The 72,089-nt window shown below is 33.1% G+C and overlaps 3 protein-coding genes, 1 long non-coding RNA gene and 1 other non-coding gene across 9 annotated transcripts; 3 read left to right on the forward strand and 2 right to left on the reverse strand.

The window, feature by feature from the left end:
• Positions 1-1,404: 1,404 nt before the first annotated feature.
• LOC129285600 (uncharacterized) lies at positions 1,405-3,801 on the forward strand. The gene is made up of 4 exons (XM_054921350.1): positions 1,405-1,615; positions 1,760-2,349; positions 2,547-3,284; positions 3,481-3,801. The coding sequence occupies exons 1-4, from the start codon at positions 1,405-1,407 to the stop codon at positions 3,799-3,801; spliced, it is 1,860 nt and encodes a 619-aa protein (XP_054777325.1).
• On the reverse strand, positions 1,981-2,086 carry LOC129287347 (small nucleolar RNA R71). Its single transcript, XR_008587667.1, has one exon. It is a non-coding gene; the product is annotated as a small nucleolar RNA R71 (small nucleolar RNA).
• An 11,797-nt stretch (positions 3,802-15,598) lies between the features above and the next one.
• Positions 15,599-30,219, reverse strand: LOC129285791 (uncharacterized). 2 transcript variants are annotated; one of them, XR_008587300.1, is made up of 5 exons: positions 29,728-30,219; positions 27,665-28,507; positions 25,746-25,829; positions 19,854-20,008; positions 15,599-15,975 (listed from the first exon to the last, which is right to left on the reverse strand). It is a non-coding gene; the product is annotated as an uncharacterized LOC129285791 (long non-coding RNA). The 2 variants fall into 2 exon arrangements; XR_008587301.1 differs by lacking the exon at positions 25,746-25,829.
• Positions 17,868-30,810, forward strand: LOC129285790 (uncharacterized). 2 transcript variants are annotated; one of them, XM_054921681.1, is made up of 15 exons: positions 17,868-19,973; positions 20,197-20,742; positions 21,502-22,113; positions 22,207-22,798; positions 22,883-22,977; positions 23,213-23,296; positions 23,465-23,545; positions 24,912-24,995; positions 25,188-25,259; positions 25,397-25,486; positions 28,209-28,322; positions 28,423-28,515; positions 29,126-29,263; positions 29,577-29,672; positions 29,781-30,810. In XM_054921681.1, exons 1-15 carry the CDS (start codon positions 17,871-17,873, stop codon positions 30,600-30,602), a joined length of 5,622 nt encoding a protein of 1,873 aa, XP_054777656.1. In that variant the 5' UTR covers positions 17,868-17,870; the 3' UTR covers positions 30,603-30,810. The 2 variants fall into 2 exon arrangements, with proteins under 2 accessions (XP_054777656.1, XP_054777657.1); XM_054921682.1 differs by having other exon boundaries at positions 28,426-28,515.
• Positions 30,811-47,495: 16,685 nt separating this feature from the next.
• LOC129287294 (uncharacterized) lies at positions 47,496-65,971 on the forward strand. Of its 3 annotated transcripts, none has more exons than XM_054923506.1 (18): positions 47,496-47,785; positions 53,006-56,041; positions 56,163-57,485; positions 57,580-58,159; positions 58,272-58,297; positions 58,436-58,516; positions 58,722-58,787; positions 59,235-59,372; positions 59,849-60,022; positions 60,133-60,228; positions 61,578-61,661; positions 61,777-61,856; positions 61,977-62,063; positions 62,489-62,536; positions 62,651-62,788; positions 64,523-64,656; positions 65,587-65,703; positions 65,949-65,971. In XM_054923506.1, the coding sequence occupies exons 2-12, from the start codon at positions 53,006-53,008 to the stop codon at positions 61,849-61,851; spliced, it is 5,679 nt and encodes a 1,892-aa protein (XP_054779481.1). In that variant the 5' UTR covers positions 47,496-47,785; the 3' UTR covers positions 61,852-61,856; positions 61,977-62,063; positions 62,489-62,536; positions 62,651-62,788; positions 64,523-64,656; positions 65,587-65,703; positions 65,949-65,971. The 3 variants fall into 3 exon arrangements, with proteins under 3 accessions (XP_054779481.1, XP_054779483.1, XP_054779482.1); XM_054923508.1 differs by having other exon boundaries at positions 60,136-60,228; XM_054923507.1 differs by lacking the exons at positions 65,587-65,703; positions 65,949-65,971 and adding an exon at positions 65,210-65,223.
• Positions 65,972-72,089: the final 6,118 nt, after the last annotated feature.

Genomic DNA, 72,089 nt, shown 5'->3' on the forward strand with positions numbered 1-72,089 from the left:
TTTAATTAGATATTATTTAATTTTATTAGCCAATATTCAGTTTTGAAATTTCAACTAACTAAATCTTTAATTTTAAAATATAAATGATATCTTTAATATTTTTGCACAGGTGCTATTTAATTTTATTTTATTTGTGCAGATTTTCTAGATTCAATTTGAAAGATATTGATAGAGAATATTTTGGATAAAAAGAATATGGGCATGCTTGGAGATCAAATCAAGAATTTCTTTAAAATTTTGTTTAAATTTACTTTGGGTATTTTAGTGTAGTTTTTAATTAGGATTATTTAGGATAATTTTATCATTTTAATAAATTATTAGATTTTATTTTCTTTTGGAAGAGACGTAGCACAGGAGGCGCATGACATTATATATATTATATATATAAATGAAAGAGGAAGCACGATCTGGAAAAAAAAACGAAAGAAGGGAAACAGAGCAGCAATCGCCGTTCGTCTTTCCTTCTCCAATTTCTTGGGTGATGGCTTCTCAATTTTTCATTTTATGTTGTTTGATTTTTAATTCTATGGAGAGCTAATTTTTTTTGGTGTGATCAATCACAAACCATGATCTTAAATTTTAATCAGAGTCTTTAATTTTCAGGGAAGATTTTATTTTAGCTTTATTCCAATTTTCTCTTCTTCTCTCTACCTCTAAATTTTATGCTTTAATTACTATTACTGATTAGAGTAGCTTTATTGCATAATTTTTGAGTTATAAATTTTATCTGAGGTTTTACTTGCTATAATCGATTGATATAGCATTATAAGAGTAATTTGGCCTAGCTTGGGTGATTATCCATGCTTTGTTTCTGGTATAGCTAACATAGAACAGTTGTTAGGTTGTGGGTTAAAGGAGATCTCAATTAATCTATAACTTAATCTCTTGTTTAATTCTTGATGTTAATTTGAGAAATATATAAAAAATCAGAATAATAAAGGTAAATAAAATTGATTTGTTTGTGGACGAGGAAGATTAAGTTTAGGTGATTGGGTTGTGATTGATTGCGCTGCTTGTGCTTGATAATTTTCTCAGTTGAATTTTCATTATTTATCTAATTTTAATTTAGATTTTTTAATTAATTTCATCATTAAAAAAAACCCCCCCATCATTTACCTTTTCATAACCATAATTCAAATAGTTACTCTATTGACTCTTAGGGAGACGACCTAGGTTGCGCTTTACTGCAAAATCTAGTTTTTATTAATTTTGGTGCTATTCGACAGCAGTGTCAAAATTTTGGCGCCGTTGCCGGGGAGTCAAAGGTGTTAACTTTTGAGTTTGGTTATTAGTTTTTTTTTCTTTCTCATTTTTTATTTTCTAGTATTTTTTTTTTCAAGATTTATTATTTTCTTTTTCTTTACTTGTTTTAGGTGTTTTTTTTTTTTTTTTGTTTATTAGTGCATGACAAGGTCTTTTCAAGATAAATTAATTGATTTGAACTCTGAGATTGAGAGAACTTGTCGTACTAACCGTAAGAATCAAAAGCACCATAAAATTAGGGATAGTGTGATTTCTGAAATTTTGTCTGAATTGATTGATAGCATTATTAGTGATTCTAAATCTGACTTAGACTCTACAGTTAAGTTGGAAAATATGGCTGAAAATAATAATGGTAATAGGACAATTAAAGAATTAGCTGCGCCTAATGCACACTATCAAAATTTGTGCATTCAATATCCTAATTTAGATGCAAATGCTAGTTTTGAATTGAAATCTGGTTTAGTACATTTGCTACCTAAATTTCATGGTCTTGCAGGAGAGGACCCGAATAGGCACTTGAAGGAATTTCATATTGTGTGCTCCACCATGAAGCCTCAAGGAGTTTCAGAAGAGCAAATCAAATTGAGGGCTTTTCCTTTTTCATTGGATGGAGTGGCAAAAGATTGGTTGTATTACTTGCAACCAGGTGCCATTACATCTTGGGATCAAATGACACAGTTATTCTTGGAAAAATTCTTCCCTGCCTCTCGCACAGCAGCAATAAAAAAAGATATTTGTGGGATTCGTCAGATGACTGGGGAGACATTTCATGAATATTGGGAGAGATTTAAGAAATTATGTGCCAGTGCCCTCACCATCAAATACCATCAAATACCTGATCAACAGCTGGTTCAACATTTTTATGAAGGTCTCTTACCAACAGATAGGTGGTTTGTCGATGCCGCAGCTGGTGGTGCTTTGGTAGAACTTACTCCAACTGATGCCATGAATCTCATTTCTAAGATGGCACAAAATTCTCAACAATTTGGGACGCGAGCTAACCAAGCAGTCAAAGGGGTGAATGAGATTCAAACACCACAATATGATCCTAAATTTGAGAACAAGATGGAGGAGCTCTCTAGCATGGTTCGGCACATTGCCTTAACACAACAAAAATTAATGAATTCACCAGCAGTGCCAACTTTTCCACAGGCATATCCCTCACAGACGTGTGCACAACCTCAATTTTATAATCCTCAACAAGCTACCACATCTTCTGCTTAGTTGGGCCTCTATGTGGCATCTGTTTTTTGGCCACACACACTACTGATCATTGCCCACAGTTGGATGATAGAGTTGAGAATTGTGCTGGGATTTTTCCAACTAGACCTATGCAACAGGGCCAAAAATATGATCCTTTTTTAACACTTATAATCCTGGGTAGAGAAGATCACCCTAATTTCAGATATGGAGGAAGTCAACAACACCAATATAATGCTACAAGTCAAAATTCACAGCCTATGCAAGCAATGAGGCAATCTACTCCTATTCAAGGGTCTAAAAATGATGGACCAAGTCTGGAAGAATTAATGAAGCAAATGGCAACTAATAACATTCAATTTCAACAACGCACTGAGACAGTAATCCAAAAATTGGAGAATCAAATTGGGCAGTTGTCCACCTCCGTTAATGAATTGAAGAGTCAAGGTTCTGGAAAGTTGCCGTCTCAAACAGTTGTAAATCCTAATTGCAGTAATGTTAGTGCCATCACTCTTAGAAGTGGAAAGGAGCTTCCAGAGCCCTCCATAACATCTATCAAGAATAAGTCGGCTGCAGCAACACAAGTCACACTTGAGGAGTCTAATAAAGAAAAGGAACCAAGGAAGATCCTTCCATTTCCAAATAGGGAGACTCAAAGCAAGAAGTTAAAGGAAGTTGAATTGGAGAAAGAAGTGCTTGATGTTTTCAAGAAGGTTGAAGTCAATATTCCCCTTTTGGAGGCAGTAAAGCAAATTCCTAAATATGCAAAGTTCTTGAAAGACCTATGCACGAACAAGAGAAGATTTAAAGCTAATGAGAAGGTCAATCTAGGAAGAAGTGTATCAAGCTTTATTTCATGGAGGAATGCAGTGCCAACCCCCTATGCCCTTAAAATGCAAAGATCCAGGGAGTTTCACTATACCCTGTACTATAGGAAATTTAGAATTTTCTAACGCTTTGATTGATCTTGGTGCAGCGATAAATGTTATGCCCAAGTCTCTATTTTCTTCTTTACAGGGTTGTGAGATGAAGCCAGCCGGGATTATTGTGCAATTAGCAGACAGGAGACTTGCCTATCCTAATGGTATGCTTGAAGACATTCTAGTTAAGGTAAAAGATTTAGTCTTTCCTGCTGATTTTTATATTTTGGATATGGGTAAAGATGATAGTCATGGGCCACCACCACTGATTTTGGGTAGGCCATTTCTTAAGACAGCTAATACTATCATTAATGTTAAAGATAGTACTCTTTCCATGGAATTTGCAGGATGTGTTGTTCAATTTAATCTTTTAGAGGCTATGAAACATCCTATAAGGATCATTCTGTTATTAATGTGAGCATGCTTGATATGTTAATTGATGATACATATGATGAGCTTTACAATGAGATGGTTTCTAGTTCTCTTGAGATTGTTGATTTAGATAGCAATACACATTGTTCTGACTCTATTATTTATGAAGATTCTTCTGACTGTTCTGGTTCTGATGATATTGTTGAGTTATTCAAATCCATGCATGATATTGGCACTGGAACTTCTAGTGACTCTGATATGATTGCTTCTGACTCTGAAAGAACTATAGACTTTGCTATCAACTCTATGTCATGTAATTCTATTAATAATGATAATTCTAGTATTCTAGAACAAGATACTGCTGCTTCTTTTGATGGAATGCAGGTTTGTGGAGTTGATGAGCTAACTATTGACAAGCTAGTGTCCTCTATTCAGCAGCCACCTATACTTGAATTGAAAGATCTACCAGAACATTTGAAATATGCATTCTTAGATGAAGGTAAGAAATTACCGATTATTATAGCAAAGGATTCTGATCCTAGTCAAGAGGTAAAATTGTTAGAGGTACTGAGAAAGCACAAGAAAGCTATAGGATGGACACTAGCTGACATTCCAGGCATCAGTCCAGATATATGCATGCATAGGATCTTGATGGAAGACGGTGTAAAGCCATGTAGGCAACCTCAAAGGAGGCTTAACCCACTTATCCTTGACGTGGTCAAAAAGGAGGTAACAAAACTTCTTTCTGCAGGTATCATTTACCCTATTTCTGACAGCCAGTGGGTGAGTCCAGTACAGGTAGTGCCAAAGAAGAGCGGGATCACAGTTGTAAAGAATGAAAAGAACGAGTTGATTCCTATGAGAGTGCAAAATAGCTGGAGGATGTGCATCGACTACAGGAAGCTAAATGATGCAACCAGGAAGGATCACTTCCCTTTACCTTTTATTGATCAAATGCTAGAGAAATTAGCAGGCAAATCTCACTACTGTTTTCTAGATGGTTTTTCAAGTTATTTCCAGATTTGCATAGCTCCAGAGGACCAAGAGAAGACAACATTCACATGTCCATTTGGCACATTTGCTTATAGGAGGATGCCATTTGGATTATGCAATGCCCCAGCCACATTCCAGAGATGCATGATGAGTATTTTTGCAGATTTGCTAGACTATTGCATAGAGGTTTTTATGGATGATTTTACTGTATATGGAGATTCATTTGATGAGTGTCTAGTAAATTTAGATAAAGTACTTGAGCGATGTATTGAGAAAAATCTTGTATTAAACTTTGAAAAGTGTCATTTCATGGTTAGACAAGGTATTGTATTGGGTCATGTTGTTTTTGAGAGGGGGATAGAAGTTGATAAGGCTAAGGTAGATGTGATTACTTCTTTACCTTATCCTACTAGTGTTAGAGAGGTCCGTTCTTTCCTTGGACATGCAGGATTTTACAGGAGGTTTATACAGGATTTTAGCAAGATAGCCTTACCACTCTCAAGATTGCTGCAGAAAGATGTGGATTCCAAATTTGATAAAGCTTGTGAGCAAGCATTTGATGAGTTAAAGAAGAGATTGACCACTCCACCAATCATTCAACCGCCAAATTGGGATTTACCTTTTGAATTATTATGTGATGTTTCTAATTATGCTCTTGGCGCAGTACTTTCACAAAAAGTTGATAAGAAATCACATGTCATAGCTTATGCTTCCAGAACTTTAGATGCAGCCCAAGCCAACTATACTACCACTGAAAAGGAGCTTTTAGCTATTGTTTTTGCATTAGATAAGTTTAGATCATATCTTTTGAATGCAAAAGTTGTTGTGTTTTCTGATCATGCAGCATTAAAGTATCTCTTAAGGAAGCCAAATGCAAAGCCACGATTAGTCAGATGGATGCTCTTGCTACAGGAGTTTAACTTAGAGATAAAGGATAAGAGTGGAGCTGAGAATTCTGTCGCAGACCATTTGAGTCGCATTGAATCTCCTATGGTTCCTTCTATTCCTATTGATGATAATTTTCCTGATGAATGCTTATATGCTATGCATGATGTTACTCCTTGGTATGCTGACTTAGTTAATTACTTAGCTGCCTCTGCATTGCCTGTGCATTTAAAGAAACATCAATTAGATAAGTTCAAGAGGGAAGCTAGATATTACATATGGGATGATCCATACCTTTGGCGCATATGTAGTGACCAGATTATTAGGAGATGTATTCCTGACATTGAGTTTGAATCCATATTGCATTTTTGTCACACACTTGCTTGTGGAGGACACTTTGGTCCACAACGCACTGCTAGAAAGGTTCTTGATTCTGGATTGTACTGGCCTACTCTATTTCGTGATGCATATACATTTTGTAAGCATTGTGCTAGATGTCAGCATACAGGAAATATCTCCCGTAGAAATGAGATGCCTCAACAACCTTTACTTTTCTGTGAAATATTTGATGTATGGGGTATTGATTTCATGGGACCTTTTCCTGTTTCATTTGGATTTGCTTACATTTACTAGCTGTGGATTATGTTTCTAAGTGGGTGGAAGCTAAAGCCACCAGAACTGATGACTCTGTTGCTGTTGTAGATTTTGTTAGGTCACATATCTTTTGCAGGTTTGGTATTCCAAAGGCCATTATCAGTGACCAAGGGACCCATTTTTGTAATCGGAGCATGCAGAGTTTATTGGGTAAGTATGGGGTTGTGCATAAGATGGCTACCCCTTATCACCCCCAAACTAATGGGCAAGCTGAAGTCTTAATCGAGAGATAAAGCAGATTCTTGAAAAAACAGTGCAACCTAATAGGAAAGACTGGAGTAAGAGACTTGATGATGCATTGTGGGATACCTGCCTACAAGACTCCAATCGAAATGTCTCCTTATCGGCTTGTTTTTGGGAAAGCTTGTCACTTACCTGTGGAGATTGAGCATAAAGCTTATTGGGCAGTAAAGCAATGCAACATGGATTTAACTAAAGCAGGAGCCCAAAGAAAATATCAATTGCAAGAGCTTGAAGAATTTCGCTTGGAAGCATATGAAAATTCAAGAATCTACAAGGAAAAGACCAAGTTAATGCATGATAAGCTGATAGTTAGAAAAGAGTTCAAGGTGGGACAAAAAGTGTTGCTCTATAATGCCAGATTGAAACTTATGCCAGGAAAACTTCGTTCTAGATGGGAAGGTCCTTTTATAGTTACTAAAGTGTTTTCTTATGGTGGAGTAGAGATTATGGCAGAATCTACTGGAGCAAAGTTTAAAGTTAACGGGCATCGGTTAAAGCATTTTTATGATGGATTTGAGACACACATTGTGGAGGAGTCTTCCCTCCAAGATAAACTTAATCGATCAGGTGTATCATTTCTCTTCACTTTTAATTTACATTTCCTATACATCTTTCGAACTAGTTCTACATTGAGGACATTGTAGATTTTAAGTGTGGGGGGAGTTTTTTGCTGTTTTTAATTTTTTTTCTTTCTTGTTTTCATTTTGTTATTTTGTGTTCTTGTTTCAAAATAAAAAATAAAAAAATAATTTGTGCGAAGTTGCAAATTTAAGACAATTTTAGTTTGGATACATTTGAGCATGATAAATAATTGATCTTATATTTAAATTTAAGTTAAGTGGCAATGAATTTGGTTTCATTGAATTAATGTGATAGTCTTTAGCTTGTGAGAATTTGGCCTAATATTATCCTCTTCTTGTGTGTATTCTCCTATCACTACTCTCACTCTAGAACTTGTCTTGATTCTTAGTTGGGACTATAATTGTATATGCTTTGCATGAAGATGATTTAGGCATTCTTTTTTTAGCCTACTTAACCAAATAGCCATCCCATGCAATTTATCCCTTGTTAGCCCCTTTGAGCCCCTTTGAAACTTTTTCTTTAAAATCTTAGCCAATTGAAAACATAACCTATAAAAATATTTTCCTTTCATTCTTCTCACCCCACTTTAGGTGATGAAAAGTGTATTATAATATTTGTTGGAATGAAAGAATATGTTGAAGAGAGATTTGAGTTATTTTGAAAAAAAAAACAAGGGAGAAAAAAAGAAAGCAAAGGAAGAAAGGAAGAAAAAGAAAAGAAAGAGCATAAAAGTCAGAACGCAACAAAAATAAATAAATAAAAAGGTGCATGAAGCAAAGGAAAGGAAAACAAAACAAGAGAAAAAAATAAACCCAAATCAATTTATTTTGTTTCTTTCATTCTAGATATTTTGTTTCAAATATACTTTTCATTATCCTAAAGTTTATTAGCCGTCATTTTCCTATTTTTATACCATACCTTTATCTAAGGCTCATTACAACCTAAACTAAAGTCCTATTGATTCTTGCATTGCATATGACATAAATAGTGAAGACCTAGATGATAAACAAGCTTATGGTAGTGAGGTTTTAATAGGGGAACTTGAGTGAAACACTTACCTATATACATTTGAGAGTTGAGAGTTAAACACTTGACCTTTGAGAGGGGCTATTGCTTAATTTATTCTTATCAAATGAAATTGCCATGATACTTGTTATTTTGGATATAAGAGATATTGATTAGAGTGTTAAAATGTTGGAGAGCTATGATTGTTTCTTATACTTTGTTGCTTGCACATTTCTTTTCTTGAATTTTGAGATTTAAGTTTTGCCCAGGAGTGCAAAAGTCTAAGTGTGGGGGAATTGGGAATTGATAAATGATAATTTTATATATTTTTATCCTTTTAATTTAGACTTTTATATTTATTCGAGGCTAATTGAGTTTAATTAGATATTATTTAATTTTATTAGCCAATATTCAGTTTTGGAATTTCAACTAACTAAATCTTTGATTTTAAAATATAAATGATATCTTTAATATTTTTGCACAGGTACTATTTAATTTTATTTTATTTGTGCAGATTTTCTAGATTCAATTTGAAAGATATTGATAGAGAATATTTTGGATAAAAAGAATATGGGCATGCTTGGAGATCAAATCAAGAATTAAATCTTTAAAATTTGTTTAAATTTACTTTGGGTATTTTAGTGTAGTTTTTAATTAGGATTATTTAGGATAATTTTATCATTTTAATAAATTATTAGATTTTATTTTCTTTTGGAAGAAGACGTAGCACAGGAGGCGCATGACATTATATATATTATATATATAAATGAAAGAGGAAGCACGATCTGGAAAAAAAAAACGAAAGAAGGGAAACAGAGCAGCAATCACCGTTCGTCTTTCCTTCCTCCAATTTCTTGGGTGATGGCTTCTCAATTTTTCATTTTATGTTGTTTGATTTTTAATTCTATGGAGAGCTAATTTTTTTGGTGTGATCAATCACAAACCATGATCTTAAATTTTAATCAGAGTCTTTAATTTTCAGGGAAGATTTTATTTTAACTTTATTCCAATTTTCTCTTCTTCTCTCTACTTCTAAAATTTTATGCTTTAATTACTATTACTGATTAGAGTAGCTTTATTGCATAATTTTTGAGTTATAAATTTTATCTGAGGTTTTACTTGCTATAATCGATTGATATAGCATTATAAGAGTAATTTGGCCTAGCTTGGGTGATTATCCATGCTTTGTTTCTGGTATAGCTAACATAGAACAGTTGTTAGGTTGTGGGTTAAAGGAGATCTCAATTAATCTATAACTTAATCTCTTGTTTAATTCTTGATGTTAATTTGAGAAATATATAAAAAAAAATCAGAATAATAAAGGTAAATAAAATTGATTTGTTGGTGGACGAGGAAGATTAAGTTTAGGTGATTGGGTTGTGATTGATTGCGCTGCTTGTACTTGATAATTTTCTCAGTTGAATTTTTATTATTTATCTAATTTTAATTTAGATTTTTTTAATTAATTTCATCATAAAATAAACCCCCCATCATTTACCTTTTCATAACCATAATTCAAATAGTTGCTCTATTGACTCTTAGGGAGACGACTTAGGTTGCGCTTTACTGCAAAATCTAGTTTTTATTAATTTTGGTGCTATTCGACAGCAATGTCACTTTCCTTTTTTTGCCGTTGGTGTTCTCGTCCGGTAATGAATGTTAAATTATTTATTACATACTGTTTCAACATATTAATCTTCAAATTTTATTTACTATTTAACAATTAAACTTAAATTTTTTTAAAATTTTTAAACATTTTTAATATATTATATTTTATATAATAAAAATTACACTTCATTATAATCAATGTGTTTTTTAGTTATTATATATTTAAAAACATATTTTAAGAACACAAATTATTATTAATTTAAATAATTTTTACTTTATTAAACTAGTTTTTTAAAAATATATTAAAATATAAATTTTATTATAATAACCGATTTTTATTAAATAAATTTTTAACAAATAAATTTTGAGAAATTAAAAACAAACACGCATGAAATTGGCAGAGGTTGGATTAATAAAGATCGGCATGAAGTCACGTTATTATTAATATCTTGTCGTATGCAGAAAAGAAGAAATAGCCAAGAAATTAGAAAGGACTTGTTCTTTCTCTTCTCTTCATGGCCATCTCTGTCTTTGTCTCTGCACTGACCTAAGCTTGAGCTGTTGAGCCCACAATTCCTTTTTTTCTTTGGGACAATATTGCAATGAGGCCTTGCGAAGTTAAATTAAACCTTAAAAGCTTGCTTGTGAATATCACAATATTTACGTGATTATTTTCTGAACGACTTGTAACAAAGAGTATGAAATACTCCCTCCGTACATTAAAAAATATAAAATATTTTTAAAAAATTAAATATTTAAAATATAAAATATTTTTTATTTTTAAAGTGTAATTATTAATTTTTTAAAAAGTGTTTCTATTAATAATAACTTTATATTTATTATAAAATATTTAATATGAATAAATATAAAAAAATAGGGTTAGTTTAAAAGTATGTAACTACTTTATTAAAAGTGAAATTCAATTAAAAATATCTTATATTTTTAAACAGAGAGAGTAATTATTTTTTACTTTCATACATCACTTGAATTTTTTGAAAGCCAACAACTTTTTTCATATTATTCTTAATTAAATTCATTAAATTCCAAACATCCTATCTTTTCTATATGTAAATTTGAGACTATCGTTTTGGAAATAATAATCTTTTAAATGATAATAAAATTTTTTAGATGATTAATCTCACAATTATTAGTAATGATAATATCTTAAAAAACTAAAAAAATAAATTTCAATTTAAGGACACTTCTGAAAAAAGAATTAATATTTTAGACATTTTATGTTCTGATTCAGGAAAAATTGTCCATATAGAAATGTTTTTTCCTTGACCAACCGCGAAAGGATATTGATTGACAGTCTCTCCCCTTGCCCATATCTCCATAGCATCATTTTCTTCCGCTCGTTCTTTTCTTCGTGCGAGCCCGACCATTTTTGTAACTCACTTATTTAATTACATAAAACACAAAATAATTTCCTCTAATTAGAGAAAATAAGGTAAATCAAAATCAATGGCTAAGCATTAGACTATTTTATATTTGCTGGCCTGAAAGAAAATCTTTGTTTCAGATGAAACATTCTCCCTCTAAATTAGTAAATTTAGATTTATAGAGCTAAGAGATTAATGCTGTTAACTATTTTCTATGCATAAGTCATCTCTCTAAATTTATAATTTAACATTATAGATCTTACAAGTGTCCCTTTTCTTTGTAAAGTTGTAAATTTTAGTAGAATATTTGTAAATCTAATAGATTGACTTTCCGATATAAGAGATTAAGTTACATATATTAAGAGATTGAGTTTTAAATAATAATTAATCATGTTTAAATTAAAATACTTATAACAATTTACAATTTGAACATTATATTTACGCCAAGACAAAGGGAAGAGTTAGATTCTATTGGCAATCTTATGTATTTAATATATTTTTATTTAATTAAATTAAGATAAATAGATTTTAATATACGCATGATATTAATATCAAAAATCTATTATAAAATAAAAATATTAAAAAAGAAAGACATGCATGAGAGACCCTGAATATACAGTAGTACAGTACTCAGACACATGGACCCCTCTCCCAGACACATCATTGAATGTTGGAGCCACCTTTGAGATGATTGATTGTTGTGAGGTATTGTGAGCAAATACACCCTCTCTCTTCGCTATTCACTACAAGCTTCTGCTTCCTCTCAATAATTTCAGTGTTCAATCTCAAGTCACAATGGTTTCTGTCGATCTTCTTTAGATTCCCTGTTCACTGTTCAACTTCAGGCTCTTGCCTCGCTTCTACAACACTTTCTCAGGTCTATCTTGTCTGCGTTTGGACTTTGGATCCTTCCTTTTGTGTTTTCTTCAGTTATTAACAATCCTTGCTGCTGCTGTTTTGATTTTGCTGAGCTTCAGCCACTGTATATTTCGTTGTTGTTCTTCTTATATATTCTTGTTCTTCAACACTTTGTTAGCACTGCTTCTTAGTACTTGTATTCTTCTTGTCTCTTTGATCTCTAGAGTCTCATTAATCATTGTTGTTGTTGTTGTTGTTTTAAGACGGGGGGAAAAAAGACAATCTGTGTGCTCAGTGCGTATCTCTACTCTGATTTCTATCTAGTTCCTATAATTCTTCTTCTTCTTCATTGAAAAAGGGATGAAAAACTAAATTTTCTCTCAAGGATACCTATCCAGTGGATTAGAGTTTTGAGCTAGATCTCTCCATTAATCACTGTTGTTCCTGTTGTTGTTCTTCTTTATTCTTAAAAAAAAAAGGAAAAGAAAATACAATTGTGTGGTCTGCTTTTGAGTCCCTGTGTGTGTGTTGATATTTCTCTCCTGTTACTTTCACTTTCTGTTGTTCATCTTCTGGTTCTTGTTCCTCCTGAAGAAAAAAATCCCTGTCAAAGGCATTCATTAAAAAAAAAAAAAAACAGAGAGAACCCAGAAAAAGGACCCCAAAAAACGAGAAGGCGAAAGGAGGCATTCCCAATAAAAGCATAGTGGAAACGCATTCAAAGTTGAGGTATGTATATCTGTGTTCTGCTCTGCTATACAACTGGGTTATAAATTTAGATTATTACTCTATTTTGAAATTGAGTAATTGACACGCGCTTATGAATTTTCTTAATATGTTTGTTACTCTTATATCTGCTTTGAATGAAAGATAGCCCTTCTTCTCTTAATGATCTTATGTATTTAATATATTTTTAATTAATTAAATTAAGATAAATAGATTTTAATATACGAATGATATTAATATCAAAAATTTATTATAAAAAAATATTAAAAAAGAAAAATATGCATGTGTCTTTGTTTAAGACCGTTGGGTGAAAGATTATTAATCACGGCGGCGGGCGGGGGAAGATAAAATTCACTTAATTAGTTGTGAATATTGAATAACTTAATTGTACAACTCAGTTGATGAGCTGCAAATTATCGCAAATTAGTTTTTATATACTCCCCCAAGTCCCATTTTATAATAAACAGTTTTATAATTTTAATTTTTCTGTAATTTTTTTAAAAATATCTTTCATTCAATAAAAAAGATGTATATATATACATATTTTAGGAGTGAAATAATGAGAAATAATTTTATAATTAATTTATTAATTATTATATTTTTGAAAACACCTTATATCATGGAACATCAAATCACTCTATAAAAAATATATATTATAAAATATACTCCTTCCGACTTCATTTATAAGGCATATTTTAAAAGATTTATTTGGTCTCATTTATAATTTATGGTACGGTTTTTTAGGTAATATTTGAAATGTATTTCTAAATTATCTTTTATGAGAGAAAAAAATAATATAACATCACTTTTTAAATTTGTTATATAGGAGTATATTTAAAATTTTACATATTTTTATTCATTTTACTTTTTTTTGTATTAGTATTAATGGGATTAGTAAAAATAACTTATAAAGAGAATTGAAAGAGTATAATATAAAATGTGTATGAGTTTTATATAGCATAAGATGGGTTGTCATAAATTATCCAAAATCTAATTTTTATAAATTGAGAAAATTTTTTTACATAGACCCAATGGATCAAGTCATCCATACTTAGTTAAGACATAAGTTGAGCTATAAATTTTATAGGATCAATTGTAAATAATGACTTGTTGGCAAAAAAAAATATAGGACAATGTTTTAAAACTCTAGTTACTCCTAAATATCGGACAAAAATATGCTCTCTCTTTTTAAAATGAATACTCCCTCAATTTTTAATCATAATAGAAATGTTATATGCCCCTTTTTTTTTATATAATCAAAATTACACATTTCATTGCACCAAAAAATAAATTACACATTTCAAAAATTGTTTATTATATTTTTTCCCAAATCAATCCTGTAAAGTTGAAGTGTGTTTTAACGAGATAAATTTATTTTATTAATTACAAGAATAATTTAGTCAAAAATTTTTAATTTCTATTAGGATAAGACTTAAATAATTAATCTTATATATTTAATATATTTTTTCTCAATCAAATCAAGACATATGAATTATAATGTGTTAATAATATTAATAACAAAAAATTATATTTCTTATAGAATGAATTTATAAAAGATACATACCCCCTTCGTTAAAAAATGTAAGGCATTTTTTGAGAAGTTAAATGTTCAAAAATATAAGGCATTTTTAATCTTTTGAGGTATAATCATTGCCTTTTTTTTTCAAAAGTATCCTTATTGATGAATGATTTTATATTTATTGTAGGATGTTTAATAGGGGTAAATATGAAAAGATAGTGTTAGTTTGAAAATAGGTAGTGAGATTCTGTTAAAAATGCCTTACATTTTTTAATGGAGGGAGTATGTCTTTATTTGATTGGAAATAAACATCTTAAATAAAGCTAAGTATATAAATTTTTTTCTAATTATTATACTTAATCAATTTTCTAACACTACCAGTTTGTTATTTTTCTCTTATATTTAAAAACAAATTAGTGATAGTTACTCTCTCCGTTAATAAGTCATTTCTTTAGGGTTTGGATGTAAAAAACTATATAGCATTTTTAATTTTTTAAAGTGTAATTAATATGCTTTTATTAAAAGTACCCTAATAAATAAGTCACTTTTTATTTATTTTAAAGTGAAATATTCTATTAAATAGGGGAAAATATGGGAAGATGGTGTTAGTTGATAGTGTAATTTAATTAAAAATATCTTACATTTTTTAATGGAAGGGATACCTTTTGTTTTTCAATGTTACTTTTTTTTAATCCTACTAAGTTGTTTGCAAACTTGTAATTTCTAGACGCATTTAATTATAAAATTTAATTTCCGTGACAGGATAATAAATTTTTTAAAAAAATCAAATATTTTTTTACAAGTTTAAGGATATTAATTCGTGAACTTTTTGTCCTTTTTAACATTTGAATCATCGTTTGTTCTTTGATTGGGGGAAATCGAGAAGCAAGAAAGAGAGCCCTTAGATCAAGGACATTGAAATATTTGGACAAGAGGCAAGTAGAGAGTTTCGTGATATTAATATTATTATCTCGCCAATAAATCATTGAAATTAAATAATACATTCTCCGATTTTTTATTATAAAACCATTTCCTATAGTATTTAATACAAAATTCTCTATCTAAATTATTATTATTTTTCTTAAATGTCATATACTTTGATATTTTGTAACTAATTAAATAGCATCCTAAATAGGCGAGGATGGAAGATGTAACACCGTTGACTTCAAGTTAAAACCAAGACAATCCAACAACACACAATCTAAGAAACGGGCAAAAATCTAAAATTAAATAATGACCCAGAATCATTTACAAAGCCAGGATTGTGTTCTGAACTTTGTTTTCTATAACAATCATCACAACAAAAGGGGCTTTTAACTTTGGTGATAAGCCAAAGATGCAAAATTCAATTATAACAAAACATCAATCATATCCATGCATAAACAATATTATTAATCATCCCTAATCAAACTAGAATCATTTTATACAGCCAATAACATCCATCCAATCACCGAGCAACAAGGTTAATAGTTACTACAAAAAATTAGTCTGGCTAGCATCATGCTTAGAGATCAAGAAACCACACACAAGCAAAAGATCATCCAAAGTATTAGAGTGTTACATTTCATAGTATCTCATTGAAATACAACACAGTTACATTTCATAGTATCTCATTGAAATACAACACTACACTTGGTATAGTACTACAGATTTAATAAACCAGCATTACAAAGCTACCAAATGCTTCTTTCATTGGTTGATCCGTGAATGAAGTGCGAAAAGACCTCTACACAAGTGCTTTCCCCTTGATCGCTACAATCCTCACCTGAAATTGTTGGAATGGCGAGTGAGATTCAAAATCCTAGTAACTAAGGTAAACTTCTAGTCTAAACAAGAGTGCACAAATAACAATCTTAAATACAAGTGCAGTAAAGCTAAGTTAAAACTTAAAAGTAAAACATGATGCATAAGAGTTTGAATTTGAAAGTACTGCCACCCAATTTACACACTTTCCTCTAAGTCCCCAATCATGTTAGAGGGAGCACCCATGCATGCAACCTTCTGCAGCTTCCAAGATGGTTTAGGATCCACAAACAAATCATGAGTGACAAGGATTGCACGTCACTTCCACAATCCCAAACTATCAAGTGTTTCTAGAGTCTCTCATGCTTCTTTTCAACATCTTTGTGCATGGGTATAAGTTTAAAGATAGAATCATCTCAAAAGATTAGCCTATTAAAAGGAAGAGTTTCTTCCACTTGTAAACCTCACAATCTCTTGTGAGGCTCTCGTATGTGGAACTCATAATAAGGGATCTTTGTTTAAGAACTGAGACCAACCTATTAAGAAAGAGAGCCTCTTACACTTCTAAGCTATAAATCACACTTCTCTTATGAGACTTCCGGATGTGGAACTCATAACAATGCACCTTTGTTCAAGAATCGAGACCCACCAACTAGAACCCTACACCTACTTGTCAAAATTCTACCAATGTTATGAACATAAATTCAAAGGGAGAGTTCATATCAAAATACTAAACTGTTAGTAGAGAAGGCCTCTTACACTTACAAGTTATAAATCACATTTCTATTGTAAGGCTCTTTGATGCAGTACTCTTAACACTATGTATGATCATAAATTTCATTTATGATGGATTTTGTCATTCAAAATACAATGCACTATATGAATAAGATTTTGATCACTATGATCTCCTTTGGATGCTATTTAAATCTTGGATCATTGTAGGTGTGCACCTAGGTATCACTCTGTAGTTTTTTTTTTTGTTGGTAAATGTAATCTCATTATGATTGGCAGATGGCGGAGATCGGTGCCGGTGCTATTGCAACAAAGTGTACCGATATATTGGTAGATAAAGTAATGAAGGAACTTCCATACTTGTGTTGTTACGAGAGTTATGCTGATGACTTTGAACAGAAAAAAGGACAATTGTCAGCCGCAGTGAAGAGTATGGACATAAAGATAAACAAAGCCAAAACAAGAAACGAGACTCAAATTGACCCTATAGTTAAGCACTGGGTTCAAAGAGCCGAAAAACTTAGTCAACAAGAACCAACCCCAAAAAAATGCTTTGGTTGCTTCTCCCAATGTTCATTGGCCAAGGACTTAGAGCGCATGACGCAAGAGATTCCAACAATAATGGAGAAAGTCGAGAACTTCTCTCAAGTTGCTCATGCAGCCGAACGTCCAGGAATGAAATTCTATTCACAAGAGTTTATGCGTTTTAAGAGTAGAGACTCGATATTTGAACAACTTAGGGAGGAATTGAAAGATGGCAATAAATGTAGGATTGGATTGCAAGCAATGGGAGGATCAGGGAAAACCACAATGGCAAAAGCAGTTGGGAAGGAAGTTGAGAATTCAAAGGTATTTGATAAAGTTATCTTTATTGAAGTGCCCAACCCTGTTGATGAAAAAAAGATTCGAGATGAGATTGCGAAGAAGTTGGATATGCAGTTAGAGGATGAGAAGAAATTCACGCACGCAGAACAAATATGGATTAGAATTGCTAACGTTGGAAATGTACTCATAATTCTTGATGATGTCTGGAAAGAGCTCAATCTTGAGAATGTAGGGATTCACCATGGCATCCATACCTAGGGTCGTTGTTGTATTTTGCTAACCACACGATATGAGAATATCTGTAGGAGCTTGAGATGCCAAAAGACCATTAAACTAGGGGTCTTGCCTAAGGAAGATGCGATGGATCTTTTCCTATCTCATGCCATTGAGAGTGGAAATGATGGTCGTGATAGATTGAAGGTGTCAGCATCAAAAATTGTGAACAAGTGTGGAAGGTTACCCATTATGGTTGTAGCAGTAGCAAAAACCTTGAGAAACCACGACCCAAAAGAATGGGAGGCAGCTTTTGCAGCAACAGAAAAAGATGCATCCTTAAGGCACGGGAATGTTGATGAAGAAGCAAAGAAGTTTTATAATTCTTTGAGATTAAGCTTCAATTATCTAGATGCAAGAGCCCAAGATCTCTTCCTTTTATGTTCTTTATTCCCAAGAGCTTATGATATATCAGTAGAGCTTTTAAGCAGAATTGCTATAGGGTTGGGACTTTGCGGAAATGTTGACAGCTACTGTATAGCAAGAAGTCAAGTGCTTTCAATTAAAACCACACTTGTAAGTTCTGCTTTATTGTTGACTGCTCCACAAGGATGTGTAAAGATGCATGATGTGATTCGCGATGTGGCCCAATGGATAGCAGATGAAAAGATTCAAGTAATCATGGATTCAGAGACAAAATTGAAGGAGAATGTCAAATATTCATCTTGGATCATAAAGGACTTTTCCAATTATTTTGAGGGTAGCAATCTTGAGGTTCTTCTAGTATGGGTAAATGCAAATGGTTCTTTGGAAGTCCCAGGTGCATTCTTTGATGGCATAAAGGGACTTAGAGTTTTGCTTTTGTATTCAAAGATTAAGTATGGGAGAACTTTGGCCTTGTCACTACCAAAATCCATTCAATCTTTAGAAAATATCCAAACACTGTCCCTAACAAATTGGAAGTTAGGTGATATATCCATTTTGCAAAACCTAAGAAAACTCCAGACTCTTGAATTGACTAATTGTTCAATTATTGAATTGCCATCTGATGTCAGCCAACTAGAGAAATTGAGATTGCTAGGCTTGGTACGTTGTTCCGTCGAAAGGAATAATCCATTTGAAGTGATTGGAAGATGCTTGAAGTTAGAAGTATTGTATTATGTTTCAAATGATGACAATCTTAACATTGATGCAAAGCCTTCTGAAATTACGGTTCTTCAAGAATTTGGAATATATCATATAGAGGGCCACTCCTCCTTGCGTTCTTTTCAATTGGATGGTTCAACAAAAAGATATTTCAATTCAACCCAGTTAAAAGGGATCTTGTCTGAGGGCACAGTAAAATCCCTGGCAGCAAGAGCAGAGATTCTTGAGTTAACAGAATGTGATGAAACATGGACAAATCTTATTCCTGATGTGGTTCAAATAAAAGACGGAGGCATGAATGACTTAATTAGGCTCTGTTTGAGATCTTGGCCGGCAATACAGTGTCTAATCTGTACAAATGACATTCAACCTGATGCAACTATCTTCTCCAATTTAGTTCAGCTGCGACTTCATGATATGCATGTGAGGGAATTATGTTGTGGTGATTATCCTAATGACTTTCTCAAGCAACTAGAGAAGCTAGACTTCAGTCGTTGTGTTGAACTAGAAGGCACATTATTCAAGGGCAAGCTAGAGCTGGGTAATCTCAAGTGTATAGAGATAGAGGATAGTTCAATGACATGTCTTTTCCATTCATCCACAGCTCAAAGTCTAAAGCGATTAGAAAATGTGTACATAAGTGGATGTTCTAAGCTGGAATGCCTAATAAGTGATGAGAGATCAGCAGAGCTGCCGAAAGTGGATGATCATCAAGATCCTAATCAGAAGAACTATCATTCAATGCTCCCGAAATTGAAGTTTCTCGAGGTTAGAGAATGTCATGAATTAACATTTATATTGCCAATTTGTTCTTGTAAAGAGCTAGAAAGCGTGAAAATCTATGAGTGTGATGAGCTAAAATACATATTTGGGCATGAGGAGGGAGGACTGTATCAAATGGAAAAAGAAATCATCCTCCCTTTACTAAAAGAATTAAAAATTGCAAATGCACCGAAATTCGTCAACATATATCCAGAATGTTACCTCCCACAGCCTTCCCAAGTGAAGAAATCATGGGGTCTATGCTGTTTTTTGCCAAAATCAAGTGTCTCAAGTAGAGATGGCCCAGCTTTTTCCAAGTCCACACAACTGGACTGTGCACAGGTACTTTTCTCGCACTCTTTTTTGTTGGTATGGTTCTGAAATGTAGTACATGATAATTTTGGCATCTAAATTTTCAAATTAAAATATAATACAAGAAAGTTTTCTAGAAAAACAAATAGGAGGAATTTCAATTTTAATTTCTAATGTGCTTTTCTAATTTTGTAATAGAACATGATCACATGCTTTTTCAATTTGTGAAAGATCTCACATTTTTGTAATACAGGCATTAAAGGAGAAACATGTTGTGGGTAGATCACATGGACTTTTTACACCGCCATTCTACCCATACAAAAGTTTGAGAAAGGTGAAGATAGAGGGATTTTCTGAGTTAAAGTCACTATTTACTCTATCTGTTGCCTCATCATTGAAATTGCTGGAAAAATTGAAAGTCATAAGGTGCAATGCAATGGAGCAGATAGTAATAGACGAGAAGCACAGTTATTATCACATGAATGGCAGTTCTATCAGCTCTATCTTTCCCAACTTACAGCAGATCAAAGTAATCGAGGCTGAAAAGTTGAAATATGTCTTTGGAAAATGTCACTCCAATCAGAAGCATGATGTTCATGTGGAACTTAATCTCCCAGCTTTCAAGGAACTGTACCTTGATGATGTCCCAAATATGTTTAGTATTTGCTCCGAAAACTATTATGTGGAGGCATTATGTCTACGAGGTATTTGTTTGGAAAAATGCCCCCAGCTTCCCTTAAAAACTATTATAGATCTATCAGTTGATGTGCGAAAAAGGCAAGATCTCTCAAGGATAAAGGTAAGCCTCTTTCCAACTTGGTTTTCTAGTTTGAGATTGATTTGTTCAAAACAATATTAAGTACTAACATATCTTATGACACAAGTGATTTAGATTTCCTTGCGCAATTTTAAACCTGAACATCAATGTGGATAAAATTTATGATGTTTTGGCCAACTTAATCTAACATAAGCAGTAGGGGCTTTCATCCCTTAAGCAAACAATTGACTATTTGATTTCCAACTCTTGAGCAAGAAGAAAATCTAGTTAGAAGGGATATATCTTTTGCCCTCCATACTCTTTTTTTTTTTTTTTTAATATGAACCGAAACCTTCATTCAATAGAATGCAACCAAAGAAAGTACAAACAGGAAACAAAAGCACAAAAACCTAAAAAACCACACCTAATCAGTTGCCCTGCGTACTCTGATGTTGCCTTGTTTCTACTAGAAATAGATGCGGAATACTCCTAGTATCACCAAAAAAAAAAATTGTGATTTTGTGAAGATTGCTGCTTCTCATAGCTTATGCTTGTGTGCAGGCACGCGTGTGTGATCTTTGCTTCTCATATTTTGCATGTGTGCGTCTATGAAAACATAGGCTGTGACACGATAGCTTGCAAGTTTGTTTGTCACATCAGACTTGACTTTAATAAACTTTTAAGCATGAAATTTTGCTGCATATATTTCATTGTTTCATTTATATTTTTTATCCAGACTCCTTTCGTTTATTGAAGTGTTTAAAATGCTGAAAACTTATCACATGTTTCTATATAATTCAGGCATCAAAGGCGAAGTCTATTCCCAGTACAACTCATGAATATTTCACACCAACTTCATATCAATGCAATTTGCGAGAGATTGAGATAACTGGGTTTTCTAACTTAACATCACTCTTTACCCTATCCATTGCCTCATCACTGAAATTGTTGGAAGGATTGGTAGTCAAGCAGTGTGATGCATTAAAGCACATAGTAACAGACGAGGGGCATGGTCATGACCATATAAATGTCAGTTCTATCTTTCCCAAATTACGACGTGTTTATGTTGTTAGTTGTAACCATTTGGAATATATATTTTCAGCTTTTTATTCAAAAGACTTTAAGGATTTGGAATTTGTGAGCATTGTGAAGGTTGAAAGGTTGAAATATGTGTTCGGAAAGTGTCATGCTGATCAGAATCAAAGTGATCAGATTGAACTTAATCTCCCAGCTCTGAAATATCTGTACCTTCGTGACGTACCCAATATGGTTCATATTTGCACTGAAAACTATCATGTGAAGGCATTATATGTAGAAATTATTCATTTGGAAGGATGTCCACAACTTCCCATACAAACTTTTATAGATTTCTTGGTTGGTGGACATAAAAGACAAGATTTCTCAAGGAGAAAGGTGAACCTCTTTCAAACTTATTTTTCTATTTTATATATGATCGATCACCTAAAATGAGTCTATAGTGCTAATGTATCTCAACCATACTTACAGGCATTATCTCTCAAGGAGAAAGGTAAGCCTCAGTCTGACTTGCAAGAGTTGCCTGATTTTAGGGATATAAGCATGGGGCCTAAAAATTATCTGAGCTTTCGAAATCTCTCCATGCTGAAAATGGAAGGATGCAAACAATTGAAATTTACATTGTCTGCATCTACTTCAAGAAGCATACCAAAATTGAGAAGCCTAATTGTATCAAACTGCGAGGAGCTAGTGAGCATCATTGAGGATGAAGAGAATGAGGTAAGGAGAGAATGTTTCCCCGAGCTACATAAAATTGAAGTGAAGCAATGCACGAAGTTGAAGTGCCTATTGTCTATGTCCACATGTGGCAAGCTTCCACAGCTCATGTTCTTGATCATAGAAGATTCCCCTAAGCTTGGGCAAGTATTTGGGTGGGAGAAAGGCACGCCACAAGAGTTGGTCATGAAGGATGTGCTTCCAAGGCTATTTGCATTAAGACTGATAAATCTACCAGCTCTTCATACTATCTGTCAAGGAATTGATTTTCAAAATGTGAAAATCCGTATTGTGCATCATTGTCCTAACATCACTTTAACTTCAGCTAATGCCAGCTCCCGTGAATGTAAGTATTCACACACATAGTTAATCACAATTGCTAGCTGCTATCATTTGTTCTCATAATAATGAAATTGTTTTGTTTGGGCAGTATTTGATGTTCATAGAACATTACGAAATGATCAGATAAACACAGATGAAGGCTACTACTACAATACATTTGAGATTTTCGACTGGGCTCTCAAGGTCAGTATCAAACTTAATAAAATAGCAGAATTGGATGGAAGTGAAAATACACAAGGGGACAAGGAAACAACAAATGATAAATTTTACACCAAACTTTAATAAAATACATCAAGTTGACCAATACATAAACAAAAATGTGCCTCACTACAAATTTTGGTAGAAATCAATGGACCAACCACTTTTACTGTCTTTATTGGTGACTTAAACTCATTATTTTCTTTATATCTTTGTTTAGAGGGAAAATGAAGAATCAAAGGAAGCTCTTGAGAGAGACAAGACAATATCTGAACAGAACAATAGTTCTCCAGAACTAGCAAATGTATATACATTTTACTTTTTTCTAAATTTATTTCTCTCTTAATTATTGTCTTCTTCCATTGTTCCAAGTTTTAGAATGATGTCAATATTTCTTGAAACTTTTTTTGGTGGGCTAAGTTTATTAGATTTCAACTCATTTTGTCTTTTTATATGTTTTGTGATTGTTTAGAGTGAAGAGGCACCCAAGGAGGTTGCTAAAAATGACACCACAATAGACAAGCCAAAAAGTAGTTCATCAAATTTGACTGAGGTAAACATTATGCTTCATTATAGCAAAGCAGTCTCATAAACCAACAAACGGTTTCTCATTCAATAAATGTATGATAAGCTTGTTAATGAATTAAATCATTTAGCAACTCATTCCTCAACAAATACTTCTCTAATTGTGTAATGATAACTTCATCATCATCAACAATAACAGCAAGCTTTATCACACTAGATGGGATTGGCTACATAAACTGCACGATGTTATTGTATTCTATCGGCATCTAAGTCTTTGAAAATATTGTTAATCAAAATACTATTATGCTTTATCAGTAACTAAACCTTTGGAAATATTGTTAAACAAGAGGTCTTGTTCAACTTGCATGAATGTTCTCTTTGGTCTTGCTCTGCCCCTCTTTATAAGCTCAAGATTATTTATTCCACTCTCCTCATCGAGGCCTCCCACGACCTTCTTTGTATATGTCTAAATCATTTTAAACGATTTTCTACTATCTTTTCCTCAGTAGATGCCTCGCTCGTTTTTTCTTGCATGTACTCATTATAGATTATGTGTGTCCACACATCCGTCCCAACATTCTTATATCTACTACTCCAACTTTATACTCTTTTGGTTTTCCTTTAAAACCCAACATTCACTAACATGGCTGATCTTATAACAATTTGATAAAATTTCCTTTTAAGCTTAGTTGGTAACTTCCAATCACAAATAACTTCTTTGACTTTTTTCCATTTAGACTACCCAATTTGTATCCTATATGTAACATTGCAATCAATTTCACCATCATTTTGAATAATCGCTTTCAAATATCTAACGTTTCCACTTGTGGTAAGACTTGATCTCCTAGTCTATCTTCAAAATTACTATTAACTGACCTCTTATTAAAATTGTAATGTATATATTCCGTCTTACTTCTGCTTAGGTGGAAGCCCTTCGACTCTAAGGTCTTCACCTATAACTCAAGTTTGGAGTTCATCTCTTCTCTTGACTTCGCAACAAGAACTATGCCATCTACAAAAAGCATGCAATTGGAGATTTTCTCTTAAATATGCTTAGTCAGAACATTTAAACTGAGGTCAAACAAATGAAGGCTTAAAGTTGATTCTTGACGTAGGCCGATCCTTATAGGAAAGTCATTATAGCAATGACAACATCATCTGATTAAAATATTGAGAGGGTCATTCCACAACAAATACTTTCACTTTTATTTTCATTGACCATCTATCAACTATTTAGTGGAAGTGGAAATAAATTGAGGTTCTATCATTAGCAAGAAGAGGACTTTATTTTCATTATATGATTCCTATCTTTATTAATGACTCCAGCTCTTTTATTTTCCTATATGTTGAGTGAATAATTATTTTACTTCTTTATATTTACTATTATTGTTCAGATTGAAGAAAAAGGATCACAAGAGGTTATTAGAAAAGACTGGACAATGCCAATTCGGAACAATGGTTCTCCAAATTTGGCAAATGTACGTATATTATACTTAAGTATAATCAACAAGACTTAAGAAACCAACTAACAGTTTCTCTTTTACCATGTCCTATTCATTTTTTTCCAAATAAATCAATAATTTTTTATTTTGTGCACTAATATTTATTATGGTTATTAATAACTTGAAGACTCAATTTAACTTTTTTATACATATTTTGTTGTTGTATAGAGTGATGAAACATTGAAGGAGATTGCTGGAAAAGACTCAAAAACAGACGAACAGAATGCTAATTTGACGAAGGTATGTAAATTATGCTTTTCAATAATAACACAAACTCAGATCAACAAATAGTTTCTCCTTTAATTAATAAATGATGATATTCTTCTTGATTAATTTAACTTCTTTAGCAACATATCCATGTTTTCTTGGCTGCGCAGAATTCAAAAGCATCAGCAAATAATGGAATTGTTGAAGAACAACTTTCTAGTTCAAATACAACGACAACTCTATCATCTAATTCAGATATGGTAAAGATCTTTTCTCAACAAATACTTTCATTAGTTTATTTATTGAGTGAAACATCTTACTAAAAATGATTTTATTTTTTATCTCTAAGAATGTGTAGGAGCCTTTGATGCACTTGGTTATCAAAGTTGGCGCTAACAATAAGCAAATTAAAACAGAGTAGAAAAAAACCAACAAATGGTTTTTCTCCATACACATACTAAATTTATAGTGTACCAACAACCAGCAGTAAATGAACTTGTTAAACTCTTTTTGATATACCTGTAACGATAAGTCCATCATCTAATTTAGATAATTTAAGAGCAAATCCCTGACAAAACCTTCACCTGTATGTTTGTTGAGATCCTGTCAATAAAGTAGTATAGGAGTTTGTAGGAGTCTCTAATGCATCACTTGGTTATATATTACAAATTTGGCTACTAATTAAAGAATATCACTTCTAAAGAGATTGCCTGAAATATATTAACTAATTTACCAATTTGTGCTATGCTATCAATTGCTAAAGAAACAATGAAGCCGAGTGTTCAAGAAGATTCTAAATCAGATGAAGTTAACCAAGCAAATCAAATAGTGGATTCCCAATTAAGCAATGCATCACCAACAACATCTAATATTTCTTTAGAAAATAAGTCTCCACATGTGAGAATATAGCTAGGTTGCATAGATACGGGTATGAGTATCTGATATGATGCGGCATGATACGGGATACGGCAAATTTTCAAAATTTTAGAATACAGATACGGGAATATTTATAATATATATTTCAACATTTTATGATATAAGTATAGGTATTTTGATTTTTAAACAAAAATTTCTAAAGTAATATAAGGATATTTATAGTAATTAACTAAAATATTAAATGTTTTTTCAAGTTTTTAAGTGATATAGTAAAAAATTATTGAAAAAAAAATCATATCACAAATGTTAGAATATAGAATATGTATGCAGAAGTATCCTACAAGTATTGTATCGGATACATATCGGATACAGGTATGTTTACTTTTTTGAAGCATCCATGCTACATAGGAATATAGTCCTTTCTGATATGGGTTTAATTTACAAGCTAAATGACAAAACTTTATAATTGTCTTTGCATATATATGTTCATTTAGGATTCACAAATTAGGAAGCCACAATCAAAAGAATCTTATTATATCAACAAGCTCAACCATATAGGACCTGATATACATCCTAATGGTTCACACAATGTTAACAGAAGAGGGGAGGAACATGTCACTCATGGATACTTAAGTGAACAGGGACTATGATAGTGAGGTTAGAAGCAGAATGGATAACAGTCTCTATTGTGGCAAGCTGTAGAAGTATATATTCTCAAGAATAGTGAGGGTCATTGTTTGTGTGAATTCATGCTAAATATAGGTAGAGAAAGCAGCTTCCATGCAGATGCGTGGGTTTGTGCGATGTGGTTTAAGTGATTCTCCTAGGATATGGGTGTAAAGAAAATGGTTCTGCAGATGGATGTGATGACCACTTAACTAGTACCACAAGCGTATGGAACAAGAGTAGTAATATAAGAGAACTAAAGGTAGAAGAATAGGGAAATCCAAAGGTGAATTATGCATGAACGATTTGTAAAACATACATGATGACATTAACGATAACTCTAGCAAAGGAAGCAATATTCAAGAAGCACTCTAGGTTTCTAATCCCCCTTGCACAATGTAACTCAATTTCTCTTGATTATATATCTAGTCTACTTTCAACTTTAGAATCGTAGTTTTTAATTAAGAATGAATGTCTTTTGGTCCATTCATGCCCCTATTCTAGCTTAATTCTATGATGTCATATGAAAAGTTAAGAAAGCAGTACAATCCTTATCATGATTACATAAGGCCCTTGAGTATATTATCTATATCAATTCCAAATTATTATATATTCTATTTCTAGGTATCCTAATTAATGGCTTGTTACAAGTTCCATTTTTCATAGGCAAATTTCAACGCCCAAGCACACTAAATTAAATAGGCCTATCACTGGCATGGGGAAGACAAACTCAGATTAATTACAAAAGCATTCAATAAACAACAATAATGAAAGAAAAAACCAACTAAAAAGCGTTAGTGTTCATAGATTCCTAGAGTTCACAAATATTCAGCTACAGTTAAACTCAGCAAAAATCTCAAAGATAGAAGAAATAGAAGAGCATTAGTAAATTTCACCTCAAGAAGCTTTCCAAGACTCTCCGATCTCCAATCTAGCCACCAAACCCTCGCGAGCAGCTTCCCATCACTTCGAGAACCTTACAGAACTCTCAAAATGTTGTACCCCCGTAAACCCTAGCCTTCCTCACGCTTTAAAGTAGAAAAGTAAAACTCTACATTTTGGATCCACAAAACCTGCCTTAACTTCTACCATGATAGGGCTTGCCTCTAGTATAATGTTAAAGCATCAACAAAGTCCTGTTACGGCCACTACCATCTCCTCTGTTTTCGTCTTTAATCTTCTAATTTCTTCATCCAAATCAGTCCACTCTTTACAAGGGTCCCCCAAAATTGTAAATGAAATTCAGAAGATGCGATCTTGACAAGGCAGTATGTATAATGCATCGTGACTGGGAATATGCCTAAAGAGGTTGGGAAGATTGTCTTAGAGGAGGATTTGATTGCGCGAAATAGTTGTTCATCAAGGCTTCAATGAGTCCTTTTGTAACCTAACAACGAATGTTCTTCCAGAGAAGCTTACAAGTTATTTGGTGTTGTGCAGAATGTTGAAGCAACTGCTGGAGAAGATCTTTCATCTGAGAATCATGACAAAAGAAGTTCATCAACTCATTCTAAACGAGAAATCTCAAATCCATGCACATTAGCTTCTACCAAGGTAAGTATATCTCGTCAGTTTTTTCCCCCTTTGCACTGATGTCTATTGGATGAAACGTTACTGGTTTTTGATCTCCTCAATCTCATTCTCTGACCTCAAGAAGTCTCAAATAGCAACTTCAAGTGCTCATCCAAGACTAGGGAGCTCTCAAGCTGACCCATTGGATGATTCTTCAATTATTGACTCTGCACAGGTAAGGGGAAAATAACGGGTTAGTGAAGTATTAATTATTTTCTTTTCTTTTTTTCTAAAATTGGCCTTCATTAATTTTAAGAGTTAGAGTATAATGAGAGAAATTACAAAGAACCATTAAATGATATGTCTAGTATACCATTTAAATAGGGGTATTTTTGGAAGAAACTTTGATTATGAGACAAATTGATTGAGCTTGATTAACTTAATTTGATTTCTTGATTCCCGCTAAGTAGTTCTCTTCTTTTAACTAAAAAAGTATGATAAAACATATGCTTTCTCAAGAAGTATGACAATACAATTCACCAAAAAAAAAAAGAAGAAGGAAATATGATAAAACAGAGTTGAGAAGGCAACATGTGCTTTCTCTTCCAATATATTTGCTAATGAATTTAACTTCTTTAACAACTTATTCATATACATGGTGTGAAAGCACCAAACATTACATATAATTGTTGAAGAACAATTTTCTATTTCTAATATAGTAGCGATACCTATTCTATCATCTAATTCAGATATGGTAAGATTCTATTCTATATATAGGAGCTGGTAAGATTCTCTAACAATGCACCATTAATGAGAATGTTTCTTTGTGGTACGTTATGCCACAGAACAAGAAGACAGTGGAGGCAAGTGTTCAAGAAAGTCCAGAATCAGAGGAAGCTGTTAGTACAAATAAAGTTAATGATTCAGAACCGAGAACCATGCCAGCACCAGTTGCTCATCCTTCACAAATTGAATCTCCACATGTAAGATTGTCACCCTTTTTATTCAAAATAAATTTAAGCTGGCTCATGTGAAACAAGTTTGTTGGTAAAGAAAGCCAAGAATGAAAGAATCGTGATGGAGCACCACAGATTGGTAGAAATAGGACTTTACATGCATTCTGATGATTCACAAATGTTAAGTCTCTACAAATTATTGGATTATAATGCTTAAGTGATGTCTTAGAAAAATTCATTGAGATTAACACTATCTTTACACCGCACTGATTTTTACACAATCACCCCTTTAACTAAGTGCCATTGAGATTAATTTTTGTATATTATTGACGATTTCCAGGTCTCTTCAACTTGTCCTCATAAGAATGCTAAAACAACTACTTCAACTATTCACACAGAAAACCTATCAGACATTTTCGATGATAAATCTACACAGGTAAGTTAATACTTTATTGATCTACTACATGGCAGAGCAAAGTTCTGTTCCTTACCATATATGTATTCGAGAGGTCAAACTAGTAACGCTTCTTTCTATTGATCTCAGGATCAAATCATGGTCAATCAAATCGAGAATTCCATTGATGTTAAAATTAGAGACGACTATGCAAACCATAAGCAAATTGAGGAAGATGATCTTGTTAGATTGTTTCGGGTTATGAAGGAAAGTGCTGACATGGAAATTAAAATGCCTTGCAATTCTGAGATTGCTGCTTTTGAAGATGACGAGGTGGCTAAGACCTTTGCTGACCTAGAATCCTCATTGAAGATGGATCTGAATCAGATAGCTAGCTCAGATGATCACAGTCATCGTCTTGAGAATGCCCTCAACTTCCTTTCAACCTACTGTTCTTACAATGGACCTCTCTTTCATGGCCTCAAAGGCAAAATAGACTCTCTCCACCATGAAATCCGAAGCACTGTGTTTTCCTTCAAGCAAGCTTCTGCTACCCTTGAAACATTCAACAAGCTTGAAGAAAAAGAGAAGTTGATCGATGAAAAACATGCTCAACAAATGGAGGAAGCCATTGGTCTTGTATCTAAACTTCACAATACTAAGAAGTGTATGGCTGAATTGAAGGAGCAGATCTCTATGTTACAGGCCGACTTGAAAAGGAAAGAAGAGGAATTCAAAGACTGTGAGATCAAACTCTCGTCTCTTCAACACCAAAAAGAGAGAAGATTTTCAGACACCATGGGGTTCATGGAGGAGTACGAGGCTGTGAAGAGAGACAAATTCTATATGGTGGATGGCCAAGCAAAAGCAAGACAAGATCTTGAGAGAGTGAAAAAGGAATGGCCTTTCTGTGTAGTCAACTTGAGGAAAACAGTGCTTCTGCTAGAAATTCTTCTTCAGCGGAAGCTTTAAGTCTTGGAGACTATTATGTAAATGACCTATAAATTATAAAAAGAAAGTAGAAATTTCCATTCAGAATATTTTGTATTTTTTGTTGGTTGGGTTGTAATATTATGGTGATTTTCAGTTTATTCACAGTTGGCTTGGGATTCGGTTTGCTCAAAACTCTGTTGCATGTATTGATCTGTTAATAGTGAGGTTTTCTCAGGACTTGGTTCAATGGCTTTCATCTTCTATATTGATATTCCAGTATTCTACTAAAAATTGATCCAACTTTTTTAATTGCTCACATGTTTCTCATGCAATCCTGTTTGAGATAGAGTTGGACACTAAATGTATAAGCACCTTTCTCAATAACAAGTTAGATCTTGATTCATACTTCATCATAATGTTAAAAACGAGCCATTCCGTTATACATAATTGATATTAGAAAAATTGATCCAACTTGATCAAAGCCGAGCCGTGCTTCAAAACCTATTTAACCACTGGGTTAATATGGTAGCGGGGCCAGGCTCAGATTTGGGCTTGGCAGATTCTCTATCATCATTTAGTGCAAAATTTTTCATAAAGTCTCCACTTGAAAAAATTCATGCAGAAACTTTGTTATAAAATTTAATTAATTATAATGCTTGGTTCAGGAAAAGTTATGAAACATTGCTCTCAAAAAAAAGAAAAATATACGTGCAGAGAAAACTTCACCAAAAAAACCTCTATGGGTCAATAGTTTTTTTTTTTTTAATTAAGAAAAGTTTAAGTGAGTCAAATCCTTACCAATTAAATCAATATTTATTAGTGACTATAATATAATAACTTAATAAGCACACTATCAAGTCCCACCCAAAGTCACATACATCATATATGCATGATACATTATTAAGAAATGTATTTGGAGGGAAAATATTAAGCATTTGTAATCCAAATTTATATTTTATTATAATTTTTTATAATTTTAAATTCCCTCTAAACTTTAGTTATTGCAATTTCAAGTATTCCAATTCTTTTGTTTTTTTTTTTCACATTTTTACTATTGGTACTTTTATTATTCTCCTCATTCCTCTTGTTTCTTGTTCTCATCTTTTATTGATTGAAGAATATTTACAAGCTCATCACTCCCGATCTCTCCTTTTGCTTTGAATCTCAACTCATCTCTCATTTACTTTACTTATAAATTTTTTTACACTATTTAAACAAAAATTTTAAATATGTGAATTTTAAATATAAAATTTAAATTCAAATTCATCAACTTAAATTATGCATAAATAAATAAAGCTAACTATATACCGACTACGAGCTTGCAGAAGCAGTTCCTCATTCCATTATTGCTTTGCTTTTTTTTTTTTCCTGCAGCTTTTTTTCCTTTTGGTCTTTCTAATTTGTTAATTTTTGTTCATCTTGTTTGTTTTCTTTGTTTGGACTCCTGGAGTTATATTTCTGCAGTTAATACATGAAGATTTCAAGGTTTAAAAAAACTAATTTCCTCACATATTAGCAATAAAATTTAATCTCACAACCTTATAAGTTATGGATCAAATCATTATGAATTAGACAAATCTTTGTTGGCATTTACTCACCACATAACAAAAAGGATTTCAACTAAAACTTATGTTACATTTAGATATAGTTAAATTTAGATTTGGATCAAACCTCATTTGAATGCATGGAAATTTTATAATTTAAATTTGATCCAAATTCAAGTATATATTTTATTATAATGTTTTTATAATTTTAAATTGCTTTTATACGTGAATTATTTAAAATGCTAAAAACCTTTTCATTCTCTTCCTATTTTCATTTCTCATCTCCTTATTTCATTGTCATTGAATTTAAAATTTTTTATATTACATAAATAAAGAATTTTTAAACACATGAATTTTAACTATGTTATTTTAAATTTAAAATTCAAATTCAAACAAGCCAATCCAAATGCTACCTTAATAATTACCAAAATAAAAATAGAAGACATGATTTATAAGTTTATTAAAATATTTTAGTTATTTATTAAAGGACTAAAATACAAATTTAGCCCATATGTTTATTGATATATACTACCGTTTTTCAAAATCAAACAATTTTGCCCTCAACCAACAAAATGACCTAACGTGTTCATCTTATTAGATTGGGTCTATATATTATCGCCACGTGTGCAGGAGACTTTTTGACCATTCACATGTTTGTTGGTTTATCTGTCTTCTCCAGTCTCTCTCGCCTCAGTCCTCACACGCACACTTCTTCTTCATCTTCCTTATCATCATTTGTGTTCTTCATTCTACAATTAGAAGCACTGAGCGATGGATCAAATTGCACACAATTAAGGGGGGGATCCACAAGTTTTATGTTTTTATTCACTGTAACATTCTAATTTTTAAGTTTTAAATTGATTGTAAAAATTAAGGTTTGATTGTGGATATAAAATTTGGATTAATATTGTTTTAAGGTTTGATTGGGAATAAATTTGCATTTGCTGTCATTTTGGGTTAGTCACATGTTTAGGTACTTATTTATGCTTAAATTGGACCTAAGATGATATATTAGGATTAAATGAGGTCCATAATAGGTATCAAACCAAACTAGGCTCAAATAGTTGGCCTTAAGTGAGGAGACCTAATTTATGCCATACGCTGTGATGCACGATGTGTCTATCATGGTACATAGCAGAAGTGAGGGAGTTTAGTGAAGGAGTTTAGTAAGGTTTAAGTGCAACTTTGATGATTATATTGGATAATGAGGTTATATGAGTGATTAATTAGTATAATGATGATAAGTAATTATGAGTATGTTTGAGAGTTTTAATGGTTGTGATAGCTTGGAGTTAATTAGATTAATTAACCTAACCTTAGGATTAGGGTATAATTAGTATGTTGACACTCTGATTAGCTATAATCAGCATTGTATTAACAATCATTAGCGTCACGTTGTATTTGCTTATTCAAGGAGCTCCAATGGCAAGGAGTAAAGGTAACTATGATTAATACATGATGGGTATGTATGTGTGATTTTCCCATGTTTAGAAATTAAATTATGTTTGGAAAGTATATTTAGTGTTTGGAAAATTTATGGCTAAATGGAATGATATGTATGTATATGCATTATGTTTAGTATGAAATATTGTGTTCGGAAGCATGAAATTATTTGGGTATGGTTTTTTTGTTCAAAGATACTTGTGACATGCATGACTTGTCAAGTTTTGAAATGTGTGTTGCATGGGAATTTTGTTTAGAGATTACCTACCGTGTAGTTAGCTCTCATTAGATCTAATAAGTGACTATTAGCTTGACATAACTTACCTCTAGCTAGGTGTGTTGGTTCTGGGCACAATGTATGAAGGGATATAACATGTTGTTATGCGTTTTCCTTGTTTGATTGTTTGGAGAGCATGTGTTTGGAAACATTTTGTATATCTTGCTTAGTAATCGTATAGTTAGTTGCATTACATGAATCATTGTACATTAATTTTGATTACTGGGACCTTTGTATCTCATTTTCTATTGTTACAATTTTTTAGAAAAGGGACCAGTTAGGAAAGCACTCAAGGCGTAGTTGTGGTGTGTGGAATGTAACATCCTGATTTGCCAATTAGAAATTAATTTTTGAAATTAAGGCTTTGTTAAGGATTTAAAATTAGGATTTATATTATTTTGAGATTTTGATTGAGAAATAAATTTATGCTTGAGGTTAATTGAGATAATCAAATGTTCAGGCACTTAATCATGACTAAAGTTAGGCCTAAGATGATATATTAGGGTTAATTGCAATGCATAACATGAAAATTTTGATAATATTTTTGTTGTGAAATAGAAGGAAAGAAAAGGGAATTTTGAGAGTTTTGATGCAATTTTCAGTAGCTCTGTTAGGGTTTGGAGTTTCTAGCCCTAAGGCACGATTTGAGGGCTCTAATCACTTAAGGTATCCTCTATAATCTCATATATAACTTCTAATCCTCTCTTCTAGTTTGGTTGAGTCATGGTTTGGGTTTGGGTTTCGTTTTTTAGGCTATTACAGTGATAGGTTCGAATTTAAACGCTTGTTTGAAGTTAAATAAGTGTAACTTGAGTTGTTTTAATGGTATTTATGACATTAGGTAGCTTGAATCTAAAAACCCTAGACTTGGTGAATGAATTTTGATGATGGTATTAGGATAATAAGATTAAATAGGTGATTAATTAGTGTAATAATTATGATTATGAACATGTTTTAAGGTTTTAAATAGTTGTGATAGTTTGGTGTTAATTAGATTAATTAGCTTAACCTTAAGATTATGGTGTGATTAGTGTGTAGACACTTTGATTAGCTATAATTAACATTGTATTAATAACAATTAATGTCGCATTATATTTAGATTGTTGTGTTGACATCATTAGTGGTAATAGTCTTTTTGTTTGGAGAGTTCTAATATCAAGGAGGCAAAGGTAACCATTATTAACGTGTGATAGGGGGTGTGTGTGTAATTTTGTTGTGTTTGGAAATTAAACTGTGTTTGAAAAATATGTCTTAGTGTTTGGAAAATTTATTGCCAAGTGGGATTATATATATGAATATAGATTATGTTTGGTATGAGACCATGTTTTTTAGAAGCATGAAAATTGTTCGGATATGTTTTCTTGTTCGAATATATTTGTCACATACATGACTTGTCGGTTTTGAAATGTGTTTGTTAGGGATTTTGTTTGGATATTACCTACCAAGCCATCATTGGACGAAGTGAGTGGTTATTGACTTGGAATAACTTATCTTTGGCTAGGTGTGTTGGTTCCAGGCATAATATATAGAGAAATATAAGGTGTTATCATGCATTTTTCTTGTTCAGTTGTTTGGATAGCATGTGTTTGGAAGCATTTTGTATGACCCACTTAACAATTACATGGTTAATTGCATCATATGCATCACTGCAACATTTTATTAGCATGGTAAAATTTGTGAAAAATACTTGTTATTCCTTCTATCATGGTATACTTTTCTATCATGGTAAGTTTTTTAAAAAGTTGAAGATTGTAATAACTAATATATTTCAAGAGTAAATCAATTTGGAAAATTTGTGCGTTACATTTTGAAAGTTGAGATTTTAGATAATGATTCTTTTATTGGAGAAAATGGTAGGAAATTTTTTGTGCGTTACAGTATGCACACCCCTTTAAAAAAGGAGTTTAAGTATAAATCTATCCTTAAAGTTTTCATGTAGGCATAATTGGCATCTTTAAGGTTTGTTTTTTTTTTTGGCATAACGTCACCCAACTATTTTTCAATTTAGTAAAATATCGCCTTACTGTCAGGATTTGACCCTGTTGATTTGTTAATGCTTACGCGTGGCATGCTTATGTGGATTAAAATTTTCCTTCTTCACCATGTACCCTTTCCTCTGGCTTCTCCCTTCTCCTTCCTTCCATCTGATCATCCCAACCCTCTTCCTTCTCTTTCCTTTCTTCTTTGGCCTTCTCCCTTTGTTATATAGATCGTATGACAACTCTTTCCTTCCATTGCAGTCCTAATAATCCCAATCCCCTTTCCTCACCATCTTTAAGTTTGCAAGCCATGTTCAAAGGCCTCTGGAACCCCATCATGGTGTAGAAATTGATGTGGTTGAAATTCAAACCCTAAGGTGCTGGATTCTATGAAGAGCTATGTAAATCATGGCACATGTGAGGTTTGACGGTTGTGGTTGTTGAGAATTGATGTTTACAATAGCACAATGTTGGGAATCATAACTAAAATGGTGAGGGTTTTGGCAAAGCTTGGAGTGATAATCAAGATATTGCTTAGAGGCGAGGCGTGTTTTCACCTTCGTTTCTCACCTCCATTACCTTTAAAATCAACAAATGGGACTTTCCTAATATGGGTTGTTGATTATAATCTAGATCTATTTGGGTTATTTAGCTTTGTTTTAATTTTATCCTGGTTGTCAATTATTTTTTATTTGACCATGTTTATTTTTTGATTATTTATGGTTTGTATTGATTGTACATATAAGTTTATGGTTTTTTTTTTGTCTTAGGAATTGAGATTAGCCTATTACTTTGCATGCCCTTTTTCCTAATTAAATGGTTTGCATTCATTGTAACTTTGAAATTTTGGCTTAGTTGCTTTATTTTGATTTGGCAAAGACATCAATTTGAAGAAATAACATAACTCATTTTGATCTTAATTTAATTAGATTTGGAGGAATTTTTAGTGTTTCTCCCTCTTCAAGGGTAGGGATTCCACTAGGATTTGTAATTGATCATCGTAAAAGTCGATGGTCATTGACTTCTACTTTAGGCGATGAAGATGGTTAAGACAGTTGAGAGAAATGTTTTAGTTTTAGTTGATAGAGAAGAAGGTCAGATGTGTCAATGATAAAATGATCCTCAGATGTCAACATGGCAAGCCAACAATTAGATAAAAGTTAGATTTATTAAGTTAACGGTCAACGTGATTAAACCTTGACAACGGGACAATATTATATCAAATTGAAAAAAGTTGGGGCAATATTGTGCCAAAAAAAAACTTACAAATACTAATTGCACTTGTGTGGAATTTTCTATAATAAATTTATACCTTTATCCTTAATGAAATAACAAAAAGGGCTCCTTGAATATAGTATCGAATTGAAGTGAAAGAAAAGAATGTTATAATGTTTATATTTATACGAAAGGTGAATCACAAATAGTTCAAGAGGACATGCTGTCCCACTTTAAAATATATATATATATATATATATAAAAGGAGTGGATTGTCATGGCCACTGGAATTTGAGCCTCCTTTACATATACTTTTTCATTTATAATAATAAAATATTTTTTAAAGATTCAAAATATAAAATATTTGATAGTTTTAATAATTGTTTTAAATTATACCCTTCATTTATTATTTCTTTTAAAAAATAATATATTAAAATTTTAATTGTTATAAGTAAGGTATTTATATGAGATATTTAATAAGGATATAATTAAAAGATTTACATATTTTTAATCAATATTGTTCATAACTTGTTGGATCATGTGTTTTGATGATTGTAAAATCAAGAGAAGAGATGTTTGTTATGTGTGCAGATTAATAAAGAATCATAGATGACTATAATTTTAAAAAATAATTTTAGAACTAAAAAAATTAAAAAATAGTGATAGTCGCCAACTATTAATGGTGCTAACTTATAATAATTATTGGTCAAGGTGACTATAATTTTCAATAATCAAATGTAATATATTTTAAAGATAAGAAAAATAAAATAAAAATAGCTTTACTTTTTTTTTTGTCAAAAATAAAAGAACTTTATTAAGATGTTTCTATTTTAAAAAAAATGGAAACAATTTTAAAAATAATTAAATTCAAAACACTTATTCAAATAAGTTTTAAATTTTTGTTTTTAAAAACAAAAAAATATTTTTAAAAACAAAAACCAAACTGGCCCTAAACATTTCCAGTTTTACACGGTTCAACCGCATGGATAGAGAGAACAAGACAATTCGATTGCAATGACTTGTTGGGAAACCAAAATATAAATATTTTCTTAAATTAAAATATACATTTAATCTTTTAACTATACATAAAGTTTCATTTTAGTTTTTTAACTCTATACAATAGCTTTTCAATTTTTTAACCACAACACCATTAATTTTGTCACAAAAATTTTCTGTAATGAACTTTTAAATATTGAAAAAACTATATCAAATTTTGACATATTAAATTTAATATTTTTAAAATGACAATACTAGCACAAAAAATAATCATTTAAAATTAACAGTATTAGAAAACTAAAAAGATACTGTATAAAATTAAAGAATTAAATTAAAATTTATATAAAGTTAAAGAATTAAAAATACGCTTCAGCCTATTTTTTATTAGAGGGATTTATGAGAAAATTTTTACCCTAGACAACGAGCTAAATCACAATCCAAATTTCAAACTCAAAGTCAATCACTTGATATAAACATGTGATGTGGTATTAATTATATTTTTTTAATATTACCCTTATTGAAACTCATCAATTATGAAAGAAAATATAATGCAAATTTAAAATTTTTTTATTTAAATAGGGTAAAATTAAAATTTTATTTTATTTTCAGATAATAAGTAAATAACCTAACTCACCTCTCAGTAATTTTGATGATGTAGTTAAAGTAAATATATCTTATATAAGAACTGAAAAGGATAATAAAACAATATTTCCCGCCAAACTAGCTTTTGAAGCAATTACATTTTTTAATATTACTTTTATTTAAACTCATCAATTATGAAAGAAAATATAATATAAATTTAAAAAATTGATTTAAATGGGGTAAAATTAAAAATTTATTTTATTTTTAAATAATAAGTAAATAACTTAACTCACCTCTTATTAATTTTGATGAGGTAGTTAAAGTAAATAGATATTATATATGAACTGAAAAGAATAATAAAACAATATTTCCCACCAAAACTTTTGCCACCATAATTATTTAATGAGTTAAAGACCAAATTTCTTCCTGTATTTTTTTTGTTTTAAGAGCACTAGATATCTTGTCCAGATAAGTGGTACATTTTTTTCTGTACTATTTTTTTGAAGAGCAAATATGCCCTTCTATGAGTCAATCTTGATCTCTCCCATTTTTTTATTGACATAGCTTGTGAGTGGAGTCAACTTCTTGTGAGTTGACCATCTGATGTGGCGTCCTTATAACTTCGATCGAGTGAGAATTTTGAATCAGGCTTCTTCATTTCTTCCCCCTCCAATTCTAGTGCCCAATCTTTGACAAGGTTTTCTTCAATCTTCGCACCAAGTGAAATTGGGTACTGGAATATTTAACCAATACCATTTACCAAGTTAACAGAGTGAATTTGATCATCAAAGTAATCAAGGAATCTTGGGCTGAATTCTAAAGCATGGAGCTAGAACAAGTGGTGAAAGAACAATATATAGCATAGAAGGGTCTTAAGAGCCAGAATCCCAGACATGAAAGGATAAAGAAATGATGATTCCTTGATCATTAGCTGAGAAAGTAACCCATTTTTCTTGTAACTATACTATAAAGTTGTAAATTAAGTTTGAGGCTTTCTTTTCCCAAGAAACTCAGAAGTAAAGGAAACAAAAAGAAGAAAAGCAAAAACTGCTCAAACGCCAGAGTGTGGCTCTTTCTACCCAAAACTTGGAAGTGGAGGCCAAAAACTCATAATTAAACCTGTTTTCAAGCTATAGTTCTGACTCTATTCATAGAAAACATCGACTTCCTCGACGTTGCTTTTCATCCCAGGAATACACTCCCTCGTGTCCTTCTGGATAGGGGCAGAGACAAAATTTAAGAATAAGAGAGCCAAAATTAAAAAAAATATATATTATAAAATTTTTATAAATTTTAAGAGGCTGGAAGCGTATAACATTTATATAATATTAAAAAAATTTTAAAAAATTGGGAGGGGGGGTTGCAAGCCCTACTCTAGAACCACTCTTTATGGTTGTACTGTATTCCCTGCTCTGACACACACCCAATTCCTCCCCTCCATCCCAATCCTACCATCCCTCCTCGACATGAAGCTAAGTATCTCATCTCTTTCTCTCACCTCCATTAGCATGCTCATCACCCCTACGGGCTACGGGGTGATCTAGGCTCTTCATTTTTCTTCAAATGATTTCTGCCTTTGATTTGAAATTATTTTTTAAATATTTTAATATTATGTTTATAAAGATAAAATATATAAAAATAATAAAAAATTATAATATTAAATATGAACTATTTTTTATGTTATTAGAGGACAAATATTATGATACTCATCACCCTTGATAAGATCAGAATAGTCCAAATTTAAGCCTTTTACTTTTATTTTATATTTATTAAAATAAAAATATGTAAACAAATATAGAAATCTTTAATAAATTTGTTTATCACCAATTTGGCCAGTACATATTTAATCTGAATGACCCAATTTAATATTATTTTTTACTAATTTTTACAAATTAACTATCTAAATGTACTCTGAACAGTATAGATATAATTTAAAAGGTCTAATTTAATATTAAAAATTTTATAATTTTAATTAATTGATTATCTAGATGTATTCTGGAGGGTTCATATTTAATATTATAATATTTTATGATTTTTATTTTAATAAATATAATATAAAATTATTTTAAAACAAATCAATGGCAAAGATCATTTGTAAAAAAAAAATGAAAGGTCTAAATCATCCCATAAGGGTGATGAGCATCAATGAGCACCGAATGCGGTCCCCACCTCCCTCTCCAATTCCTCAATTCGAGCCTTTAATTTTGCCACGTATTTCTTGAATTCCATAACCTCGTTCCTCGAATGCACGATTTCTTCGGTGGCGGAATCGATTTGGTGGAGCAACCTGTCACGGGGCTAGTCTTTCGACCCGTGCGGCACTTAGACAACCTTCACTGGAAGTTGCTAAGTAAGCCTAACTCATATGAAAGGAGGATGCTTGGCTAAGTAGAGGAAAGGGAAAGCTTGAAGGCAAAGAAGAGTAGAGAGAGTTTGGAGAATGTGAGAGTTCTATTGCTTTGAGAACTCAAGGATGATTTACAAATAAGGAGGGGTGAGGTATTTATAGGCCTCCCCTTGGATCTAGAATGTTCCCACCTCCTTAATGGACGGTGGAGATTAAATCTATCTTACGGTTACAATTGATTCTCTAAAATTCTCTTAACAAATATCTAGATATTTAAATGAAAGAATCTAGAGACAATATTAAAATATTATGGCTAGAGTTGTGTAGGCTTCTCTAGAATGTTCTTGCACTCTCTAGTTCTCTTAAGGTTAGCTGGGAGCCTTCTGGAGGGTTCTGGAGCATTCCAAACCTTGTGAAAAATGACAGAACGTGACATTCTCCCCCACTTGATTTCACGACGCCCTCGTCGCACCTTCCTCCTTGTAGCATTGGATTTGGTCAGTGAACTGCCACAGGAGGTCTTCACGTTCCCAACTTGCTTCAAAGTCTGGTTGACCCTTCCACTTGATTAAGTACTCAGTATAGTTGGGAACTCCTCTCTTTCTGATCACCCTGTCGGCAAGGATTTCTTCTATCTCCTTGTTGTACTCAGTGACGATCGCTGTCGGTGCTCTCTTAGAGATACCTCGAGATGGATCTTCTTCATCTCTATAGTATTTCTTCAAGAGACTAACATGAACGACAGGATGAATCTTAAGCTTGGGAGGGAGTTGTACCTGGTACGCAACCTTTCCCACACGTTTGATGATAGGGAAAGGGCCTTCATATCTCCTGATTAAGCCTTTGTGGACTTTGCGTAGTGACTTGAATTGCTTCAGTAATAACTTAACCATGACCAAGTCACCTACTTGAAACTCAATGGGGCGTCGCTTCTTGTCTACCCACTTGTTCATTTTTCGGGAAGCTTTATCCAGGCATGCACGAGTAATGTCGGCTTAGGCAGCTAGATTGTCTCTCTTGTATGGAGTGACAAGTGCGTTGGGGGTTAGAGGTTGTTGTCCGGTAACTATCTCAAAAGGGCTCTTACCTGTCGACTCACTTTGCTGCAAGTTGTAAGAGAATTGGGCCACATCGAGCAATTTAGCCCAATCTTGTTGATGAGCACTCACGTAGTGCTGAAGGTAGAGCTCTAATAAAGCATTGATTCACTCTGTTTGTCCATCGCTCTAAGGATGAAAGCTTGTTGAGAAATTCAAATTTGTCCTTAAGAGCTTGAAAAGTTCTCTCCAGAATTTCCCGGCGAATCGGGGATCTCGATCACTGATGATGTTACGAGGGATTCCCCATAGCTTCACGACATGCTTGAAAAATAAGCGTGCCGCTTCATCAATCTTACAATTTGCTGGGGCTGGTATAAAGGTGGCATATTTGCTGAATCTATCAACCACCACCATGATACTCCCATATTCTTCAGACTTAGGGAGAGCAACTATGAAGTCCATGGAGACACTCTCCCATGGTCTCTCAGCCACCGGCAAAGGTTCGAGCAGACCAGCAGGATGTTGTTGTTCAACCTTATCTTGCTGGCACACTAAGCAAGTTCTCACATATGCTTCGACATCGTCTTGCATATGTGGCCAATAGAAATGATTTTGTACGAGAGCAAGTGTTCTGGTCATACCTGGATGTCCAGCCCACATGGAATCATGGCACTCTTTTAGGACATCCCTTCGAAGGTTTCCCTATTTCGGCACATAAACTTGGTTCCCAATGGTGTAGAGTATTCCATCATTCACCCAAAATCTTCAAGTCTTGCCTTTGGTAGCAAGCTTTACTAAGTTGCTTGTGGATGAGTCCTGAGACATACCTTCCTTGATTCGTTCAAGGAAGTCATTCTGGGGCATACTTGTTGAGAGAGTGGCTAACTCGGCTTTCCTGCTTAAGGATCCGCCACCACGTTTACTTTGCCTAGTTTGTACTCCAACCGATAATCAAACTCAGCAAGAAAATCTTGCCAGCGAGCTTGCTTCAGGCTGAGCTTCTTTTGTGTTTGGAAGTAGCTCGTAGCAACATTGTCTGTCATAATAGTGAACTTACTCCTAAGTAAGTAATGACGCCAGGTTCGTAGACAATGGATGATGGCAGACATCTCTTTCTCTTGCACCGTGTAGCGCCTCTCCGTGTCATTGAGCTTGCGGCTCTCATACGCAATAGGGTGTCTTTCTTGCATTAACACGCCTCCTATTGCAAAGTCTGAGGCATCGGTGTGTACCTCAAATGGCTTGGAGTAGTCGTGCAAGGACATAACAGGCTCTTGCGCGACCATCTGCTTCAGCTTGTCGAAGGCATCCTGGCAATCTTGTGACCAATGCCAAGATTTATTCTTCTTGAGCAAACTTGTTAATGGAGCAGTGATAGTTGAATACCCCTTGATGAACCGCCGATAGTAGTTCACCAGACTAAGGAATGATCTTAACTCTGGGACCTTGGTAGGAGGCTGTCATTCTTGGATGGCTCGAACCTTAGTTGGGTCCATTATAAGCTTTCCATCCTTGATCTTGTGCCCCAAGAAGTCCACCTCTTGTTTGGCAAAAGAGCATTTTTCCAACTTAATATAGAGTTCGTGATCAGAGAGTACCTGGAAGACTTTCTTCAAGTGTTGAGCATGCTCTTCAAGAGTGTTGCTATATACCATGATGTCATCCAAGTATACCACCACGAACTGGTCCAAGTAAGGGTGGAACAACTTGTTCATGAGCGTGCAGAATGTTGTCGGGGCATTCGTTAGTCCAAAGGGCATGACAAGAAACTTGAATGCTCCATATCTCGTCACACAGGTTGTCTTCGGCTCGTCACCTGCGGCGATGCGTACTTGATAGTACCCGGATCGAAGATCAAGCTTAGAGAAGTACCTGGCTTTTCCAAGCTGATTAAACAAGTCAGCAATCAAAGGTATTGGGTACTTATTCTTGATAGTAATATTGTTCAAGGCCCTGTAGTCGATTCACATTCACAATGATCCATCCTTCTTCTTCTGGAAAAGGACTGGAGCACCATAGGGAGCCTTAGATGGTTGAATATATCCTGAATCAAGGAGATCTTGCAATTATCTCCTTAACTCTGCAAGTTCTAGAGGTGACATGCGATAAGGTGCCAAGGCAGGTGGTTTGGCACCAGGCTCCAACTCGATCTGATGGTCTACCTCTCTTCTAGGAGGTAGTTTCTTAGGCAACTCATCGGGCATGACATGCTTATACTCCTGTAACACCTCTTGGATGCAAGGTGGCAAGGTTTCCCGTGGCTTGGTTGGGCCATCCTCTTCCTCAGCCAATGAACGTACAGTGGCAATATACCCTTCTGAGTTCTTGAGACCCCTCTTGAATTGCAAGGCAGAAATCATAGGGTTAGATTTCTCTAAGCATTTCAAGGGGATTATCCGGATCATGTTAGAGTCAATGACCACCATAGACTTGGCTTCAGGAATAGGGAAGGCATATGCTTTGCAAAAGAAAGCAAGTCCCAATACAACTTTGAAATCATCCATAGGGACAACAGTAAAGTCTAACGTACCTTGCTAGTCCCCGATCTTCACCTTCACATCCTTGGCAATCCTAAGGACTTGTTTGGCTGGGGAGTTCACTGCCTTGATGGTGCCTTCTCCCTTATTGAGTTGGATACCTAATCTTTTAGCTTCTTCAGCCTCCATGAAGTTATGGGATGCTCCTGTGTCGAGCATGGCAGAGGCGGACTTGCCCTGAATGGCAAGATCAGCATAAAGTAGACCCTTCTCTTCCTTCTTAGATGGGGAAAAGAGTCCAGTCAAGGAATTCAAATGTTGGAGGGAACCAAGGTCAATTTGTTGCTCCTTGTCCCGGTTATCCTTCATCTCAGCAACCAAGGCATTCATAGCCTTACGGTTGGGGCAGTCACGAGTCCAGTGTGGACCATCGCACATGAAGCATGGCCTCGGTGGCTTTGAGGCATCACGCTTGATTGAGAGTGGTTTATCCTGTCTAGAACTCCCACCAAAGAATCTACCACCATCCTTACGATCAGAATTCTTCTTTTGTCTTACTTTGTCTCCTCCACTGTTACTAGGATTAGGCTTTTTGGACTTGGTGGAGTAGTCGATTATGCACTCAGCAGCAGCAATTGCCTCATCTAGAGTTTGCACTTTACGTCTATCGAGTTCTACTCTCGCCCAGTCTTTAAGTCCGTCCATGAAGTAGAAAAGAGCCTCCTTGTTGGACAGGTCCTCGATCTCGAGCATGATGGTAGTAAACTCTTTGATATAGTCAGGAATACTACTAGTTTGTCTCAATCTACGAAGCTTACCTCGAGCCTCTATCTCAGCATTGTGGGAAACAAAGTGCTTGCGGAGTTCTGACTTGAACAACTCCCATGTGTTGAGAGTGCAAAGGCCCTTTTCTCGTTCGGCATGCTTTCTACGCCACCATAGTTGGGCTGCATCTCGGAGAAAAGTTGAAGCATTGTTGATTCTGATCGAGTCGTTAGAGACTCCCATGGCCTCGGAGTACTGTTCTAGGCCAAAGAGAAAGTTCTCTACAATTGTAGCACTACAAGCCCCATTGTACATGGCCGGCTTGGGCACTTTCAGACCCTAAGAAGTGGCGTTTGAAGTACTACCACTAATAGGGCTACTCACACAGTGATGAGATTCCCATTCATGACGAATCTCATCCATTTGAGTGCGTAGACCTCGCACCTCATCTCTTACATATTTGCGAAGATCGGCGAGATCACGTCTGAGGGAACGAATGTCTTCCCCTAAATCATCGTTAAGGTCTGCAATCATCAACTTGGCAGCCCGTGTTATCTCAACATTCTCTTGGAAGAGATTGTTGAGTTGATCGTTGAGTCCCCCTATAGTAGTTCTCACTTCCTCCATGTTAGATTCCAAGCTAACAACACGAGGTTCAAGGAACTCACCTGCGGGTGCCCTGCTCCGGCCTCGCTCTCGCTTGGACCTGGGGTGAGCTTGCTCCTATTGTACATGAGCTTGCTCCTGTGCTTCCGTGCCAACGACGTTTCCTTCCTCAGTTGCCATCGTACAATACCTTTCTTCAAGCACAACGGTAGAACCAGGCTTTGATACCAACTGTCACGGGGCTAGTCTTTTGACCCGTGCGGCACTTAGACAACCTTCACTGGAAGTTGCTAAGTAAGCCTAACTCGTATGAAAGGAGGATGCTTGGCTAAGTAGAGGAAAGGGAAAGCTTGAAGGCAAAGAAGAGTAGAGAGAGTTTGGAGAATGTGAGAGTTCTATTGCTTCGAGAACTCAAGGATGATTTACAAATGAGGAGGAGTAAGGTATTTATAGGCCTCCCCTTGGATCTAGAATGTTCCCACCTCCTTAATGGACGGTGGAGATTAAATCTATCCTACGGTTACAATTGATTCTCTAGAATTCTCTTAACAAATATCTAGATATTTAAATGGAAGAATCTAGAGATAATATTAAAATATTATGGCTAGAGTTGTGTAGGCTTCTCTAGAATGTTCTTGCACTCTCTAGTTCTCTTAAGGTTAGCTGGGAGCCTTCTCGAGGGTTCTGGAGCATTCTGAACCTTGTGAAAAATGACGGAACGTGACAAACCGCTCCTGCTCTGCCTGCCTCGTGCAGGGGCTAGCAAAAATCTCAACAATCTTTGCATTGGCCTTCGAATCTTCTTGCCTCCTCGATCTCATTATGGCCTACAGGAATCTTTTTTTCGAGGAGCGAGAAACCTCGTCGAAGATTGGGTACTGGAGCTAGAAAGGGATATCTGCTTCCTTTTAGGAATAAAGCCACATCTATCAATATAGAATGCACAGTGCTACTCGAAAAAATTATATGAGAAAATTTGATCTTTAGTCCTTGTTTAATTATGTTGATACTAACACATGTAGACGGTTCTAGAAGCAAAAGTAATTCATTGCATTAAAAGAAAGTTCATAAAATGTTAGTATGGGAATAGTTGAAAACCAAAAATATCTTTTTAACTCATTAATATAAATATATTGTTAGAAAAACTGCAGCACCACACGGTGTCCTATTTGTCTCTCTTTCACATGGTGATGTTACAGGAAATATCAATTTGTTAATGTCAAGCATCTAAGCCAAGTTGCAAATGAGTATTATTATCACCACTAACCGATTCAAAGTTTTAAGCCACCGCCGCCGGTAATTGATTAATTACTAATTTGAATATTCAAATAGTTAATGTTAAGCATTTAAGACAATTCGCTCTCTATTCATTGCACTTGTTTCCGCTTTCTCTCTCAGCAATGTCTGTGCTCTTCTTGCATTCTCGTGCGCTTTCATTTCTCTTTTCAATCACAAAAAGCTTCTTCCTTTCGGCTTTCATTTCAATTCTTGTTCGCTTTGTTATCCTTCAATCGTCTTTGTTACCGTTTTTCTCTTTAAAAAAAGGACAAAAACAATACAATTTGTGTGATTTACTTTGGGTTTTCATATCTAGTCACTCTAGAATTTGTTGTTCGTTCTTTAAAAAAAAAAAAAAATCACTATCCAGCTTACCCCTCCAATCATATATATTAAACTTTTTGGCTATCTATTTGAACAGTTTGTCTGCTCTCGATTTCTTCGTGTTTGGATCCTTCTTTTAATTTTCTTTTGTTAAGTTCTGTGAATTTCTCTCCAAAAAAGGAAAAAAAAAAACCACAGAGAGAGAGAGAGAGAGAGAGAGAGAGAGAGAGATCCATATTGGAGACGCCTCTTCAACCATCGAAGTTTGTTTAGTGTGCTGTTCTTAGTCTTGTTTGATTAAAAAAGGAAAAAGAAAATCAAGGAGGAGGCTTTCCCATCTGCGTGAGAGGCAAGCATATATTTATTTTGCTTTGTGCAGTTCTATTGTTCTTATATCAAGTATCCGTATCCGATCAATACACGATACACATACAATACTAATTCATCTTTTATATATATATATATATATATATATATATCAATCATATATTTTAACTTTTATATTATAAAAAAGGGGGCAAAAATATCTAATAAGTCATCCGCTAGGAGTATCCAAAAATATACGAATATTTATGAAATTATTTTTTCAGTGTATTTATGACTAGACTGTTGCTACAGTATAATGGTTAACGTCTTTGAATTTTTACGATCTAGTTATAGATGTATTAAAAAAATAATTTTATGAGCATTCATATACTTTTTTTTCATTTTAGGTTATTGATGCTTCTAGCCGACAATTTTTTAGATATTTTTATCTCTTTATCCTTTAATTGTATTATAATTTTTTAGATATTCTGCATTTTCAATTTATAAAAATAATTAATTTAAATTTAGACTGCATAAATTAAATATAAATTATTTAGATTAGTGATAAATAAATTTATTAAAAATTTTACAAATGTTATTTTTATTAATATAAAATAAAAATAAAAATGAGAAAAATTTAAATTTCAACTATCCAAGTTAAATGGATGGCCCAGAATAATGATAAGCTTTGAATGCTATCCTTGATCCCAACGTGATTTAATGGTTTGTGAATTGGATGGTCATGGTTACGGCACAGCGGATGATGGGAATTCAATTTTAAAAAAGAAGTTGATGTGTCGTCTTCTTCTAAAGACTTACATAAATTAGGTGGATGAAACTTGCTTTCAAAGCTTGGTCCTGTTAAGTTTGGTTTTTCAATTTTTAATTTGACCAAAATATCTCTCTTTAATATAAAAATTATCTAAAAATTTATATTTGGCAAAAAAAATTTGCATGCAACTAAGAAAAAATAATAAATACATTTTCAAACTTTTATCATATTATAGAATTTATTAATTTTTTATTATATTATAAAATTATACTCCCTTTGTCTCAAATTATAAAGCACTTTTGAAGGAGTTTCTCTATCCCAAAATATAAGACACTTTGAATGGATTAAGACTTGATTAAATACATTAATTCTAATGTTACCCTTTCTTTTTCTATAATTAATTTCCATCTCTTTTCTTTTTAATATATTAAATAATGGTTATTTTTAAAAGTTTATATTTTTGTTTTAGAAAGATAAGATTGTTAAGTATATTTAATAAATTTTATTACTATGTAAAATTTTATATAAAAGTTTTTTATAATTTCGAACAGAGGGAATATAATTTTTAATTTTTATCAAATTTGTTGAAATTTATTTATTTATGTTTTTTAAAATTGTTAAAAAAACATATTTCAAACATATATTTTTGTTCGTTACATAATAAAATGATATAAGTTTGAGCGATTATATAAATAATTTAATAAAACACACTAGATCGAGCAGTAATAATTTTGTATTCGATCAAAATCTTGGCTAATTGATTATATTATTCAGTAATTGATTCCATTTGGAGTGGTTGAATGTTAGCCAATAGCTCTGACCGAAAAGAGGCGTGGAAGGGTAAAGTAGTAAATAAAATTTGTTTTAATATAAATTTTAATTTAAAAGAATTTTTAGAATCTTTTTAAAATATTCCTAACAGGGTTAATGGGTTAGACTAAATTATATGCTTTCAAAATAGAGAAGAGGTATATGTAATTAAGATAAAACAAAAAGGTGGTCAGAATATTTTACTTTAAATTTTATAATCCCACTTGTCTTTTTCCTTTAAAAAAAAAATTGAACAATCAAAATTTTCTACCCTGCCCCTCAAATGAAAAAGAGGGTTAATATTATATATGTGTGTATTTCTCCTTTCTGTTCTTTTTCTCTTACATGTTAAATATGTGCGTGTGGTTGACTTTTTATCCAAAAAAAAAAAAAACAGTGAGTTAATATTGAATAAAAATAAATGAAACACAAATTATGAAAAAAGGTAGTAGGTTTTTTCAAGGGTTAATAAACATTCTGGGTCCTAAAGCATTGTGCAAAAAGCACCATGAACCCTACACTTTTAAAATGTGCAAAATGAATACCAAACTTCTAAATTCTTAGCAAATTATCTCCACCATTAACTTATACTTAATACCGTTACTATTTACTTAGTGGGGCCCAATCAAAATGATGATATGGCAGCCCTTTACTGATGTGTCATTTGATAATGAGCACCATAGACCCTAAACTATTTCACGAGTAGCATCCTAGACTCTAAACTTTGAAATTCAAAGTAAGTTATTCTCACCGTTTATGTGTAGGATGTTCATTGTTATGTAGACTAAATTAACCTCAGCGTGGTCCGTCACGGTGAATGCATCGTTGGCTGCAGCAAACGACCTATAATTTTTGTGAAATGACATTTTTTTTGCCTCCCTTTTCTTGCAATGTTTTCCAAATGATTAGTATCTCATACTTTCATATACCCTATAACTCTAATTTAGTCTTATTTTGAATAATATTTATGTATTTAATGGTGAAAACTTGAGATCCCATTTGAAAAGAAGTTTAAGTGTTAGAGGATTTTATAGATGATGGATGCGAAAGTTGATAATTTCATTAACAAATTTCAAACCCAAATTAACCTATTAATTAAAATCATTTGATATTTAAATTTCTTTTCAAATGAGATCCCAAATTTTTATCATTACATAAATAAATATTATTCAAAATAATATTAAATTAGAGTTATAGAGGATACAGAAGCATGAGATATCAATTGTTTGGAAAATATTGCAAAAAAAAGGGCAAAAAATGTTATTTCATAAAATTTTTGGTAGTTTGCCATGACCAACGATGTGTTTGCTGTGGTGACCACACTGAAATTAATTTAGTTTACATAACAATCAACGTTCTACACATAAACGGTGGGGGTAATTTGCTCTGAATTTCAAAGTTCAGGGTCTATAATGCTGATTGTCAAATGACACATTAGTAAGGGACTGCCACATCAGCACTTTGACTGAGTCCCACTAAGTGAATAGTAACAGCATTAAGTATAAGTTAACAGTGGTGTAATTTGCTATAAATTTAAAAGTTTAGGGTCTATTTTGCACATTTTAAGAGTTAAGAGTTCAAGATACTTTTCGCACAATACTTCAAGGTCGAGAATGCTCATTAATCCTTTTTCCAACTCAATGATTTTTTAATTTTTATTTATAAAGAATAATATATTTTAAATAATAATTTAGTCCTTGTATTTTTAACATGTGAAATGTAATCCATTTCACAATAAAAAAATTGTTGTTTTAACTTTTAGGATGAAAAAGAGTAACAAATTGTAATAAATAATACATTGCTATTAAAATAACTTTCAAGGCTCATAAGATAATAACTTTTAAAATAGAATAGTTAAATTTTTAATACACATGATGTCACAAATTGTTATATGAATTTTAATTTGCATTGAGTGAAATGTTTTAAAATAAAATAAATTTTATTTATAATTATAATAAAAACACGGATAAAAAATTTAAAATAAAAAATGTTTATAATTTTTTATATTTGTGCAGTAACAAATTCTAAACTAGAACACATTTAAATTTTAATTTATGTGCAAATAACATATTTTGAAATAGAAAATTAATTTTAATATACATGGAAAATACATTTAAAAATAATTTTTATGGAAATAAAACAAATTGTTGGGAATAAAACAAACTGTTATTTATGTTTGGAATATAAATGCTGAGCAACAAAATTCTACCATTAAACAAATTATTTTTTACTTTTATATTCTAAACACTAAAAACATGCCCAAAAAATAAAAAAAATGTTGTCATTTATGTTTTGATTGTTATAGTTATCTATTCTCATGAGATAAAAATTTTTATTTATACTTTTATTGTTATAATTATTTATTTGTAATTACTAATACAATTTTATTTTGTATAAAATTATCAAGTTAGTATTTTTAATGTTTAACTTCTATTGCTACAACATTTTTTGTTTAGGCAACAGTTTTGGTTGCAACAGTTTTAAAAGTATTGCCCAATGTAGATATAAGCAACATTTTTTGTATGTTATTATTGATGTTTACTTTAAGCAATAAATATTTGGCAACGTTTAAAATTTATTTCCTAAAGTAGAATAGGCAATAATTTGCAAGTGTTCTAATAAAATTTTTAAATAGACAACATAAAAGACTATTGTCTATAATGGCATTTTTTTTCACAACATTTTAAAATTGTTTCCTATTCTAATAGGCAACACAAAAAAAAAAAAGAATGTTGCCTATAAATATTCCTTTTGGCAATATTTAAAAATTGTTGCCTATTGTTTTTCTATTAATAAAAAATTATTTATATTTTTTTTGATAACTTATCTATGTTATTTTATTTGTTTATTTATTTTATTTTCTGAATTTATTATTTATTAATTAGAAAATTTTAAAATTTAATATAACAATTATATATATATATATATATATATAATGTTTTGCATTATAATAATTAAAAGTCATGTTGGAAGAGTGGCTAGAGTCATCTCATCACTTCAAGTGGATTAGGGTTTGAATTCAAAGTGAAGAAGAAAATATCAAATTTTGGCTATTTAATATTTTTACAACAAGTCTTAAGTGTTGCTGATACTTATATAATAGGCAACGGTTCAAAAATCATTGTTTATTTCAACACCCTAAAACCATTGCTTGTAGTAAGCTGTTGCCTATATGTCTTACTCCAGGCAATGGTTTTATGATTTGTGGCCTAAAATATGAAAAACCATTGCTTTAGACTACAGGTAACAAGGGCAAGGTCCATGCCTAAAAACCATTGTCTATGCCTATAGGCAATGGTTTTTCACCCTGTGGCAACCGTTTTTGACCGTTGCCACGAGACAAAAATGTTGTATTGTATATGGAGGGAATGAGATATTTTAATGAATTTGATTTTAAAAAATTGAGAAGCATGTCTTGTTTTGAGAATGTCACTGCAAACTAGATTGATCATTAAATTGGTTAAGGCATTAGTTTAAAAATTAATCATAAACAAAGCATTTCATTGAATTAGTCAAGGTACTGATTCAATAGTTTATTGACTCAACCAACTGAGTTTACTCAAATTTCAATATTATGAATTTTATTGAACTGGTCAAGCTACTTACAAAATCATAATAGGTTTACCTAGGTATCACGATGATCTAGCTATTGTTGTAATTGTAGTCTCACATGCATGATAGATGGCAGAGGTTGGTGCCACCAGAGCTGCAGCAGCAAGATGTACTGAAATATTGATAGATATAGTAATGAAGGAACTTCCATATTTGTGTTGTTACAAGAGTTATGCTATTAACTTTGAACGGAAAAAAGAAGAATTGTCGGCTGCAGTGGAGAGCTTGGGCATAAAGCTAGAAGAAGCTAAAACAAGAAACGAGACTCAAATTGACCCTATAATTAAGCAATGGGTTCAAAGAGCTGAAAGCCTTATTGGAAAAAAAACAAGACCAAAGAAATGGTTTGGTTTATGTACGAACTATTTTTCGCAACATTCGCAGGCCAAGGAATTGGAAAGAATGACGCAAGAGATTCCAATGATGATGGAGAAAGCTGAGAACTTCTCTCAAGTGGCACATTCAGTTGGGCATCCAGGCATGCAATTTTATTCACAAGAGTTGTTTATACATTTTGAGAGTAGAAAGTCAATATTTAGACAACTTAAGGAGGAACTGGAAGATGACAGTAAGTATAGGATTGGGTTGCAAGCAATGGGAGGTTCAGGAAAAACCACCATGGCAAAAGCAGTTGGGAAAGAACTTGAAACTTCAAAGGCATTTAATAAAGTTATCTTCATTAAAGTTCCCAACCCTCTTGATAAGAAAAAGATACAAGATGAAATTGCAAAGAAGTTGGGTTTGCAGTTAGAGGATGAAAAGAGTTTAACACATGCTGAACAAATATGGAACAGAATTGATAATGCTGGAAATATACTTATAATACTTGATGATGTCTGGAAAGAGCTCAACCTTGAGAACATCGGGATTCACCATGGCATCCATAGCAAAGGCCGCTGTTGTATTTTGCTAACCACACGTTATGAGATGGTTTGTACGAGCATGAGATGCCAACATATGATTCAACTGAAGGTCTTACCTGAGGAAGATGCTCTGGATCTTTTCCTATTTCACGCTAGTGAAAATGGGAATGATTGTCCTAATAGAATGAAGGTGGTGGCATCAAAAATTGTGAACGAGTGTGGAAGGTTACCAGTTATAGTTGTAGCAGTAGCAAAAACTATAAGAAACTGGTATTCAAATGAATGGGAGGTTGCTTTTGCAGCAATGGAAAAAGATGCACGCTTTAGACATGAGATTGCTGATGAAGAAGCAAAAAAGTTTTATAATTCTCTGAGAATAAGCTTCAAGTGTCTAGATAAAAGAGTCCAAGATTTCTTCCTGCTGTGTTCTATATTTCCAAGAGCTTATGAAATACCAGTAGAGCTTTTAAGTAGAATTGCTATAGGTTTGGGGCTTTGTGGAGATGTTGACAACTTCTGTACAGCAAGAAGTCAATTTCTTCCTATTAAAAACACGCTTGTAAGTTCTGCTTTGCTGTTGACTGCTGGAGAAGGATGTGTAAAGATGCATGATGTCATTCGCGATGTAGCCCAACATATAGCAAATGAAAAGATTCAAGTGATCGCTAATTCAGAGACAAAATTAAAGGAGAATACTAAATATTCATGCTGGATCACAAATGACTTTTCCAATCATTTTGAGGGTAGCAGTCTTGAGGCTCTTCTAGTATGGGTAAATGCAAATGGTTCTTTGAATGTTCCAAATGAATTCTTTGGAGGTATCAAGCATCTTAGAGTTTTGCTTTTGTATTCTAAGATTGAGTTTGAGAGAACTTTAGCTCTGTCACTGCCAAAATCAATTGAATCACTAGAAAATATCCAAACACTGTCCCTCACAAATTGGAATTTAGGTGATATATCTATTTGGAGAAATCTAAAAAAACTCCGAACTCTTGAACTGACTAACTGTTCAATTATTGAATTGCCTAATGATATTAGCCAACTGGAGAAATTAAGACTGTTAGCCTTGGTATGTTGTTCAATCAAAAAGATGAATCCATTTGAAGTGGTTGGAAGATGCTCAAAACTAGAAGAATTGTATTATGTTTCAAATGACGACACTCTTAACATTAATGCAAAGCCTTCTAAAATTTCGGTTCTTCAAGAATTTGGAACGTACTATATAGAGGGCCGCTCCTCTATGCGTTCTTTTCAATTGGATGCTTCAACGAAAAGGTATTTCAATTCAACCAAGTTAAGAGGGATCTTGTCTGAAAACACAGTTAAATCCCTAGCAGCAAGAGCAGAGATTCTCGAGCTAACAGAATGTAATGAAATAAAATGGACAAATCTGATTCCTGATATGGTACAGATAGAAGATGGAGGTATGAATGACTTAATTAGGCTTTGTTTGAGATCTTGGCCTGCAATACAATGCCTAATCTGTACAAATGGCATTCAATCTGATGCAACTATCTTCTCCAATTTAGTCGAGCTTCAACTTCATGATATGCATGTGAGGGAATTATGTCGTGGGGATTATCCTAATGGCTTTCTCATGCAACTAGAGAAGCTAGACTTAAGTCATTGTGTTGAACTAGATGACACATTATTCAAGGGTAAGCTAGAGCTGAGTAATCTCAAGTCCATACAAATAGTGGATTGTTCAATGACATGCCTTTTCCATCCATCCGCAGCTCAGAGTCTAAACCAATTAGAAAATTTGTACATAAAAAGATGTTCGATGCTGGAACAAATAATAAGTGATGATGAGAGATTAGAAGAGAAGAAAGTGAATGATCATCATGTTCTTAATCAAAAGATTCATGACACAGTGCTCCCAAAGTTGAAGTTTCTCAAGGTTCAAGATTGTCCGGAAGTAGAATTTATCTTGCCAATTTGTTCTTGTAAATTGCTGGAAAGTGTGAAAATCAATGGGTGTGATAAGCTGAGATACATATTTGAGCAAGGTCTAAAGGAGGGAGGTTTGTATCAAATGGGAAATGAAATCATAATCCCTTTACTAATAGAAATAGAAATTGTGAACGTACCAAAATTAATCAACATATATCCAGAATATCATCTCTCGAAGCCTTCCCAATTGCAAAAATCATGGAGTCCTCTCTGCTGCTTGTCAAAATCAAGTGCCTCAAGTAAAGATGACCCATCTTTTTCCAAGGCCACACGACTGGACCATACTCAGGTACCTATTCTCGCTCTTTTCTGTTGGTACATAATTATGCATTAGGAATTAATATAATAACATATTGACACATTTCTTTCAATTTATGAAAAAAGAATTTATATGTTCGAACATGATACAGGCACTAAAGGAGAAATATCTTCTCAACAAAGCCCATGGGCTTTTTACATCACTGTTGTACCCATACAAAAATTTGAGAATGATGAGGTTAGAAGGATTTCCTGAGTTAAGATCATTGTTTACCCTATCCGTTGCCTCATCCTTGAAATTGTTGAAAAAATTGGAAGTTAAGGAGTGCGATGCGCTGGAGCATATAGTAATAGATGAGAGGCATTATGGTCATGATCACACAACTGTCAACTCTATCTTCCCGAAGTTACAACAAGTTCATGTTTGGCGTTGTAGCCATTTGGAATCTATATTTCCAGCTTTTTATTCAAATGACTTTATGGATTTGGAATATGTGAATATCAGGATGGTTGAAAAGCTGAAACATGTATTTGGAAAATGTCATATTGATCAAAAACGTAATGACCGGATTGAACTTAATCTCCCAGCTCTGAAACAACTGTACCTTGTTGATGTACCAAATATGGTTAGTATTTGTGCTGAAAACTATCATGTGAAGGCATTATCTCTGCAAGTTATTAGTTTGGAAAAATGTCTGCAACTTCATTCAAAAACTGTTGGAGATTTATTGGCTGACGTGCAAAGAAAGAAACAAGATTTTCCAAAGGGAAAGTTAAGGCTCTTTTCAACTTCATTTCTAGCAGAATTCTCATGTCAACAAGGGGAAAATAAATTCACTTTTTTATATGTAATCCAGGCATCAAAGGCAAAGTCTGTTCCCGGCAATACAATACATGGACATTTTAGTCCACCATTATCTCAATGCAATTTGATAGAGATTAAGATAATTGGATTTTCCAAGTTAACATCACTCTTTACCCTTTCCGTTGCTTCATCACTAAAATTGTTGGAAATATTGGAGGTCCACAAGTGTGATGCACTAGAGCACATAGTAACAGATGAGGGGCATTATGGTAGTGATCATCTAAATGTCAGCTCTATCTTTCCCAACTTAAGGCAGGTTTATGTTTGGGAATGTAGCCACTTGGAGTATATATTTCCAGATTTTTATTCAAGAGACTTGACTGATTTGGAAGCTATTAACATCCGGAGTGTTGAAAAGATGAAATATGTGTTTGGAAAATGTCATGCGGATCAGAATCATAATGTTCAAATTGAACTCAATTTCCCAGCTATAAAAACTTTATACCTTTATGGTTTACCAAGTGTGGTTGGCATTTGCGTTGAAAACTATCATGTAAAGGCACTACACGTAGAAGATATTAGTTTGAAACATTGTCCACAACTTCCCATAAAATTTTTTATAGATTTCCTGGTTGGCGAGCATAAAAGACAAGATCTCTCAAGGAGAAAGGTAAACCTTTTTATTTTGAACTTATTTTTCCAGTTTATGATTGATCACCTAAAAAGATTCTTTCATCCTAACATGTCTTCATGACACTTTCAAGGAGAAAGGAAAGGCTCTTTCCAACTTGCAAGAGTTGCCTGAGTCAGGAGACGTATGTGTGGGACCTACAAACTATCTGAGCTTTTGGAATCTTTCCACGTTGATAATTAAAGGATGCAAGCAATTGAAATTTATATTGTCTGCATCTACCTCGAGATGCCTACCAAGGTTGAGAATGCTAGTGGTATCATTATGTGAAGAGTTAGTGAGCATCATTGAGGATGAAGATAATGAGCAGAATGCTATGGGTCTGCATCAAGTATGTTTCCCAGAGCTCAGTGTACTTCAAGTGAAGCATTGCAAGAGTTTGAAATGCCTATTCTCTATCTCCACATATGGTAAGCTTCCACGACTCTCGTTTTTGAGTATAGAAGATGCCCCAGAGCTTGTGCAAGTATTTAGATGGAACGAAGGTATGCCACCAGACTTGGCCATGAAGGATGTTCTCCCAAATCTATTTTCAATGCAACTGGTAAATCTACCAACTCTTCATGCTCAAGGAATTGGCTTCCCAATTGTGAAAAATTGTCTTGTGCATGATTGTAACAATATCCCTTCAGCTAATGCTAGTTCTTCTGAATGTAAGTACTCACATATACATAATTAATCACCATTGCTAATTTCTCTATGGTTTGTTCTCATGATAATGAGTTTGTTTTACTTGGCCATGATTTGCAAATGACGACTATGCAGCATGTATTTCGAGTCATGCTTTTGAGGTTAGTACCAAATTTCAATTAGATGAAAGATTGAAAACAACATGGAGACAGAAATTAACAAATTTTATGGTCTAAAATTTCTATATTTAATAATGACTTCAACTCATTACTTTCTTTATATCTTCTGTTATTGTCCAGAGGCATGAAGAAGAATCAAAGGAAGCCCTTGAGAAAGACAGGACAATGCTAGAACAGAACAGTTCGCCAAATCTTGTAAAGGTATTCAAATTGTACGTTTCAATGATCAAGAAGACTTTAGGAAACCAACAAATTTATTTCTCTCTTCGTTAGTTCCAAATTTCAGGAGAATATCAATAAATTCAGAATTTTTTTTCTTTCCATATTGTGGGCTAAGATTTTTGAAGTTTATTAGTGACGGCTTCAACTCATTTTATCTCCTTATGCATCTTTTGCAATTGTCTAGATTGAAGAGGTATCGAAAGAGGGTTTTGAAAAAGACTCCACAGATAGTTCATTAAATTTGACAGAGGTACAAATATTATGCCTTTTAGCAATGCATTCATATTTTATAAGGTACAAATATTTAACAGAACAATATCACATAGCAACGCATTCACATTAACCTATTCATATGTATGACATGCTTTCTCATGAATTGAAATTCTTTAGCAACTCATTCATATTTTATACAGCGCAACAGCAAATGAAAATGTTGAGGAGCAATTTTCTATTTCTTGTACAGCAGTGATAATTGCATCACCTGATTTAAATATCACGAGGGTCATTCCTCAACAAATACTCATTGAGTATTTTTCAATTTGGTAGCAATGTGAAAGTGAAATGCCTTAATAGTAATAATTTTCTTCATTTCATTAGAGTCTATAGAAGCCTTTGATGCTCCTACAGCCGGGAATCAAAGTTGATTCTGACAATCAACTAATTATTTCTTGATTTGTGGTTTATTATTATTCCACAGATTGAAGAAACAGTGGGGGCAAGTGTTCTAAAAAGTCAAAAATCAGAGGAAGTTGTATTGGCAGATGAAGCCAAGGATTTAGAGCTAAGCAACGTACATTCACCATTTTCTAGTACGTTACAAAGTGAATCTCCACAGGTAAGATTATCTCCTTTTTTTTATATAAATTAAATGACTTAAATTTAGGCAGCCTTTTGGATATTCATGTTCATGAAGGACAAGTTTGCCAGGAAAAAAGCTGACAATGAAACAATCAAGATTGATCATCAAGCACCAATTGAAAGGGGATCTTATTTCCATTAAGATTAATATCTTTATTAATAACCTCAAATATTCATTTTTTTTGGGTGAACACCTCTTTTACTTCTTTATATATTTTATTATTGTTAAGACTAGAAAAGAAGCATCACAAGAGAATTTTGAAAAAGACTTGACAATGCCAAATACAGAACAATGCTTTACCAAATTATGACAATTTACACATATTATACTTATTTATAATCAATAAGAACTAAATATAAGTCTGAATGAACCAAATAAGCAGAACCAAGGTGAGCTTGCTGCATTCATTTTAGTTTTAAACAGATGTCTTGTTTATTCATTCATTTGCTTAGGAATTACGTGGAAAGGAATCAGTGGCTGGTCAGCAAGCACTTGGAGAAAGTAGAAGCTCTAATGAAGCTTCTCAAAGAGTTGAAGAACCTGCCAATCAATGTTCTTCTAAAGAAATATCACTCAAAATGGCATTGGCAATTCCACCATCTATTATTGGAATGACCTCTCCACAGGTAAATATTTAGTTTTTAATATATTTGCTCCATCGATATTTTATTGATTTTGATTCAAAATAATTTTTCCATTTTTATGGTCTTATATCTCTCCACTTTCTTCTCCCAAGAAGCCTCAAATAGCAACTTCAGCGACTCAAGTGGACTTAGGGTGCTCAAAGTCGGACTTGTTACATATTTCTGCTATTAGTGATCAATCTGTGCAAGTAAGACTTCATTTTATTGCTTTAGCTTTTGGATGCAAGTGTTTTTTGTTTGAAACTGGTAAATAATAATGTTATAATAGAAAATTTGATTATCAAGAGGTACTTTTTTTTCTCTAAATAAAGCAACTAGTGAATCAATCAGAGACCTCCACTAGCGAAGAAATTAGGTTGGATCAAGGAAACCCTCAGTAATTTGCAGAAGATGATCTGATAAGATTATTCCAAATACTGGAGGAAGGTCACATGCCTTATGTATCTAACATTTATGTCCCTGAAGATGCAAGTGAGGTGACTAAAGCTCTTTCTGACTTGGTAGCCACATTGAAGATAAGTCTGAATGAAACAGCTAGCTCTGAAGAAAGTAGACTTTGCCTTGAGAATGCTCTCAACATCTTGTCCTCCCATTGTTCTGAAGAAGGACCTCCCTCTCATGGCCTTCAAGCTACAATTCACTCTCTCCAACAAGAAACCCAATCTGTTCTATCTTCCTTCAACCAAGCCTATGCCACCATTGACACATTCAACGTGCTTCAACAAAAGGAGAAGCCTATCAATGAATTGCAGGATTTGGAATATGTAAAATTAAAGGAGAAGATCTCTAACTTGAAGGATGAACTGTATAACAAGGTAAAGGAAATAGAAGAGTGTGAGATCAAACTGTCATCTCTTAAAGGACAAAAGAAGAAGAGTGTTTCTGACACAGTGGGATTCATAAAGGAGTTTGAAGCAGTGACGAAAGGGAGGTCTCACATGGTGGAAGACCATATGAAAGCAAAGCAACAACTGCAAAATATGGATGTTAAGTGGTCTTCATGTCTATCCAATTTGAAGAAGACTGCGCTGTTGCTAGGAGTTCATCTTAAGCAAAAGCTTTGACTATTGGAGACTGCTATTTAAATTTCGTAAAAGCAACATCTTAAAAGAAATCTAGAGTGTAGTCATGTTTATTAGTTGGGTTGTTACCTATATGTGTTTTGGGTTTTTGCGTATTATCATTGTGGTGATTTTTACTATGTTGATAGTTGGTAGTGCTGGAGTGTTATGGTCCAAAAAAGGAAGGGAAAAAAAAAAGGGTAGGGTGTGTGGTCAACAACAGTTTAATACTCATTGTTGTACATTTTTATTTTGATGGTAGTGAATTCTTCCTGGACTGGGTCCCGTGGTTTTTATCTCTCATATCGAGGGAGTTAAGAATGAGACAATCATGATTTATAAACAAGCATTACTATGAAAAAGACTTTTATTTTCATGTTCTATGATTATGATGTTCATTAACGACTTCACTCCTTTTACTTTGTTTTTTTTTTTTTAATAACTCTTACTTCTTTATATCTTCTATTTTTCTTCAGATTGAAGAAGAAGGATCTGAAAATATTATCAGAGAAGACTCAGCAAGGCTAGAACATGCAAATGCTTCACCAAATTTGGAAAACGTACTTACATCATACTTTTCTATATCTAGCAAACTTAAGAGACCAACTAATGGTAAAGGAGAATTATAATTCAAACTCATTTTATTTTCTTTTTATATTTTTTGCTGTTGTTTAGAGTGAAGAAGCATCAAAGAGGATTGCTGAAAAGACTCCACTGCGCACAAACAGAGCAGTAATTTGCCAAATATGACAAAGGTCCGTGCATTGTGCTTTTTTCTTAATATAATAACACAGACTCAAACCAATAAGTAATTTCATCTTGATTAATCAATAAGTGGCTGTTTAGTAACTTAAACATATTTTATGGTTGTGCAGAATATGAATGCAACAACAAATGAAATTGTTGAAGAACAACTTTCTAGTTCACATACAGCGGCAACTTCCTCGTCTAATTTAGATATGGTAAGAGTCATTTCTCAACAAATACTTTCATTAGAACTTATTGAGCTTTTTCCAATTCTTAATAGTAATGACTTTTTTTTATATATAAGAGTTGGTAGGATCCTTCGATGCACCACTTGCTTATACATTACAAGTTTAGCTATTAATGAATATTGCTTCTGAATACATGGCACTAACTGCAAATTGATTTACTATTCTGTACTATGAAATAGATTGTTCATGAAAGCTTAGAGCTAAGTGTTCAAGAAGGTTCTAAATTAGATGGAGCTATCAAAGAAAATCAAATCATGAATTCAAAATCAGGCAATGCATCACCAACATCATCTATAACTCCTCGGGAAAATAAATCTCCACATATAAGAATATAGTCCTTCCTGATAGTGTCACAGAAATATCAAACTTACATGTCATTTGGTGTTATGCAGGAAGTTGAAGCTGTGAGAGAAGGCCTTTCATCTGAGAAACATGACACAGTGAGTTCATCGACTCCTTATGAACTAAAAATCTCAACTCCATGCTCATTAACTTCTACGTACTTGAAGCTAACATCAAACTAATCTATTTCTTGGTGGTTCCTTCTGTCATAGAACAAGGAGAAAGTAGAGGCAAGTGTTCAAGAAAGTCCAAAATTAGAAGAAGCTGTAATGTCAAATGAAGTCCAGGATTCAAAACTCAAAACCATACCTGCACCATTTGCTAGTCATTTACAAGTTGAATCAGCACAAGTAAGATTATCACCTTTTATTTTCATATACAAATTGATGCGGTGATCTTTGAATATTCATGCTCATATGGGGGATGAGTTTGTTAATTGTGAGCAAAGATTTATAAAGTTTGTTAGGTTGTGTTTGGATAGGTGGATTTAAATTGGGAATTTGGATTTAAAATCTCATATTTGAAATTCATAAATTTTAAATTCTTTGTTTGGATGATGTAAAAAATTTTAAATTATAATATTAAAATCCTTTGTTTGAATCCAAAGTAAAATTCTGAACTTTAAATTATATATTTGAATTTAAAAGAAACTTAGACGACATTGGCACTTAGTTCCTAGTCAAAGTCGACTGTTTGAATGGCCAACTTCCATTGGGACTAGACTGTTATGCCAACTGGGACCGGACAGCTGACTTCTACTGGGACCAGACTGACAATGACGATTGGGACGAGATGGGCGACTTCCATCGAGATTGGACTGATGGCGACGACCAGGACAAGACCGATGGCAATAATCGAGATCGGATAGCCGACTTCTATCGGGATAGGACTAACGGCAAGGACTAGGACCTTACGGCCAACTTCCACAGAGAGGTTGCTGGGATAGGATTGCTGTTGCCGACCAACATTGTGCCTGCAACTAGGATCAAATAACCGGCTCGTGCCGTGACTGGGTCAACGACTTTTGCTGAGATCAGACTAGCAACTTTGCCTAAGATTGGATTGCTAACGATCTGGCCACAGTCAACGCCAACTGTCCAATCCTATTCAGCACAAATCGCCCGGTCCCAATGGAAGTCAATCGTCCTGTTCTGGTCATCGTGATCAATTCGGTCTCGGTGGATGTCAATCATCTTGTCTCAGCCGTCATCATCGGTCTAGTCCAGGTGGAAGTTGTTCATCCGGTCCCCATTATCACCTTCAGTCTAGTCCCGATGGAAGTCAGTCGTCTCGTCCCAATCATCACTGTCGGTCGGGTTCCGGTGGATGCCGATCGTCGGTCTAGTCTCGGTGGATGTCGGTGGTCCAGTCCCAATCAATTGTACTCTGATCCCTACTAGCACAGGCAGTTCGATCCCAATGGTAGTCAGCTATCTAGTCTCAATTAGAGCTAACGGTCCAGTCTCAGTCAATAGTGGTGGCATGGTTCTGTAGCTTCTACGGTCCGGTCTAATTACAATTACCTAGCCAATCAGGCCTTCGTGGATTTGGGTCAAACTATAAAAGAGATTGAGTTAGGATTTGAAATAATAGGGGTTTAGAAAGGATTTCAAATTACAAAGAGATTGATGTAGAAATTGGATCTAAATCTATACATTTTTAATTTCCCAAACAATGGATTTGGCTCAAATCCAAATCCAAATCTAAATCCATATATATCCAAACATAGCATTAGTGAATTCAACTCATTTTATTTCTCTTGAGATTGTTTGCAATAATCTAAAGAGGGTCTTGAAATTCTTTAGAAACGCATTCATATTTTATACAGAATCAATAATTCCATCATCTGATCATTTGGACATTATGAGGGTCTTTCCTTAGCAAATGCTTTCAGTTGCATGTCCATTGAGCATTTTTCAATAAAGCAGCAATGTGGGAGTGAAAATGGCTTAATAGTAATGGTTAATTATGTTCTTTTTATGAGTTAGTAGGAGTTTCTGATGCTCCATTGGGAATCAGATTTGATGTTGACAGTAAACTAATCATTTCTTAATTTGTGATTTACTGGCATTCCACAAACCAAGGAAACAATGGAGGAGGCAAATGTTCTAAAAGGTTAAAGATCAGGGGAGGCTGTGGTGGCAGATGAAGTCATGGATTCAAATCTTAGCAACATATCCTCGCCATTTCTAGTGCTTCACAAATTGAATCACCACAAGTAAGATTATCACCTTTTTAATATAAATTAAATGACTTAAAATTTAGGCAGATTTTTGACTATTCATGTTCATGAAGGATAAGTTTGCCCGGAAAAAAAAAAAGAGAATGAAACAATCATGATTGATCAGTAAGCACTAGTTGAAAGAGGATTTTATTTCCATTAGAAGATTAATATCTTTGTTAATAACCTCAAATCTTCCTTCTTCTTCTTCTTCTTTTTTTGGTTGAACAACTCTTTTACTTCTTTATATATTTTATTATTGTTAACATGAAAAAGAAGCATCATAAGAGATTGTTGAAAAAGACTTGACAATGCCAAAACAGAACAATGCTTCACCAGATTTGGACAATATTGTACACATATTATGCCTAACTATAATCAAGCCTAAACCAAATAATGATTTCTCTCTTACCTTATTTTCCTATTAAATCAAGAATTTTTAATTTTGTACGCTAAGATTACACATTAAAGAATATAGCTTTTGAAGAGATGGCATTAAAAGTAAATTTCAAACTAATTTACTATGTACCACATATATGCTATGCAATAGATTGCTAAGGAAACAATGGAGCCAAATGTTCGAGAAGGTTCTAAATTAGACGAAGCTAGCAAAGCAGATCAAATCATGGTTTCAGATTTAAGCAACACAGTCCCAACAAAATGTGCTATTCCTTCAAAAAATAAATCTCCACATGTAAGAATTTATATGGGCCTTCTTGATATGAGTCGAGTTTATACTAAATGCTTTGTGATGGTTTTGCTAATTTATGTTTGTTTAGGTTAATTTGGTTCACAAAGTAAGTCCATCAACTAATACACAAATGATCTCTCAATGTGTAGATAACTACTTTTATCACTCCCCTCCATTACTGTTATTACTTTATTGATTTTTGTTTGAGATTAACTTTTCTAGCTTTGTGGTCTTAGGTCCCTTCAATCTCTGCTCATGGCAAGCCTCAAATAGAAATTTCAACTGCTCCCTTAGAACTAGAGTGCTCACATTCAGACCTACCAGATATTTCAGCAATTACTGAATCGGCACAAGTAAGTCCTGGTTTACTGCATTAGTTTTAGGATGTAAAATTTTTCTTCTTTTGAAATTTTATGTACTAATGCTGAAATAAAGTATAGTTTGATGACATTAACTCGTATGAATGTATGAATGTTAAATACATAATACATTTATTTTTAATTTACTTGAGTTAAATATATACGTAATACAAGATATTTCATGTTCGTAATTAATTCTATTGGTGAGAATGATCTTCGTCTATTCTGACTTACTCTAGGATAAGACTTGGACTGATGAAGAAAACAAGTTTGGCAAGAAGTCTGAACAATATGAAGAACATGATCACATGACATTATTCCAAATAACAGAGGAAGGTGCTGATATGGAAGCTCACATGCGTTATGTTGATAAAATCATTGCTGATCTTCAACATCATGATGAGGTGGCTAAGGCCCTTGCTGACTTGGCAGCCTCATTGAAGATGGGTTTAAATGAAATAGCTACCTCAAAAGAAAACAGACTTGGCCTTGAGAAAGCTCTCGCCATCTTGTCCTCATATTGTTCTGATGATGGACCTCCCTCTAATAGCCTTCAAGCTGCAATACACTCTATGCATGAAGAAATCCAAAGTATTGTATCTTCCTTCAGCCAAGCCTACGACACCACGGACACATTCACCAAGCTCGAACAAAGAGAGAAGCTTATGATGGAACAACGCTCACAGCGAAAGGAAGTGGCCACTGCAACTTTATCTGAAATTCATAGGACTGAGAATTTAATGGTTGAGGCTCAACTAAAGGAAGCAGAGCTGAAAGAGCGTATCTCTAAGTTGCAGGCTGAACTAGGTAGCATGAAAAAGGAAATGGAGGAATGCAAGACCAAACTGTTATCTCTTCAACAGCAGGACAGGCAGAGTGCTTCTGATGACATAGGATTCATAATGGAGTATGAGGAAGTGAAGAAAGAGAGGTCAGGCATGGTGGAAGCACAAATGAAAGCAAGGGAACAACTGGAAAATATGGACACCAAGTGGTCTTCATGTTTATCCGATTTTATGAAAACCACACTGCTGTTGGGAATTCATCTTAAGCAGAAACTTTGATTGTTGGAGACTTTTATTCAAATTTCGTGCAAAAAAAAAAAAATCTAGAGTCAAAGTTAGTAGCTGGGTTGTTGTATGTATGTGTTTTGGGTTGAGTATTATTGTTGCGGTGATTTTCACTATGTTGATAGTAAGGGTAGAATTCTCAAAGGAAAAAAAAAAAAGGGTGTGATTAATCATTATTGAACTCATTGTTGTACAAATTGATTTGATGACAGTGAAGTTTTTCTGGACTTGGTCCCGTGGTTTTTATCTCTCACATTGAGGGAGTTTTCCACGTTAAAAAATTGTGTGTTTTCCTGTCTTCTTTATCTATAGTATTTTGGCCTTTTGGTTGCTAAATTGTAACATTTTGAAGAAATTGTGAGTTTGTCACAGCAATCTGTTACAAAGACGATATGGTTGTAGGTGAAAGGGATTCCTGCACAATTTAGATTTATCATCAAATTGTTATTGTCATTTTCAATTTATGATACCTAGACTTAGCATCATGCTTCAAGCAAGCCACTGATACCCTTGCCAGATTAAACAAGCTTGGAGAAAAAGAGAAGTTGATGGATCGATGAGGAACACTCTCAAAGGTTTGATATGCATAAGTGGTCATTTGTACAAGGTGTGTTGCCTGAACATAGAAACAGGGATACTTTGAGCCTGTTTGGTTTTTATTTTCATTTTTTATTTTTAAAAACTGTTTTATAATATAGTTTTTAAAATTATTTTTCAAAACAAAATAAAATAAAATATATTTGATTACATCAATTAAAAAACAGTTTTAAAATTAAAAAATATATTGATAATGATGTTTATAGGTAGTTAAAGGTAATGAATAATAATAAAAATTAATCAAGATAACTATAATTTTTAATAATTAAATGTAGTGTATTTTAAAAATAAAAAATAAAATAAAAATAACTCAAAGTTGTTTCTACGTTTTGTTTTCAAAAACAAAAAATAAAAAAAGTTTTAAAAACAATTAAATAAAAAACACTTATTAAAACAAATTTTAAAATTCTTCTATTTCCAAAAAATAAAGAATAATTTTTAAAAATAGAAAATAAACAGGCTCTTCAGTTCTCACGCATTTGCTCTGTTTCATCATTCTCTTCATCACAAATTCAGTGCCTTCAAGTACAGAGATTAGGATCTATAATGCGTGGATTGAATCCTTTATTTAAGATTCTTTATTTGTACATGATCGATGAAGTTGAGAAAGGCTGGATTAATAAAGATAGGCATGGAGTTTTTGTCGTGTGAGGAAAAGAAGCGAAGAGAAAAAAGAAAGAGCCAAGAAATTATAAAGGAGTCGTTCTTTCTCTTCTTTTCATAGCCCATCTCTCCCATACCAAAGGATAATGATTGATAATCTCTCCCATGCCCATATCTCCGCAGCATTATTTTATTAGGTTCGTTATCTTCTTCGTGTGAGCCCCACCATGATTTTATTTAATTAGAGAAAATAAGGTAAATCAAAATCAATGGCTAAACATTAGACTATTTTATATTTGCCGGCCTGAAAGAAAATCTTTGTTTCAGATGAAACATCCTCCCTCTAAATTGCTAAATTTAGATTTATAGAGCTAAGAGATTAATGATGTTAACTATTTTCTATGTCAACTCTCTAAATTTATAATCTAACCTTTTAGATTTTACAAGTGTCCTTTATGTTTGTAAAGTTGTAAATTTCAAAATTTGTAAATTTTGGTAGAATATTTGTAAATCTAATAGATTGATCCGTAAATATAAGAGATTAAATTATATGTTAAGAGATTGAGATGCTAATAGTAATTCATCATGTTTAAATCAAAATACTTATAACAATTTACAATCTAAACATTATATGAAAACACAAAGAAAGACTTAAATACTACTAAACTTATATATTTAATATATTTTTATTTAATTAAGTTAAGATAAGTAAATTTTAACATATCAATAATATTAATATTAAGAATTTGTTATAAAATAAAAAATATTATAAAAGAAAGATATGCTGTGTCTTTGTTTAATTGACTGTTGGATGAAAGGAGGGGATATCATGTACGGTCTGAATAAACAGTACTCACACGCATGGACCACTCTTCCAAACACATCATTCAATGTCGGAGCTTTCCGCTGAGATGATTGATTGTTCATTGTTGTGAAGAATTGTGAGCAAATACACTCTCTCTGTTCGCCATTCACTACAGCTTCTGCTTCTTCTTAGCAATTTCAGTGTTCAATCCCAGTCATAATGGTTTCTGTTGATCTTCTTCTTCATATTCCCTACTCACTGTTCAACTTCCGGCTCTGGCCTCGCTTCTTCAACACTCTCTCAAATCTATCATGTTCGGATTTGGATCCTTCCTTTCGTGTTTTTTCTTCATTTATTAACAATCCTTGTTGCTGCTGCTGCTATTTTCATTTTGCTGAGCTTCAGTCATTGTATATTTGGTTGTTGTCCTTCTTATATATTCTCGTTCTTCAACGCTTTGTTTGCCCTCCTTCTTGGTACTTGTATTCTTATTGTCTATTTGATCTCTATAGTCCTATTAATCATTGTTGTTTTTGTTTTAAGAAGGGGGGAAAAAAGGCCATCTACGTGCTCTGTTTGTACTTCTAATCTAATTTCTCTTTAGTTCCTATAATTCTTCTTCTTCATTGAAAAGGGTAACAAAAAATATAAATAAATAAATTTCCTCTCAAGGATACCTATCCAGTGATTAGAGTTTTGAGCTAGATCTCTCCATTAATCACTATTGTTCCTACCACTGAACATTTAGATTGACTGAATAAAGGGTCCTCCTAATTTAATCAAGATCTTGAGTTTGAATTTTGAAAATGCAGCAAGTGTTAAGTCTTCCAAGGAAATTGTGATAGAGGCTTTCTTCAAAAATAAACCAACTCTGTCTTGATGTGGATTAGTCTGGTCCCACAAGTTAGTGGGCTGGGAAGCCGGATGCTATATGCAAAAGGAAAAAAAAACACTGTTGTTCTTGTTAGTCTTCTTTTTATTTTAAAAAAGAAAAAAGAAAAGAAAATACAAATTATGTGGTCTACTTTAAGCCCCAGTGTGTGTTGATATTTCTCTCCAGTTACCTTTCAACTTTTGTTGTTCATCTTCTAGTTTTTGTTCCTCCTAAAGAAAAAATCCCTGTCAAAGCTCTTTAAGTGTAAACTGGATAACTCGACTGGTTAGCTAGGTCAACTGGGTCACATATTTTGCCCTTCAAAAACCCTAAAAATTCCTATTTTACCTTTTAAAATTCCTAAAATATTATGTTTTGGGGGGTTTTTTTAAAAAAAAGAAAAAATTGAAAAAACAAAAGGGCAAAGAGGCTTTGCCGGTTTTGTTTTTGAATTATGAAATCAATCAATTGAGCCCCACCCCCACCAGCTCTAAACACTCATCCCTAGCCTTAACTCAAATTGAACCCCACCCATCGATCATCGACTATCATCACTATCGCTCTCCTAGGCTACTGGCTTTCCTAGTTTGATTCTATTTCTCTTGTCGTGTAGCAGAAGTGCAAAACTCACTATGATCATGATGCATAGCTCATGATGCTCTCAACTGTCCTCTCTCTTGTTGTGAAGCAAAACTTGCTGTGAAACAGAACTTGTCATAACATTGCTATCCTCTGTCTCTCTCAATGAATCTCCTTGTTGTCTAGTCATTAGTTTTTTGATTACCATGCCTCTTCCTTCTCTGCATTTTCAATTTAGAATAAGTGGTTTCTATATTATTTGCTGTTGTTAATTTGTATATTATTGCTTAGCATTTTTTATTGTTTTTATCTATTGTTATTTTTTATTATTGTTAGACTGTTAAGTGGTTATATTTTTATAATTATTATTATTATTGTATCGATATCTTGTATTAGAGATTAAACTTGTATTTGATTAAATATTTTTATAATTAATGTTTTTTTATTTAAATTATATTAATTTAATCATGATTGATTTACCACCGATTTAACCCTCGGTTGAATCACTAACCCGTGACTCAATGCCTTAATCGATTCAATGACCGATCTGATTTTAAGTATCTTGGATATATCTATGTTCTGCTCTGCAATACAATTGAGTTATAAATTTAGATTATTACTCTATTTTGAAATTGAGTATTTGACACGCATTTATGAATTTTCTCAATATATTTATTGCTCTTTCACCTCTTTGAATGAGAGATAGCCCTTTTTTCCCCTGAAAGAGATAGCCCTTCCACAATATATAAAATTCACTTAATTAGTTGTGAATATTGAATAATTTAGTTGTACAACTCAGTTGATAGTTGCAATTTGCAAATTATCGCAAACTAGTTTTTGTACACTCCCCCAAGTCCCATTTTACAAGAAACAGTTTAGAATTTTAATTTTTATATAAATTTTTTAAAATATTTTACATTTAATTAAAAAGATATATAAATATATATATATATATATATATAAAGAGTGAAATAAGAAGATATCATTTTAGAATTAGTTTTTTAATTATTATATTTCTCAAAACATCTTATATAATGGGACGTTGAATCACTCCAAAAAATATATCATATAAAATGTGTATAATTTTTATATAGCATAAGATGGGTTGTCATAAATTATCCAAAATTAAATTTTTATAAATGGAGAAATTTTTTTTGCATAAACGTCATCCATATTTAGTTATAACAGAAACTGTCATAGGATCAACAGTAAATAATGACATGTTGGCAAAAAATATATTCTTTCCGTTTAAAAATATAAGATATTTTTTTATGAGTTGTATGTTTAAAAATGTAAGGCACTTTTAGTTTTTTTAGGTGTAATCATTGTATTTTTTTTTTTCAAAAGTGTCTGATAGTGACTTTATATTTATTATAGGGTACTTAATAATGATAAATATGAAAAGATAAAGTTAGGTTGAAAGTAGGTAACTACTTTATTGAGGGATGAGGGATGACATTTGGTCAAAAATAACTTATATTTTTTAACAGAAGGAGAATATATATATATGACAATGTTTTAAAACACTATTAATCCTAAATATTGGACAATGATATACTCCCTCTGTTTTTTTAAGTGAACACTCCCTCTGCTTTTAATTATAATAGAAACTGTTCTAGGCTCCCCTTTTTTTTATAATTAAAATTGCACATTCTTATTTATTACATTTTTTTCAAATTGATCCCGTGCAGTCAAAGTTTATTTTTATGAGAAAAATTTATTTTATTAATTACAGGAATAATTTAGTCAAAACTTTTTAAATTCAGATATAATTATTAGGGTAAGATTTACATTCTTAACTTTATACATTTAATATTTTTTTTATCCAATCAAATATGTGCAAGTAAGCCTT

The sequence above is a fragment of the Prosopis cineraria genome, unplaced genomic scaffold, assembly GCF_029017545.1.
Source record: "Prosopis cineraria cultivar Desert tree isolate PC_DT_omini unplaced genomic scaffold, ASM2901754v1 PC11, whole genome shotgun sequence".
Taxonomy (NCBI): domain Eukaryota; kingdom Viridiplantae; phylum Streptophyta; class Magnoliopsida; order Fabales; family Fabaceae; genus Prosopis; species Prosopis cineraria.

Coding starts and splice junctions, on each gene's coding strand:
- LOC129285790 (XM_054921681.1), top strand. CDS start 17,871: ATGGATCTTTTCCTATCTCATGCCATTGAGAGTGGAAATGATGGTCGT. Junction 28,323..28,422: donor GCACATTAGCTTCTACCAAG/GTAAGTATATCT, acceptor TCTGACCTCAAG/AAGTCTCAAATAGCAACTTC. Junction 29,264..29,576: donor CACAAATTGAATCTCCACAT/GTAAGATTGTCA, acceptor GACGATTTCCAG/GTCTCTTCAACTTGTCCTCA.
- LOC129287294 (XM_054923506.1), top strand. CDS start 53,006: ATGGCAGAGGTTGGTGCCACCAGAGCTGCAGCAGCAAGATGTACTGAA. Junction 59,373..59,848: donor TACAAAGTGAATCTCCACAG/GTAAGATTATCT, acceptor TCATTTGCTTAG/GAATTACGTGGAAAGGAATC. Junction 60,023..60,132: donor TTGGAATGACCTCTCCACAG/GTAAATATTTAG, acceptor TCTTCTCCCAAG/AAGCCTCAAATAGCAACTTC.
- LOC129285600 (XM_054921350.1), top strand. CDS start 1,405: ATGACAAGGTCTTTTCAAGATAAATTAATTGATTTGAACTCTGAGATT. Junction 1,616..1,759: donor TATGGCTGAAAATAATAATG/GTAATAGGACAA, acceptor ATGGTCTTGCAG/GAGAGGACCCGAATAGGCAC. Junction 2,350..2,546: donor TGGAGGAGCTCTCTAGCATG/GTTCGGCACATT, acceptor CATTGCCCACAG/TTGGATGATAGAGTTGAGAA.